We start from the raw sequence: 72,089 nt of genomic DNA, 5'->3' as shown, positions 1-72,089 counted from the left end.
TGTGTGTGTTATTATATGAGAGGGCACTATATCATCTTATTGATTGTGTGTGTGTGTTATTATATGAGAGGGCACTATATAATGTGTGTTTGTGTGTGTGTGTGTGTGTGTGTGTGTGTGTGTGTTATTATATGAGAGGGCACTATATAATGTGTGTTTGTGTGTGTGTGTGTGTGTGTGTGTGTGTTATTATATGAGAGGGCACTATATCATCTTATTGATTGTGTGTGTGTGTATGTGAGAAAGAGAGAGGCTCTGGCACTCACATTGGCGCACTTTGAAGGACAGACAGAGTTTGCATCTTTTTGGTCACACAGCTTCTTCTTATCCTCTAAGGCACACATTCCTCCTTGGACAGCCTCAAACAGGACAGGATTCAAGTCCCCGTACTCCCCCGATGCCACCTCGATGACTGAGCCAAGAACATAGAGGGTGCTAGGTTAAAGGTTTTAGCTTTAGGGTCAATGTTGTGGTATTGTACTAGGGTTAAGGTAAGGTTGAGGGGTTAGGGATAAGGGTTAACTCACTGAAATCTGCAGGGTTGTGGTACCTGGGGCAGTGGAGGCCCAGGGTCTTCAGATAGGGGATGAGGTAGGGGACAGGGCCTTTGTAGATACACTGGCCTTGGCTCAGGATGTAGAGCTATGGACAAGACAGTGGCTTGATTGATCACTCTGATTGATCACTCTATCATTATCTAACAGGGTGGCGTGCCAGCAGCCTCACCCACCGTGCATCCCACTGGTGGCTTGTCTGGGAAGCTAAGCAGGGTATGCCTCAGTCGATCCTTGGATGGGGTCTTTCGGATGTAAACCCAGGTTTAAAAACTCTTGAGGCATTTGGCATTTGGATCCCATGGCACTTATTGCAAAAATACGTGTGTTAAATGCTGATGTCCTAGCAAAATTCCCAATCCAGGGCACCAGGGGAGGCTGGAGAAGGTAGAAATCGGAGGACGGGCTCATTGTAATGCATGGAATGGACATTCCTCATTCCATACCATGCATTACAATGAGCCCATCCTCCGATTTCTACCTCCACCAGCCTCCCCTGGTGGTGCACACCCTGGGAATGGACTGGGACACTGCCCCGTGGAGTCCACTGAACTGCACAAGATTCGATCTATCCAAGTCCTTGTGTTACTCAGTGTTACAGTAATGTACACTCACCGGCCACTTTATTAGGTACACCTTGCTAGTACCGGGTTGGACCCCCTATTGCCTTCGGAACTGCCTTAATTCTTTGTGGCATAGATTCAACAAGGTGCTGGAAACATTCCTCAGAGATTTTGGTCCATATTGACATGACAGCATCACGCAGTTGCTGCAGATTTGTCGGCTGCACATCCATGATGCGAATCTCCCGTTCCACCACATCCCAAAGGTGCTCTTTTGGATTGAGATCTGGTGACTGTGGAGGCCATTGGAGTACAGTGAACTCATTGTCACGTTCAAGAAACCAGTTTGAGATGATGTGAGCTTTGTGACATGGCGCGTTATCCTGCTGGAAGTAGCCATCAGAAGATGGGTAAACTGTGGTCATAAAGGGATGGACATGGTCAGCAACAACACTCAGATAGGCTGTGGCATTTAAACGATGCTCAGTTGGTACTAAGGGGCCCAAAGTGTGCCAATAAAATATCCCCCACACCATTACACCACCACCACCAACCTTTGAGTTACTGTTGCCTTTCTATCATCTCGAACCAGTCTGGCCATTCTCCTCTGACCTCTGGCATCAACAAGGCATTTTCGCCCAGAGAACTGCCGCTCACTGGATATTTTCTCTTTTTTGGACCATTCTCTGTAAACCCTAGAGATGATTATGCGTGAAAATCCCAGTAGATCAGCAGTTTCTGAAATATTCAGACCAGCCCGTCTGGCACCAACAACCATGCCACGTTCAAAGTCACTTAAATCACCTTTCTTCCCAATTCTGATGCTCGTTTTGAACTTCAGCAGGTCGTCTTGACCATGTCTACATGCATTGAGTCGCTGCCATGTGATTGGCTGATTAGATGTTTGTGTTAACAAGCAGTTTAACAGGTGTACCTAATAAAGTGGCCGGTGAGTGTATAGTTCAGTGACGTGTTGTATTGAAGTGTGGAGCAGAGTGAGAGCGAGGTATGTACTGTACCTTATCGAACATCTCAAAGAGCTTGGCGCTGGGCTGATGGATGGTACAAATGATGGTGCGCCCCCCTAGGGCCAGAGACCGCATCAGAGAAACCACCTGGTAGCAGGAGGCACTGTCCAGACCACTGCACCCCAGAATACAGAGAGAGAGACAGAGAGAACTTGAGTGTAACAGGTGTGCTGCTTCGACATTTGCCTTGGCTGGGTGCTCTGACATATATACAGTAATATTGACTTCAAATGAAATCTGAAGTTCATGGAACAACGACAAAAGGCGACACAGGACAGCAAGCACATCACCTCATTTCACCTGTTACAGAGAGAGGACTATCTGTAATGTACTGTATCAAGTTCTATTTGTTACTAAGCTACATGGGATTAACATGGTTGTGGTTTCAGGGTTAAAGGTCAACACTGTTTTGATGTAAAACTCAAAGACGACTCTGTATGTTCCGCAGTTTTATCACTAACTTCCCTAAATGTTCATTACGTCTCTGACATTCAATCTCTAAGAGATGTAATACTATCAAAACAAACCATTCTGCTTTGGCAATATTGACGTATACCCTAAGTCTCTAACGTCAACCTGGGGCTGGCTGGTGGAGGCAAACAAGGGTCCTGTTTCCTGCTCCAATAAACAGCCACTACAGCTGTCATCTGGCTGATAGCATCACCATAACTGTCTCATTACAGGGTAAGGCAGGGGATTGGGGATCAACTGATATCAACTGTTCCAAAACATATTTACCAGGGGACACTGGTGGAGGGAGAAATTGTAGGATGATCTGGACACTAGGGGGTAGCAGACAATGCCACATGAACTAACTGGCACAACAGGTGGTCCTTATTATTCAATTAGGATCTTCCTATTTAAGTTGGAGGTTTTTGTAATTCCTGTGTTTAGTATCTTGACTCTCGCCAGTGGTGCATTTCTCTCATGGTCCTCTAGGACGTGTCTTAGTTGTTCTAGTTATATGTTATTATTTGTTATTCGAGGGTTGTTCCTGTTTAACCTATGGAATACCTGAAGTAAAGTGGCTTTGCCTTTGAATTGCATTCCCTTGTCTGGTCTCCTCTCTGCGCCAGGGTCCTACCCCACACAACCTCACAGCAAGCTACCACCCAGCGGAGTTCGACCAGATGGACCCATCGGAGTTCGACCAGATCTGTAACGTGGTTTCCCACCAGGCAGGACTACTGGGGCGACAACAGGAGCAACTTACCCAAATGGCAGAAGTACTTCGGGCACTTACCCTCTTCGCCCAGTAACCTCACATTCCCAATCCCGGAGTGGCAGCTGCCCAAGCCTCAACTCCCAGTGGGTTGATCACCGAGAGAGACCCCCCAGTTAATCAGTTCCACCAACCCAGGATCCCAGCTCCCGAATGGTATGATGGCCACCCGGGAAGACGCAAGGGGTTCCTTACCCAGTGTTTCCTAGCATTTGAGCCACACCCCTCCTTTTCCAGACCGAATGGGCCAAGGTTGCTTACATCATCTCCCTGCTCTCAGGGAAGGCCTTAGTGTTGGCTACAGCAGTGTGAGAACAACCTCCTGTCTAACCTATGGAATACCTGAAGTAAGGTGACTTTGCCTTTGAACTGCATTCCCTCGTCTGGTCTCCTCTCTGCGCCAGGGTCCTACCCCACACAACCTCACAGATACCATTCCTCATTCCATTCCTTGCATTACAATGATCCCATCCTCCGATTTCTACCGAGCTCCATGTTCTTCACTCCCCACAGTTGATGGATCTAGTGGGACTACTTTTGTTTATTTTCTTGTATATTGTCCCACAGTATAATGTGCTGTTGCTAACACTGAATTGACCCTCTGAGATGAATACAGTATTTCTGCCTCTCACCTGGTGGGCTCATCAAAGAACATGACTGGGGGGTTGTTTACAAGCTCCAGGGCGATGGCCAGACGTTTACACTGCCCTCCAGACAAAGAGCTGGTCCGGGTGTGAGCACACTCCTGCAGCCCCAGGGCAGTAAGGATCTCATTCACCTAGAACAGGAACACACGCACGGACAGACGCACGCACACACGCATGCATGCATGCACACACGCGCACACACAGAGAAATTATCATTTATTTTCTTTCATAACGGTGTAAACATAAACCATGTAGCTACGCCCAGTTACTGTAACATGTTCCCTCTCCAACTCACCAGCTCCTTCTTCACATCCATATGTTCATTGAGCTTCAAGTTAGCTGAAACCTTCAATCAAATTCATTCAACACTGTAATTTGGCAACATATAGCAGTAGAGTATACGTTCAAACAGCAGTCGGCAGTATCTCAGTCGTCTTGGACACCTCAGAAGTCTATTTATTATAGTTATACAGAATATCGTAAATGTTGTTTATGTGTATGTGAATTGGTTTGTACTAATAAAACTACTACTACTGAAGTCAATCTCTGCAGCACAATCACACATCAAAAAACTTGACCAATCAGCACGTGTCTGTTCCCTCACCATCATAGCTTCCCTGACGGTCAGGTGTGGCAGCAGCATGTCATCCTGCATAATGTAGCAGGACATTTTCCGGAAGGTCCGCAGGTCCCTGGGTTTCCCGTTCACCAGGATCTGTCCCTTCATCCCTGTTTCCCTGAAGAGAAAAAACACACACAGAGGAGAAGCACACAATATCTCTCCTGTGTGTGTGTGTGTGTTCATGTGTGTGTGCATGCGTGTGTGCGCGCATGTTCCTGCAGACTCTGTACACGTGTAGTAACAGATGATGTTGTTCCCAACAACATTTTTTCTCATTGTATATTAGGGGTATAGAGTGACAACATGAAACCTTGGCTCCTGTATCCCTCTGACTTCCCAGCAGTTATAACTACCAGTGGAGGAAGAATTTGGAGGACAGGCTCATTGTAATGCAGGGAAAGGACTGAGGAATGGTATCACCTCAGTCCATTCCATGCATTACAATGAGCCCGTCCTCCAATTTCTACCTCCACCAGCCTACCCTGCTGGGCTGTCTCACCTGTAGCCTGCCAGGATGTTCATCAGGGTGGACTTGCCCGCCCCTGATGGCCCCATGATGCCAATCAGCTCTCTGCTGCAGAACCTCCCTGACAGGCACTTCAGTAAGGCTTTAAAACCTGTTAGAACAAAAAGAAAGAGAGAGAGAGAGAGAGAGAGAGAGAGAGAGAGAGAGAGAGAGAGAGAGAGAGAGAGAGACTATAGTTCAGCCCATAGATACTGCAGACTACTTCTACTTCACAGAGAACATCAGTAAAACTGTTCATCACAACAGCGTGCTGTGCCACTCATAGCTGGCCTTTTGAAAACATTATCCTCATTGCCGCACCATTATCAGAGGTTCATTGATATTCAGGTCAGATGGGGCCAGGGTTTTCAGATGCTGACCTGTTTCAAGGTGCTAATGTTCTCTCACTAGAAGCCTGTTAGCCCATCAGCTCCTGGCTATGGCCACAGAAATAGAATTTTAATTCCATAGTTACAGCAGATAAATTACTGAGACATCACTGCTCCAATGAGTTTCCCCAGAAGCTTTGCAGTGCAAATATCATTTTTTTGTCCCAAGGCTCAGGACTGAATATAGACTGAACAATGAGCCAGGCTTATATGCTGGCACTAAAACAAGGCATAGGTGTAGCCAATTACCTAAACAAGGTGAACACAGGAAAACAATGAGGATTATCTGGCGGCCACTGGTGGCCAGTGGAGGAAGCAGCAGGAGTGAGGAGGATTCCTCACAAAAAAGGAGGAATGTTGGAAAGTTTGTGTTTCTTCGTTAAAGAGATGCTGTGAACACATGCTTTGGAAAGAAGAGACTCAGATAACAGTTGATCCCAGTTGATCCCCGATCCCGTAATGAGACAGTGGTGGGCATGCTATCAGCCAGAGAACAGCTGTAGTGTTCTGTAGTGGAGCGGGAAACAGGATGCTTGTTTGATCCCAGTGTCAATCAGCTCTTTATCTCCGCAGAGCCTCTTCGCTTGTTTGGTCTTAAACTAAGCAGTGTGGATAAAAAAAAAAATCAATCCAATGAGATAAGAAATGAATCTACGTTATATAATGAACCATACAATCAACACTAGCCAAAAATTTGATGTGAAGAATTAGTGACAAACATCCTGTAGCATCTCTTTAAACATGTAGCTATGATAAGGCTACTGAATATGGCTCGTTAGGCTATAGTACATTCAGCCAGTTGTTGTTTTCAGCTGTGAAGTCTGACTGGGTCCAGAGAGGGATTCCTCATAGGGAGGTATTGACAACATCATTGACTCTGTATTAACAAGCAGGGGCTATGGTGTAGGAAACCTGCTGTATAATGGATGTATGGTCAATAATGCTCTTTAGACACAGCTGACGAAGCATCCTAATGATACACAGAGAACATAATGACTGTGTACTGGAATGTGAGCTAGTCATGCAGAGAGAAAGTGTTTCATTACTGTTCCATTCAACTCTCAAGCTGTGTTTTGCATCCAAAATATTAAAAAAAAACCCCGATATAACCCAGAAGGCCACAGGCCCCCAAGGCTCAGGGAACAACAGCACTGAGGGAGCCCGATTTCTAATAGCGCCCACTAGCGTCTCCTGGTGGACATGCTTTGTAACAGTTGATCCCCAGGTTTGCCCGATCCTGTAATGAGACAGTGGTGGGCATGCTATCAGCCAGAGAACAGCTGTAGTGTTCTGTAGTGGAGCGGGAAACAGGACGCTTGTTTGATCCCAGTGTCAATCAGCTCTGTATCTCCTCAGAGCCTCTTCTCTGGTAAAGCACGTCACTGGAGACATGAAAATGAAAAATATTTGGCTGCTAAATGTACTCCCACTATGATATATTTGAATATTCTTCATTATTTTGCTTTTCCCATCTTCCCAGACATGGAGCCAGTGTGTAAAACTTCAGGTTAAAAGAAAAAAAACGGTCTTCAGCTTTATTAGTGGCTGGTCACAGTTAGCCATGTTACTTCTACTAGCAGCAAATACAAATATGTTATCACATTCAACAATCTGGCTAAATAGCTGTATTTACAGTATACTATGGAGTTTCCTATACAAGCTTGCTATGTTTGCCTTCAGATATTTTCGTTGTCATGGTATTCTTTGATTGTGATGCAATCATTTTCCCAGCGTATTCTGTATTCTCAGGGCTTCTTCAGACTCTGTCATGGGAAACAGGCAGCTCCGTTAACCCTTACATCCCTGCATAGTATAGACGCTAGGTGTTAAACTGTCTATTCTGAGGTGGCCTATAGCTTCAAGGTTTGAGTTCAGCTCAGGGATTAGTACTTTTTCATGTTTAATTGTTTAGAGAGGCTTATCTCCAGCTGTGCATCACTAAGTACCTCATGGAGAATGTACTGTATGGTGTGTGTGTGTGTGTGTGTGTGTGTGTGTGTGTGTGTGTGTGTGTGTGTGTGTGTGTGTGTGTGTGTGTGTATAGTGTATGTGTGTGTGTGTGTGTGTGTGTGTGTGTGTGTGTGTGTGTGTATATGTGTGTGTGTGTGTGTGTGTGTGTGTGTGTGTGTGTGTGTGTGCATGCGCTTTTGTACATATGCGCGTGTAAGGAGCAGATTTCCACATGAAAGCAGATTTCCACACTCTCCAAGCCTTGATTCAGAATGCAATGCTAAATAAAGCAGTGACATTTCAAACAACCTTTGATACAGCTGAAACTCTGTTTTATGAGATACCGTATGAGAGGCAGGGTAGAATGGAAGACAGGTGGCTAGAATATAGACAGTATAAAACACAGCATGTGTAACATAGGTGGTTCAGAGACTACATTCACATAATAAGTAGCCTCGCCTGAGACCTGAACATTAGCAACAATGCCTTGGCTTTAGCTCAGTGAGCTGAAGTAGTGTTGTGGTACTCAGGGAATCCAAGTTCGAATCCTGTCGACCTCACATGCGTGACCCCTGCATGTTTTACCCCATACTCGGTTTGTATACAAACATGTTATTATGGCCAGGGGTGTTCTAGGGGAGTGGACTCAAATTTTTTTTGCCTTTCTGTCTCTGGTGGCTGCCTCTTCTGATCGTGTGCACATGCAGAAACACAACAGCTAATGTCTGATACTGCAAGTCCATTTCGGGGAGTTTTACTATTATTAGGGAGGATGTTCAAACTGAATTTTGCCACAGCCCATATTGATTTCCCTTCACCTGACACCTTGGCTACGAGGATGCAGCCCCAGATATAGATTGATTAGAAAAGACATTGATCAATTAGATTCAATCAGTTAAATCATATTAACTAGAGTGGACATAACCATTCAAAACCACAGCCACATCTTTACAAGCCTGTCAAACTCTACTAAATATACACTACCATGATGCAATGTATTGTGTAGTATCATCCAGCATGGTGTGGTATGGCCCTATGGTATGGTATGGTATGGTACGGTATGGTATGGTGTTGTATAGTATGGTATGGTATGGTATGGTGTTGTATGGTATGGTATGGTATGGTATGGTATGGTATGGTATGGTATGGTATGGTATGGTATTGTATGGTATGGTATCGTTTGGTATGGTATGGTGTTGTATGGTATGGTATGGTATGGTATGGTATGGTATGGTATGGTACGGTACGGTATGATATTGTATGGTATGGTATGGTACGGTATGGTATGATATTGTATGGTACGGTATTGTATGGTATGGTATGGTGTTGTATGGTATGGTATGGTATCATTTGGTATGGTATGGTGATGTATGGTATGATATGGTATGGTAAGGTATGATATTGTGTAGTATGGTATGGTATATGGTATACTGTATGGTATAGTATGGTATTATATGGCATAGTATGGTATGGTATGGTATTATATGGCATATTGTATGGTATGGTGTATGGTATATGGTATGGTATGGTATATGGTATATGGTATGGTTTATTGTATACAGTATATTGTATGGTATGGTATATGATATATTGTATGGTATGGTACGGTATGGTATACGGTGTATGTTATAGTATAGTATATAGTATATGGTATAGTGTATCGTACATATATATATATATCCTGAAACTCCATGGCCGTTTTGTTGTCAAATTCCAGGGCCGTTTTGTTGTCCCAGTCTGTCCCGGGCTGATGTAATGTTGAGGGGGAGGGTTAAATCATATGGTATGGTTTGGTATAGTATGGTATCATATGGTTTAGTATGGTATGGTATCATATGGTATAGTTTGGATAGTATGGTATTACATGGTATGGTTTGGATAGTATGGTATTATATGGTATGGTATCATATGGTATGGTTTGGATAGTATGGTATTATATAATATGGTATGGTATGGTATCATATGTTATGGTATAGCATGGTATGGTATCTAAAATCAAAGACCTATGTATGTTTCTCTGTCTGCCTCCCCTGCATCTGCTCCTGTTGTTATTCTGTACAGTCAGGAAGAGGGCTGAGCAGCGTCTGTACTACAGAGTGCACTAGCTAGCGACCCTCCTCTCCCCTCAGCCTCCACGCTGTCTGCTCCATTATTGATGACCTTAGCTGTCTCTGACTTACACTACAGGAAGCCCACAGGGTACACACGCTACACACCAACTACAATGCTACAGCATCTCTCTCTCTCTCTCTCTCTCTCTCTCTCTCTCTCTCTCTCTCTTTCTCTCCCCCCCCCCCACACACACATACACACAAGCACACATATGTCTGTATGATAACATGTCAACCCCCTAGTCTTCAGTTAGGTGACACTAACTGTTTCTGAAGGCAACACAATAGCACCAAATTGCATCTAGCATTTGGTGCTATTGTCTATAGATATCTCTTTCTCAACCCAAAGTAGCATATGGATCTATACATGCAGTGCAGATTAAAAGGTTAGAGTGTAATTCAGTTTGAGCTGTATTGATTGTAATAACACACACACGAACACGCACACGCACACACGCACACACGCACACACACACACACACACAAACACACACACACACACACACACACACACGTATCATGCCCAACCTTCCCTAGCATCACAGGATTAATCCTCTATCTCCAATCAGCTGGCACTGACAGCTCCCAAGGCAGTGGAGGAGTCAGAGGACGTGTCTTCATTCTCCTTATTCCTCGGTTCCCTCCCTCTATCTCAGGAACACATCACGGTCACATTCAGGACTGTGCAACTTACTGAATGTTGCAGACAGTCCTTGTGAGGATAGACAGACAGACAGCTAGTCATATGGTGGTGAATTATTTACTGTTACAGCGAGAATGGACAGAGAAGCAGAGGCAGAACAGGGGTGATGCTAAGGCCCCAGTACTAATGCATGAGTTATTCCCTTTATCTCTCTCTCCTTCTCTCCTTCTTCTTCCTCCCTCCCTCTCTGCCTCTCTCTCTCTCTCTGCCTCTCTCTCTCTCTTTCTCTCTCTCTCCCTCCCTCCCTCCCTCTCTCTCTCTCTCCCTCCCTCCCTCTCTCTCTCTCTCCCTCCCTCCCTCTCTGTCTCTCTCTCTCTCTCTCTCTTTTGCTCTGTCTCTCTCTCTCTCCCTCCCTCCCGCTCTCTCTCTCTCTCTCCCTCCCTCTCTGTCTCTCTCTCTCTCTCTCTTTTGCTCTGTCTCTCTCTCTCTCACCACTGTCCACAGAGCACCTCACCTTCTTAGAACACACTACTACCTGGAGCGTTCATAGGGAAAGCACAGTGAATGGGTCCTACAGGAATCACCAGATGATATGCATTCATTTGTGTACAGTATGATGGACAGACACTGATTTCCCAGCCAGCCCCTACCCCCTACCCTCTAGCCACTCCTGTACATCTGACGAGTGGCCAGGGAGAAGGGAGTAGGGGTCAGGGGTTAGGGGTTAGGGCTCAAGTGTGCGTGTTGTGTTACAGTACCTCTCCTCCTCCAGCAGGGCCCTTCCTGGATGATGTAGGAGATGTCCTTGAACTCCAGGTCCACGGCCGAGCGCTTGGGCAGGTGGGAGAAACGCTGGGCCTCCGTGATGTGGTTCTCCACCTTCTTCAGATGGGTCAACAGAGATGGCTCCTGGCTTCCCCCGTTACCAATACAGATGGTCTCTTCCTGGATACCCCCGTTACCGTTACACATGGTCTCTTCCTGGGTACCCCCGTTACTGATACAGATGGTCTCTTCCTGGCTCCCTCCATTACTGTTACAGTTGGTCTCTTCCTGGGTGCCTCCGTTACTGTTACAGGTGGGCTCCTCCATCGGAATACTGACGGACTCAGGCTCTGAGGGCTTATCGGCCATACCAACAATCTGAGAGAGAGAGAGAGAGAGAGAGAGAGAGAGAGAGAGAGAGAGAGAGAACTATTTGGCTGAGTTCTCCTTAGAAGATCAAATATGATAACCCTTGCGTTTAGCTCTTTAAAGAATCTTAGACACACAAATTCATAGCTAAACTACTGTACATACCGACCGACACATTAGCAGAGCCAACAGAACAAATACAATTGTATTTAGCCCTTATTTATCTAGGGAAAAACACTGAGACCAAGGTGTGCCCTCTTTACAATACAAATTCAATACAAAACAAAATGCTGTATATACACATCAGACAGAGAAATATAAAGAACACGACAACATACAAAGCACACATCCTGATTAACCAAAACAAGAGCCTCCCTCTGTGTTCCTGTCTGAAAGAAAACCGTCAAGTTACAACAAGCTTGTTTTCTTATTTTCTTGTTTTCTTATTTTGGCTGCTCTGTCTTTGTGTAACTGTTGCATTGTGCATGTTGTCCCCTCCTTTTCTATGCAGACACACAATGATTTATTCCTCTAAATAGAACCTCTCCACAACAATGAAACAGAGAAGGAAAGGACACTCCAATTGAGCCGCCAAATCTCTTGGCTCTGTAATTTCCTCACATGGTTTCTCCTACCACTGCTACGCTGATGACACTCAACTCTTTCTCTCTTTCCCCCCCTCTGACACACTGTCTCTGTGTGTCTTGCAGACATTCCTGCTTGGATGTCAGCCCACCACCTCAAGCTCAACCTTAATAAGACTGAGCTGCTCTTCCTCCCTGGGAAAGCCTGCCCTCTCCAAGACTTTTCCATCATAGTTGAGAACTTCACTGTGACCTCCTCCCAGACAGCCAATAATCTTGGGGTGATCCTTGACAACCACTTGTCCTGTGCAGTGAACTTCACAACGACAGCGCACTCCTGTAGATTCTTCCTCTACAACATGCGAAGGATACGTCCATTCCTCGCGAGAAGCAGCACAACTCTTGGTCCAGGCACTTGTGATCACCCGCCTTGACTAATGCAACGCACTCTTGGCCGGGCTCCCTGCCTCCGCCATCTGACCTCTGCAGCTCATCCAGAATGCTGCTGCCCGTCTGGTGTTCAATCTCCCCAAATTCTCCCATGTCACCCCCCTCCTCCACACCCTTCACTGGCTCCCGGTAGCAGCTTGCATCAGATTCAAGACCCTGGTGCTTGCTTACCGGGCGGTTAAGGGAATAGCCCCTCCCTACTTGCAAGCAATGATCAGCCCCCAAACCCCTGCCCGATCACTCTGTTCTTCCACCTCGGCGTGACAGCCAATGGCACCTGGTCCTAGCATAGATTGTTGCTTGTGATGACATCACTGATGTATAGATGATTCACTTACTTTAGACAAAAGTACTTTCAGTAAATTATATAGTAAATATAGACACGCACGCACGCACGCATGCACACACGCACTCAGGCACGCACGCACGCAGGCACGCACGCACGCGCACACACACACACACACGTCCTACTTCACTTCACAGGTCTTGGCATAGTCATCACTTATGAAACAGATGTACGGAGCCAACTCACAACACATTGCAGGGCAAAGCAACACAAAACAAAACACATCCTACTGTATAACAGCTTTCTCCAGATGTGTCCCTTCTCCAGAGGCCCGTAAAAAGGTCTGTCAGGTGGATCTTATTGAGCTGTTGGTTCTGTTGTGCGTCAGGCAGACAATAAGGATCTAGTTTCCTCTGTGAGTCTACATAGTGCTGATGCTGCAGAGACATGAGAGAGTAGCAGCAACCCCCTGGGGGTCGGGGGTTAATGTCGGTAAACACTACTGGCTGATGGCAGAGGCAGTGAACACACATGCCTGCAGTACAGTATGTCACTGTAAAAGAGTAGAGAGCAACACTCAAAAAAGTAAACTGCAATTAAAAGATTTGTTTCCATTCTTTGGGGGGGCGGGTGTATGTGTGTGTGCGTGCGTGTGTGTGTGTGTGTGTGTGTGTGTGTGTGTGTGAGTGTGTGTGTTTGTGTGTGTGTGTGTGTGTATGTGTGTGTGTGTGTGTGTGTGTGTGTGTGTGTGTGTGTGTGTGTGTGTGTGTGTGTGTGTGTGTGTGTGTGTGTATGTGTGTGTGTGTGTATGGGGGGGGGCTCTATCTACCCTTTTGCCTTTGGGGGGAATGTTGTCTTTTTCACCCTAAACACCACCCTGTAGATATACATAATGTGTATATGTAACTCAGAGACAAACAGTATTGATGTGGCTCGACTCAAACTGTCCAGGGGATAGTCTATCAAAAGTTCTAATCTAGATCAGAATTATGCAGATTCTTCGTTGCTATCCAGGATCAGAATGAGCTGTCTGATTTCCCCTATACAGTACTACTCAAAATCTGCCACATAGATCTGATCCTGGATAGTAAAAAAATAACCTGGATCATTCTGAAGTTTTGAAATACAGGGCCCAGTTGCTATGGTGATGAAAATTGGCTGTAGTAAGTTAGGTGGATTTGATGATGATTGTACTATATTACCTTTCCTGGAAAAGACACAGGCTATGTGGGGTAACTGCAGGTTATTCTGCGAATCCGTGAATTTCCATTGTCTTGTGGAAGACGTTAAGCCTTTTCTGAAAAATGCATTTTTTCCCTGTGATCATAAGGTGATTAATCCCTTATTATAATGATTATTGAAATAGAGATATGTAATCTACTTTGTTCTCCCCAGAATGCAGTGCTATATTAACAGTTCCCACTGCTCTGATGTGGTACAGTAATTTGTCCTTTTGGAGACAGAAATCACATTTAATCACTCATGGGTTCTTAATCCTCCAGGGATTAACATTGACTTCAATTTACTCTTGATCTGGGGAGGGCTGGGAGGGTGGGCTGGGAGCTCTGGGGGTCTGGGTGCGCTGGGGTGGGGGGCTGGTGGGGGTGTGTGGCTGGGAGTGGAGCCTTGGGAAAGCTGCAGACTCAGGTAGGACTACCAAGCACCACGGGCCACGAATGTATGGGAATGGTGTGATCCTCTGCTTGCCCCTTTACTGTTACAAATCTCTACACAGACACATCACACTGACAGAGGCAGGGGAGAGGAGGGAAAGCTGTTGGTTGATGTCAAGGGCCCCAAGGGTCAGATAAAACCAACATGACTGTGTGACGTATGCCCGCATGTCTGTCACGAGATATGCCAGACAGGAGGCTACCGTAGGCCTCGTCTCACGCACCTCCGTCCTGAACTGAACTGAGAGGAACTGGACTCACTGACCTTGTAGCAGAGGTGGTTCTCCCCTACCCTGGTCCTAGAACTGGACTCACTGACCTTGTAGCAGAGGTGGTTCTCCCCTACCCTGGTCCTAGAACTGGACTCACTGACCTTGTAGCAGAGGTGGTTCTCCCCTACCCTGGTCCTAGAACTGGACTCACTGACCTTGTAGCAGAGGTGATTCACTTACTTTAGACAAATGCACTTGTTGTAAGTCGCTTTGGATAAAAGAGTCTGCTAAATGTAAAAAATGTAAATGTAAATGGTTCTGTAGAACCGCACTCACGTGACCTTGCTTGAGACCTACAGTACAGTGGAGGACTTGTGTTAGCTCCTTAATACCTATGGGCTTTAGCTCAGCAGGCTAACACAGTACTGTGGTGCACAGGTGATCAGTCCAGAGGATCACATTGGATCACTTAGTCAACGTTTTTCCTCTTTGCATTTTCAATATGCACATACAGTATGTACAGTTTTGCCATGTAGCGGTATAGCGAACTACTGTCACTACTCTCCAAAAAAAAACATTTCACACAGAATATAAATAGGAATTTCATTATTATTCCAGCCCTTGAACTTCAAAATGCCCTACCACCCCCCTATTTCCACTTGGTTGCACCTCACTCTCTCTGTCTTGACTCTAGTCTCGTGATTTCACTCAGTTGCACGCCTTCTTCTGTAACACACAAAGTGTTTTGTACAAGTCGCAGTACAGTATGGACCAGGACCAAAATGACACAGAAACACAGAGGCCATGCATAAGCGAATTTATATATCTAACCACTTCCACCGAAAAGACTTATGTGCTCACATGTGAGCTGTGCAAAAGTTAATACACTTTCCACAGCAAAGACGTTGAACACAAACTTAAGAACACATATCAAGGTCAGTTTGTTAGCTAGATAGCTAGCTGCCCAGTGCAGTAGACATTTCATAGCTATCTGGTAGCCTTATGTTTGACTCTGGCTAGCTTAGCAAGCTCGCTATCTTAGCAAGCTAAATGTCAGCGTCATTTAGACTCAAATGGCAAATGTTAGCTAATGGAATATGGGAGCTTGCAAGATTTGGATGAGAGTTGGTATTCTGTCCTAGTAATTGAATGTAATTGAATGTATTGTTGGAATAAATTGCATAAGGAGCTATTGTGTACAGCTAGCTTATGAAATACATTTGTATTAGAATATCTAGTGAATCATAAGAGGTGTACTACAGGCCTATCTCCCCATGGGTGCAACCCTGTCTAGTTCACTGCCAACTGGAGGAAATATATTATAACTGCATAACATCATACTGAATGGAGCCTAACATGCCAGATATACTATGTACACTGTACCGTCCTCAAGTTCAAAGGACACTAGACTATTTTAGATTTTAAGCAAATAGTTTATTATCATTATTTGCCTGTATTTTAAATGTGTCCTTTTTTATTATCAAAGGATACATCCGTCAAAATCTAAGGAATTGGACAAGTTTTTGGGCACAGATTTCTTGAAAAGACCAAGACCTGCAGAGGAAGAGACTACCCCTGCAAAGATGCAGGCCAGCAGAGCACAATGACTAGTGTCACACTCGAAATTCAACAAGCTCACCCTCAGGTTTGCTGTGCAGGGTTTCTATTCTCTCATCATCATTGAGAGGCCATGGTATCTACATGAGCTGGTACCTTGCAAGGCACTTGATGTCAAGAAAGACACTGGTGAAAATGCTAGACGATGAATTTATGAGCATGAAGTCAAATCTTTGTGCTGTTCTCTCCCAGCAAGACTTTGCTCCCCCTTCAAAAAAGGAGAACAGGGAACTGGATGAGGTGGAAATCTTCTTGAAATCACCGGAGACCATCTCTGTGACAGCTTTTTCAGCACTGCCAAAAATGCGAAGGGTGTTCAGTGTTGGGAAGGACATTTTCAGTCCGAAGGGCAAATGCCTCTCCGACAAAAACTTTGAGAGACTGCTGATGTGTCGCATGAACAAGAGATTCTGCTCTGAGTCAGACAACTGAATAGGGCCATTTTGTAAGGAGAGAAAAGAGCAATGGTGGTTAGTGAAGTTATTGGCCTATAGCAGCAAGATGGTCTAGTTCTACAAAGACTTCTTTACAGTGTCCCTGCCTGCTTAATGTGAGCAACACTTCAATGTTGGGAAGGATCAATAAAAACTGTTATAAACTAATTATCCAAGTAACAGGGTCTAGTTCTACAAATACTTATTCTTTAAATTCAACACAGCTATGTCCCTGTCTGCTGCATGTGAGCAGCATTTCAGTGTCAGATAAGGACAACATTTGTTATTGGCCTAGAAACATGTTCTACAAAGTGTTTCAACAATTTGTGTACTAAATTTGTGTAATAAATTACACATCCTGTTAACATTTGACTCCAGAATGATCTGTTCTTGCAGTCATGTTTTTTTTAATTTTGTAGTTTAAAAAGTAGTTTTGACGTATTGAACAAATGTGGCTGATACAAAGACAGTGATCATCTGACCTTCCATTGTGAATGGTGATCAATGCCCGCCTCTCTCAGCTCGGAACACCTATTTACAGTTGAATGAACATGCCTGGTGGACGTCCTGAGGATATTGTGACTGTTGTCAATTTCTTTGCTATTGTAATGTACACTCACCGAGCACTTTATTCTGAACACTACAGTAATTCTGGGTAGGGCCTCCCTTTGCTCTCAAAACAGCCTCAATTCTTCGTGGCATTGATTTCACAAAATGTTGGAAACATTCCTTTTAGATTCTGGTCCATAATGACATGATCGCATCACGCAATTCCTGCAGATTTTTCAGGTGCACTTTCAAGCTGTGAATCTCCCATTCTACCACATCCCAAAGGTGTTCTATTGGATTCAGATCCGGTGACTAGGAAGGCCACTGAAGAACACCGAACTCATTGTCATTTTCATGAAACCAGTTTGAGACGACTTTTGCTTTGTGACATAGTGTATTATCATGCTGGAAGTAGCCATTAGAAGAGGGGTAAATAGCAACAATACTCAAATAGGCTTTTGTATTCAAGCAATGATTGATTGGTATTAACGGGCCCAATGTGTGCCAAGAAATCATTCCCCACACCATTACACCACTTCCACCATGAAAACGTGTACAGGTGTTCCTAATAAAGTGTTCATGAGTGTATATAGTACAGGCCAACAGGCCTCTCCTACCTATGTTCTATTGTTCCGAGAATATTTAAGGAAGATACAGACCATTAATGCTTACAGTATACAGTATATGCACCCTATATACAGTATACAGTATACAGTATATGCACCCTATATACAGTATTCGATGGCCCTGCACATATCTGACCCAACAACTGCTGTGATTGAAATTAGGTTGGGAATGAAGTCAGGTAGGGTTGACAATGAAGCAGTTCCTCTGTGAACATCTGTGACACACAGCCCAGCTTGGCGCTGACACAAGCAATGGAGAGACGGATCAACCGGATGTGGGCTCTAAGTCATTCTCGTAGAATTCATCTACTGTTGCCAACATTTTAGCGTTATAGTAGCACAAGAGCAGTGTTATCAGATTTCTACTGTGAGGACTGTGTTGGGGATAAGCTTTTTAGAAAAGCTCTCTGCTGATCACACATTCTTCAGTTCAAAAAGTGTGCATTGTTACATAATTGAGAACCTTTGATAGAAGGAAATTAATAAGACCAACTCCTTGGAAGTAGGTTAAAGTAGGCCTATTGGTCTCTTGTGATGTACTTAGGCTACTGTTATAAGACTTACATTCATAGAATAGGGTTTAGGGATAGCTAGACTCACATTCCTGCTCTAGGTCTAAACTGCCCCTACCACCACAGAAAGCGCTTTGGTTTGACACGTGAAAATGTGGCTGTGTCGCAGAGAATGGTATAGGCATACTCTCGCAGGTTGGCCCCTAGCAAAAATCTATGGAACTTAAATACATAAGGACGTAGATGCAATTAAACAATACATCTCACTCCATGTCACTGTAGTAGAAATAGGCTACAACAGTGGAGTAATGTCTGCTGTTGCCCATTAAACAGATTTAAGCAATACAATCAAATGACATTAAAGTGCTCTTATTCTGCAGGAGGCACAATTTAAACATTTATTGTGACATATGCTTACTGTAGGCTACCTCTTAAAATAATTAAACATGAATTGTTAGGTAATACCAACTCACCTAAAGTTAACTCAGGGCCACCACGAAATTCTTCAGTTTCTTGCTGTATCACCTAAAGTGAGACAACAGAACGATTAATTTCACACTTCGTTTTTTAAAAAAGATTCAAATAAAGCCATTCTGGAGAACATCATTTACAGACGTGATGTTACATTTTACAAACTGACAATTGGTATAGCGATAATTGGTAGATGTTTGGTGCTTCCTTACGATGGGGATGCGATGACAGAAAGCAGAGCCTATCCTCTTCTGGTGAATCCGTGTGATTTGCGCTAGAAGCAGGAGATTATATAGGCAACTCCTGAAATAGAAAGATCTCTTCTCAATTCCGAGATGTCAGTGACTGTGCTTCAATGTCCCATTTCTGATCGAGAATGAATGAAAACCTCGGTCCTGCAAGCCATAGGCTACTGGGAGCTCTACTAAAATCGGTCGCAACTTTCAAAGAAATTCAATAGCAACTGATGTATTTGAATTCAAGGCTTGCCTCTAACTTTGTATATCCTGACAGTATTCAAAAATCTATCATCTCATTATAGGTACCGCAACGTAGGCTCCCTCGGAACCTTGTTTTGCCGGCTACAGCCTCTAGCGCACTGATCTCTGACAGGGCGTTACTGTGGGTTTACAGCAGAGGGGAATGGAACAGGGGGCCATTTGAAGGCGATTTAGAGCCACGGCTCGTGTTTTTCACGTGGGAAAAACTCTACTACTGGTTCGTGGAAATGCACCTGCATTCTTCTTACAGTAATCCAGATCGAGAATGACATGTTGGACTATGTTAGTTTATGTAACTTAAATATATATTATATCTAAACATATTCCTGTACAAGGTTTGAATAGTCTACACTAACGCACTATCAATGTCTAGGAAATGTAAATAGATTTTGGTTATGGATTTTCTGTTTGTTTGTGCCATTCCTTCTGATGATGTATTATATTGCTTGTGCGTCACATCTTATTGAATCTGGCTCAGTGTTTGTCCCTGGTATTGAAACTTTTAGTGTCTGTGTCTGTGTGTGTGTCTGTGTCTGTGTGTGTGCATATCTGTGTGTTTTATGTTTTTAAACAATGAGAAGAAGATTGTGCCTTCAGGATGTTGGAGACCGTTTTAATTCCTTGGAAACTTTATGGATGTGACAATGGCAGCATGCCATAACCAGTCGACAGGCGATGCATTTCTCAGACTGAATCAGCCCCCTGAAACACAGCCTGGCAAGTTAAGGCTTGAACGAAGTTATGAATTCTACAGCGAATTCTACAGAGTCACCTGGTGTCAAACTGAGAGGGGGGACTTAGACTATGAGCTTCCCTGTCCCAGTCTGTTTCAATCCCCACCTGTTTCAAAGCAACCACTATCATCCCAGTCCCCAAGAAGAACCTGCCTCAACGACTACCGCCCCGTTACACTCACCTCAATCATCATGAAGTGCTTTGAGAGCTGGTTAAGTTGCATATCAATCTCATCATTACCTGCCACTCTGGACCTTTTTCAGTTTGCATACCACCCCAATAGGTCCACAGCTGACGCCATCATCTACGCCCTGCACACCGCCCTATCTCACCTGGACAAGAGGGACACTAACGTGAGAATGCTGTTCATCGACTACAGCTCAGCATTCAACATCATTGTCCCCTCCAAGCTCGTCACCAAGCTCAGGGACCTGGGTCTTAACACCTCCCTGTGTAACGGGATCCTGGACTTCCTGACGGGTAGACCCCAGGTGGTGAAGGTAGGCAGCATCACCTCATCCACCCCTGACTCTCAACACAGGGGCCCCCGAGGGCTGTGTGCTCAGTCCTCTACTGTACTCTGTGTTCACCCACGCACAGCTCCAACTCCATCATAAAGTTCGCTGATATCACCACTGTGGTTGGCTTGATCACCAAAAACGATGAGTCAGCCTACAGGGATGAGGTAAGAGTCCTGGCGGACTGGTACCAGGACAACAACCTCTCCCTGAACACCAGTAAAACTAAGGAGCTGATAGTGGAGTTCAGGAGGAAGGGGGGAGGGGGGGGACACCATCCCCATCCACATCGGAACGGCTGCAGAGTCCACATCACCGAGGGCAGTAGTCGTTGAGGCAGGTTCTTCTTGGGGACTGGGATGATAGTGGTTGCTTTGAAACAGGTGGGGATTGAAACAGACTGGGACAGGGAACCTCATAGTCTAAGTCCCCCCTCTCAGTTTGACATGGTCACACCACTCCCATGCTGTAATCAAGACGGCGCACCAGTGCCTGTTTTTCCTCAGGATGCTGAGATTTGGTATGGACACCCAGATCCTTACAAACTTCTACAGATGCACCACAGAGAGTATCCTGACCGGCTGTATCACTGTCTGGTATGGCAGCTGCACCGCCCTCAACCGTAAGGCTCTTCAGAGGGTGGTGAAAACGACCCAATACATCACGGGCTGCAAGCTACCAGCCATTCAGGACCTCTACTCTGAGAGGTGCAAGAGGAAGGCTGGTAAGATGATCAGGGACTCGAGCCACCCCAACCATGCCCTGGTCTCTCTGCTACCTTCTGGCAAAAGGTACCAGGTCATCCAGACCCGGTCCAACAGGCTCCGGGAACTGTTTCTGTCCACAGGTCATAAGACTGCTCAACTGATCACCCCCCCCCCCCCCCCTCCTGCTCAACCGTCACTACCTCAACCCCCCCATTTGAACTCAAGCTCTATTCTACCCCCCCCCCCCCCCCCCTTGAAATCTGACATTATTGCACATTATTTGCACTAGTACTAGTGTCACTTTTTTTTCTATGGTCACTTTTTTTTATTACTCTTATTGTTGACTTGTTGATTGTTGCTGACTGTTGTTGTTGAGCGAGGAGCAAGATCCTAAAGCATTTCGCAATGACAATTACGGCTGTATGAGATGTACGTGACAAACAAAATTTGATTTGATTTGATTTAGGGTTAGGGAATGGCTTCAGCCAAAACATCTTGGTGACCCAGGTTCAATGCCAGTCGGTCACTCTGCTGCTCTTAAACTCTATGTGACTAGGACTTGAGTTTACTAGAGTTCAGAGACCTTGCATACATGTTGTGTATACATCTGCACACTACTTATCAATACGATACGATCAGATCTACAATAATGCATGATGTGTGTATTTCTTTCATGGGATCAATATGGTGATAAGAAATATTGTAAACATTGTTAGATTAGAAATTATTGATTTCATCATTATCACTATAATCAGTTATGAAGGATGAGATGATCTCAATATGTAGGTAGCAAGCGCTGAATTTATTCGATATTCTACATTTTCAATATGGCTCTCGGGTTTATCGATCTATCAATATGGAAGACTAGGCCCTCTAGTGGCGAAATAGAGTAACGCTCAATACATACTTACATTTATTTAACTTTTATTTTAGCTGGGAGTCCCATTGAGACCAAGGTCTCTTTTGCAAGGGAGCCCACCCATACATCATTTACAATCATACAAAATGACAACATCATAAAACACATTCAATCACAATCATCATAAAACACAATCAATCACAATCATCAGAAAAACAATCACATTTTTCAACAAAGAGATCCTCGATAAAAATGTTAAATTGTATGAGTGGCACCATTATGTTATATTATTACATTATAATTACATTATTATAATTAATTAATTACATTATGTTATATTATTACATTATAATTACATTGTTATAATTAATTAATTACATTATGTTATATTGTTACATTATTAGTGGCACCAGAAAAAACAACTGTAATGTACTCTGTAGATTGTTCCAGCAGTGATATGTGACTATATATGACTTAGACTATGAGGTTTGGTTTGGAATGACATTAGTTCAGTAGGCTAACATAGTCTTGGAGACCCAGGTTCAAACCCAGTTGGTCACTCTGACAACTGCTGTCCAACTGGATGTGACTAGAATGACGATGTTTACAGAGTTTGCTCCATTTTCACAGGCGTGACATCATATCACAGAGCCTATCTTTAAAGACATGCTTCAGGATTTTTTGGGGGGATTTTCAGCCACTAGCTGTAAAATGAGCGCTGAGTTTGTGATAGCAGCACGATATAAATTAAATGCATTATTATTGTTATTATTATTATTACTATTATTATTATTATTATTATTATTATTATTATTATTATTACATCACATTATACAGAAATTGTTAATGCTCTGTAATGGGGGGTCTCCATCTCTTGGGAGTTACTTTGTGTCTCGGCTCTTGATCTGGTTCACCATTAACACATCGGATTCAACTGTGATCAAGTGTGTGTTAGTGTTGGGCAGGGACAAAGCTTTGCACCAATGGAGGCTTGTGGAGGTAGAAATCAGAGGACAGGCTCATTGTAATGCGTCGAATGGAAAATGTATGATGACACGTGTGTTTAATACCATTCCTCATTCCGTTCCATGCATTACAATGAGCCCGTCCTATATTATATTATAATACTGAGAAAATTTGATTTTTTTTCTAACGATTTCAAATCAATGTTAGTGTACTGTCCCTTTAAGGCCGGCACCTGTTCCACTGTTGCTAATGCTGCAGCATTTGGGGTTACTTCTGGTGAGAGTTCAGACACCTTCTCTAGTGTGTGTATCTGCACACTATTTGCCCATACGATCAGATCTACAATAATGCATAATGTGTGTATTCCTTTCATGGGATCAATATGGTGATAAGAAATATTGTAAAAAATGTTAGATTAGGATTGAATTATCAATATCACTATGATCAATTATGATGGATGAGATGATCTCGATATGTAGGTAGCAGGCCCTGAATCGATTCGATACTGTAAATGTCATCATTTTCAATATGGCCCTCAGGTTCATCTATCAATATGGTACACGAGGACCTCTGGTGGCGAAATAGAGTAACGCTCAAGACATTATTTATTATTTATTTTATTTTTAGCTGGGAGTCCCATTGAGACCATTGTCTATTTTACTAATGTCATAGGCTGATTTTAATTCCGCCCATAAGAAAAGACCAATCATTGCAACGCTAAATCTGACGTAGAATCAGATATAACTACGAATGCACAGGTACTTTGCAGAGATGGGTGATCCAGAACTTTATCACAGGCACCTGTTTTGTCTGCGCCTGTCTTGTCAATGAAATATTATACTCTGAAGATCCACCGTCTGATCCTTCATTATTGATCAATTCGAGTCCTTCAGCTGGTGTCAGAAGCCTTGGGTTGCACAGAGCTCTATACGACGTAAGTACATTTAACTTGTCTGGGGACAGAACGAAATTATTTTGTTCAATTATTCAAATTATTTCACCAATTAGGGCACTTTCACACCTACTACGTTTGGTGCGGACTTCAGATCGTTTGGACAGGTATGAACACTTCATCCGAACTTGGCTGCGCACCAAACAATCGGACCTTAGTCTGCAAAAAAAGGGTGGTCAACATACAAACAGTAAAGAAATATAAAAGGACAACCGGTTAAGACAGAGAAATCAAAGCAAAAGACAAATCATACATGTGGAGTTAATTAAATTAAATTAAATATAAAATATATAATAAATTAAATCCACCCAACATTATCGAGTCATTTGTCAATTATCTCCGCTAATTCATACAGATGACCCATACAGTGGTGAGTTACTAAATTATTACGTAAGCCTATGCCTACAATGTAGTCAATAGAAAATTATTCCTATTATCAGCATTTTGCCTGGTCTGCTGTATGTGGCAGTTATAATATTATCAGAACATAATCAGATCATAACTGATTACCTGACCTAACTGTAGATCAAATTAAATTGTATTTGTGACATACATCCCATACAGCTTACATCGCATACGCATACAACACATAAAAATGCCATACATTCAACATGTTCAGTAACAAGTTGCGCGACAGGGGATTTAATCGAACCAGTGAGCAGTGCCGCTTAAGGGTAAAAACCACTCAGGCATATACCAAGGTGCGCGATGTCCTAAGGAGAAGTGGCAGCTGGTAGATGAGAAGGACAAGTTCCCACTGTATGATGACCTGGACAAAATACTAGGGACAAGACCAACAAGTAACCCACCCAACATTATCTTACAATTATAGTTTTTATTGTTTCCTTCACAAAACATACAAACAGTGAACAATACAAAGGGACAACCGGTTAAGACAGAAACATGTAAGCAAACAGACTATAAATCATACATGTTGAGTTATATAATTAAACAGTTACAGATAATATTGAATATAAAATAAAATATAAAATAATACACCAAATTAAATCCACCCAACATTATCGAATCATCTTCGTTAATTCATACAGATGACCCAGACAGTGGTGACTTACTAAATTATTACATAAGCCTATGCCTTCAATATATTCAATAGCAAATTATTCCTATTATCAGCATTTTGCCTGGTCTGCTGTATGTGGCAGTTATAATATTATCATCAGATCATAACTGATTACCTGACTGCTCTTCCACGGAACACGTCCACAGTTGTCCTGCGATGGAACATCAGGGCGTGCCTTCTCCTGAATCCTCTGTAGATCAAATAAAATGATATAAAAAAAAAAGTAAAAAAAAAAAAAAAAAGGTATTTGTCAGACACAGCCGTAATTTATATAGTGAAAGGTTTTGGGATCTTCCTCCTCGATCCACAACAGTCAACAACAATCAACGAATCAACAATACAATATCATATAGTAATAATAAAACAGTGACAATACTGCTGACGGTACTTCTCCTTCCACGCACAGACCTCTGGGTACCTCTTGGTACTACTCCCTCCATACATCAACATGTTTCTTATGGAATGTTTATAATTGTTTTTCTCAATTTCTCATAACTCACTCTTGGCCTCTTTGTCCTGTCCTTACTTGTTATGTTCTTTCTTTATGTGCTATGGAAATTTACCATAACAGTAACATCAAAGAAAAGTAATTACAACAAAGTTGTAACACAACGCCAATGCTGCTCCATTGTTAATTGTTGTGAAGTGTGGGATTTGATATAGTGTGTGATTTCTTTGTTGAACCCGCTAAATGTCTGGCCAATGAGCGAACGATCGTATCAGGACATGATTTTGTATAGAACTGCGTTCTCGCAATTGGGCAATGTGAAACGAACCGGACCAAATGAAAAAAATACAATGTAACAACCAAGCGAACTTAGAGTCGAACTTTATCAAACGAAATAGGTGTGAAAGCGCCCTCGTGAGACGTGGTGTTGGACGGACAGACTAGATCTAAAGTGGATTGTTATGATTGCTTATTGATTTGGAGATTAATAGCTGTCCCCGTTTTAGCTGGGGTCTACTGTTTGTGTGGTGAGTTGTGACGCGTGGGTGGGGGCTCCAGTGCCATATTAACTGGTGACCCTGATTCGACACGATTGCACGCAGCTGGATGTGTGACATCGTGGATGTTGAAATTCCCAATAAAGAAATGCACCCGAACTGTAACATTGTTGTAAGTCGCTTTGGATAAAGGCGTCTGCTAAATGCCGTAAATGTAAAACATTTTTTAAATGTAACATCACTTGTGTGTGTGTATAAGTCATATTTCGCACTTCCAAAGAATAGTACCATTGTTAAGAGTTAAGTGCATGGCATGATTGATTAGTGGTTGGTGATAGGAGTTATTGATTGTTGATTGGGTTACCTTGTTAGTGTGGTGGTGTGATCAGTATGTACTTTATAATTCAATATTGTGGAGTGGTGTGAGTGTTTCGCATACTGGGCGTTGCATGTGAGCAAGGACTCTAGGGGCGTCGTCGAAACCTAGTTAGTTTTTTATTGGATATTCGGTGGATATTCGGTTTTCTCTCTTCAATAGCTTTTAATAAAAAATCTAAAAAATCTTCAATAGCTCTTGAACCCAGCGTGACATGTCGATAACAATTATATATGCGTAATCAGAAAAAATAAAAGATCCGCACCTGATTACGAATATATAATGTTCATAGACAGGTCACGGTGGTTTTAAGACCTATTGAAGAGAGAAAACTGAATATCCAATATAAAACTAACTTTACCTAGGTGTCGTCGAACTAGTTTGGATTTGATTGGACTACAAGCTGCTTCATTGATTGACATTTGTTTTACTTTATTCATGACTGACATTGATTACTATTCTCTGGTATATTTTGGAGACGAGGAGTGCGGCTGCTACTTGCCTGTAGGGGGACAGGGTTGGTGGATGCGTTGGGGTTAGGCAGGGGTGTCCAAACTACGGCCCGTGATCCATTTTTAATTGGCCCGCAGCAAATTCTAAAAATATAGTGGAATATGGCCCACACATGAAACTTGGCTTAGCGGTATTGCATTTCTTAGTTTTAATAGAGAATATCACATTTTCTTAAGTGATGTTGATGCTGAATACGGGGACCTGCTCTACCATTCAGAAGTGCGCTGGCTAAGTCGCGGCTCCGTGCTTCGGCGGTTTTATTCTCTGAGATCAGAGATCGACCAGTTTTTGAAAGAGAAGGACCGACCTCTTCACCAGCTGAGTGACCCTCTATGGTTGGCTGACCTGGCGTTTTTAGTTGATCTTACTGATCACCTTAAGACACTGAACAAGAGCCTACAAGGCAAAGACCAACTTGTACCGCAGCTTTACGCGCACATGAAAGCATTCTGTGTGAAGCTCCGACTCTTTGAGACACAATTACGCATCTTCAATGTTGCGCACTTCCCCACACTGTCTGAAATCAAATCTGCTTTTCCAAAGGCCGATCTCTCTGATAAAAAGGGGAAATATGTGTCTGTGATCACATCTCTCATGACTGAATTTTCTCAGCGCTTCCAAGATTTTTCTGTCATTGAGAAAGAAATCAAGCTGTTCGCGACTCCCTTCCTGATAAACGCAGATGAAGTGGAAGAGAGTCTGCAATTAGAACTCATAGAAATGCAGTGTGATGATTCTCTGAAGAATCAACATCAGCTTCTCTCCTTGCCTGACTTCTACCGGAGCTTGGAAAAAGCCAAGTTTCCTCTGATGAGACGCCACGCGAAACGAATGATGAGTCTGATCGGCTCAACATACATATGTGAGCAAACATTTTCTCTGATGACGCTGAACAAAAGCAGATTGAGAACCAAAATGACCGACGACCATCTCTGTGACGTCTTTCGCATCTCAACCACCAAACTGACTCCCGACCTGCCAGCAATCCTGCAGGCCAAAGCGCAACTTCATTGCTCCCACTGACCGCAACGCTGTTCTCGTTATAGGTGAGTTCAAAATATATTACACAGTATGTGTTATTAAGCCCAATTACTTAATAAATGTAGTAATTTTATGTTGATAGCATTTTTTTAAACAAATATTAGTTGATCTATATCTTTTTTTTTTATCCCCCCCCCCTCATACAGGGCTGTCAAGGGGGACCACCATCCAGAAGCAATCAGAGGCTGCTGTTTTGAGAATGAGCTGCCAACCCTTTTTGTTCTAAAAATAATAGAAAACCCATTCATGAAAAGCTGTGATGTAGGCTGATTGATTTTGCTAACTTTAATAAACTAGGTGAGGCAATATACACCTCACCTTGAGAGGTCATGGCTGACTGGCTACCTTGATTGATTGAGTGGTCGGTTGATTGATTTATTGATGAAATTAGTGCTTAGTTTTAAAAAGTTGGTTGATTTATTGGGGGGAAGGGGTACCATCATAGGGGATGTTGCTGTAGTTTGGTGGTTGGTCAGTTGATTGGTTAATTTAATGGGTGATTGATTAATTCAGTGTTTGGTTGTTTGATTGATTGCTTGATTGATTAATTGAGTGATAGGTTGTTGGATTGTTTTCGTTTTTTTTGTTGAACAATCAATTGACGGATCAGTGGGTGTTTGATAAATAATTGCATTGGCAACTTGATTAGGTGATTGAGAAAAAAAGCAAAAAAATATAAAATAAAAATGTTGGTAACATTTTTTAAAAAGAATATGGTGACGGGGTTGCTGTAGTTTGGTGCCGTATTGGTTGAGTGTTCGGTTGAATGTTTGATTGGTTAATTGATTGGGTGGTTGTTTGATTAATACAGTGCTTGGTTGTTTGATTTATAGATTTGAAATGTTTTGATTAATTGAATGAATTTGATTTGAATTTAATTAGTTGTTGGATTGTTTTAAAAATATATATAAATTGGTTGAGTGGTTAATTGAGCGGGTGATTGGGTGCTTGATTGATTAATTCAGTGCTTTTTTTTTTTTTTTTGATTGGTTGATTTATTGATTGATTGAGCAATCGATTGAGTGACAAATTGGTTGATTGGAGTATAAAATATTAAAAATACAAATACATTAATAAAATAAAAAAACGTTTTATTATTATTAATAAAATAATAAGACCATTGTAGGGGAGTGTGATGTAGTTTGGTGCCATATTGATTGATTGATTGAGTGGTCTGTTGATTGAGTGGTTGGTTGATTAATTGAGTGCTTGGTTGCTTGTTCTGAATCAGGTGTCTCATAATTTTCGGTCTTTTTTAAATCAGTATGTGGCATCATATCGTCATTTCCTTTTGTGCCCCAGTCACCTCTCTCTCATCACTGCTATCACTGTTAATCAAATTGGTTGCAGTGTGCGAAGTCAACAATGGTTTCATCACAAGCAAGTGTAAAGACATTCTTAGGAGGCGGGATACAATTGCAGGCAATGGTGTTTTTTTTTAGGATCCAGGCAAAGGTACAAAAACACGAAAGGCAAATCCGTAGTCAAAGCTATCAAACGCACGGGCGGAACTGTGAGGGAAACAGGCGTGAAACATAATACTGAAGTGGGAAATCTAATGCTGCCTGAGGTGGAGTGAGACTGAAGGGAATATAAGGGGAATGAGAACAAAGGGTAATCGGGAACTAATGAGGAACAGGTGAGGGTGATTAGTAGGCTGAGGATGTGGACCTTTGGAGTGAGAGTGGTCGTGACAGTACCCCCCCGACCCCGAGGGTGTGGAGCGGGCTGATCAGGTTGGGATCCAGAACGTCAGCCGCTGGGACCCAGCAACGCTCCTCAGGCTGAACCCCTCCCAGTCCACCAGGTACTGAAGCCGACTGACAGCATCAGCCAGGGGACCAGGAATCACAGGCCTAAGGAGGGAGACATGAAAAGTGGGTGAGATGCGACAGTGTAGTTGTAGCCTATATGATACCTCATTGACCCTCCGGAGCACCTCGAAGGGTCTCACAAACTGTGGGCTCAGCTTTCGGCAGGGCAGGCAGAGGTTAATGTTCCTGGTGGCAAGCCAGACTCGATCCCCAGGCTGGTAAAGGCCTTACTGCGATGGTGGTCAGCTTGCTCCTTCTGGTGGCGGATGGCTCGCTGGAGTCGAACATTAGCCGCACTCCACACCTCCTCGGAATGACAGAACTACTCATCCATTGCAGGGGCCTCAGTCTGGCTGGGATTCCAAGGGATCAAGGGAGGCTGATAACCAAGACACACTGGAAGGGGGTCAGGCTGGTAGAGGAGTGACGGAGGGAATTCTGTGCGTACTCTGCCCAGGGAAGGAACCAGGACCACTCACCCTGCCAGTCCTGACAGTGGCTTCGGAGGAACCTCCCTAGCTCCTGGTTGGTCCTCTCCACCTGCCTATTAGACTGTGATCTGTAGCCAGAGGTGAGGCTCACTATGACCCCCAGCCTCTCCATGAAGGCCACACTCGCGACATGAATTGGGGGCCACGATCTGAGACGATATCCTCCGGCAGGTCGTAGTGCCTGAAGACCTGCCCGAACAGCAACCTGAAAGGCAGTCGGGAGACCAGAGAGAGGAACAAAACGGCAAGTCTTGGAGAACCTGTCCACAATTATCAGTATTGTGGTGTAACCATTGGAAGGGGGAAGATCTGCACAATCCATCACATCCATCAGCACAATGAATGGTTCCATGGCACCCTCTAGCCAGTGCCTCCACTCCTCCAATGCCAATTCTGACCACCAGGGGCTCTCTGTCAATCACAGCAAAGTTCCTCTCTCACATTTTTTTAGAGAAGAAAGCACAAGGAAACAGCACTGCTCCCACACCAACTTCCAAAGTGTCCACCTCCACCAAAAACTGCAGCGTGGGATCTGGGTGTTTTAGTAGTGGAGCAGAGGTGACCTGGTAGGCCTTTGGAATGACTGGTTGGAGAGAGGCCAATGACTCTCCACTGTAATGGAACCACAGGGTAGGGAAGGGCAGGTTCTCTGGCAACGAGGTGCCCAGGCGGTGGTCTCCATCCAGGAGATGGTGGGATCATGACGTTGGATCCAAGGATGATTTTGTGGACGGGTGCTCTGATAATGAGTACGGGGAGGCTCTCATGGTGCATGGTTCCAATGGTTATGGGGACAGGGGATCTGTGAGGTGTGTGATGGTCCTGGCTCCCACTAGTCTGCCATCCAGAGCTTGGACAAAGATGGGAGAAGTGAGAAGATGAAGAGGAAGAGGAAGGTGCAGAGACTTGGTGAGGTCCTCGCCAATGAAGTTCCCTGTGGCACCGGAGTCCACTAAGGCTGTGGAGAAGCACATGGAGAGTAACCGTGGAGAGAAGCAGGAACCAGGAAAGGTTTAGTAGTAAGAGCTGAAGTTGGGATGCTTACTCCGGAAGAAGGAGCTTGAGGTGTGTCTCTTGTGCTGGGGAGCGAAGCAGGTCACACAGGACAGTGCTGTAACTGATGATCCTCTGCACCACAGTAAATGCATAGCCCCCGGTGGAATCTGCGATGCCGCTCAGCTGCAGAGAGACGAGTGAAGCTGACCTCCATGGGCTCGGGCTCTGACCCAGGGTGGGTAGAGGCTGCAGGAAGGAGTTGAGAAGGACGATGACGTTCTCGGAGAAGGTTGTCCAGGTGGATGGCCAAGGTGATGAGGAAATCCAGGGAGAGATTCTCATCCCTGCAAGCTAGCCCCTTCTGGACCTCCTCACAAAATCCCCTCTGAAACAAAGTGTGCAATGCTGGCTCATTCCAGCCACTGGAGGCTGTCACGGTGCAGAAGGAGAGGGTGTAATCAGCAGCGGGGCGGGAAGCTGACCTCAGATCCTCCTCTCTCCCAGACAGCAGTAGCCCACTTCGGATGTGGGTGCACCTGACTGGTTAGCGGAGTACAGGGAGCATTGCAGAAACTCTTTGCACTTTGCGGGCGTGCCGTCATACTTGTTTGGGAGTGCTAACCAGGCGCTAACAAAAGGGGAGAGAAGGGAGGACGACAGATGAGCTGGTGGGCTGGAGGTGCTCTGTGCTGGTGTGTGTGGACTCACTGGGAGTTTGGGGGTGATGGGGGGGTCTCCATCTCCAGTCCTCTGAAGTTGCTTTGTGGGCTTTTGTTCTTGTCCAGCATTAACACTTCGGATTCAAATATGATCGGCCTGTTCTTGATGGAGAAGTTCAAAGGTCTGCACCGGTGCACCTAATCTACATTTCTACCTCAACCAGCCTCCCTTGGTCTGCACAACCGGAAGCTCATGATGGCCTGAGTTGGAGATGCCTTCCCTGTAGAGTCAGATAGCTCCCTGATATGAACTATGCAATATGTGGCAACAACAGCAAGGCTGGTATCAGAACTGGGGTCAGTTTCCTTAGGCCAACTAAAGTATGTGTCGTCTAATGAGGTAAGCAATTAATTAACATGATATCATATATCATACACCAACAGATACAATTTTTGTCAACACTTAAAAAAAATTGTATGTAAAGAATTAGCCGCAAAAATCCTGTAGCATCTCTTTAATTGCTCTGGGTTTGTGAAAGAAATTAAATGTATTATTGAATTAAATGTATTATTATCTATGAATTAAATTTATTATTATTATTATTATTATTATTAATATTATCATATGAACTGTGCAATATGCGGTGTCCTAGGGCTGAGAAGTGGGGGCTGTACTACTGTACGAAAGACATGGGAGGCTGGTCTGGGCAGGAATTGGTCTCTGTATTACAATGAGTTCGTCTTTAGCCTCCACTAGCCTCCCCTGGTCTGCATACCCGGAAGCTCATGGTGACTTGAGTTGGAGATGTCTTCCCTGTAGAGTCAGATAGATACTATGCAATATGGGATGTAAACAGCAAGGTGGGTATCTGAACTGGGATCAGTTTCCCAAAACCTTATGTGTCGTCTAATGAGGTAAGCAATTGATTAACATTATATCATATATCATACAGTCAACACTTAAACAAAAAATGTACGTAAAGAATTAGCCACAAAAATCCTGTAGCATCTCTTTAAGTGCTCTGGGTTTGTGATAGAAGCACTCTATAAATGAATGTATTATTATTGTTATTATTATTATTATTATTATTATTATTACATCACATTGTACAGAAATTGTTAATGCTCTGTAATGGGGGTCTCCATCTCCAACCCTTGGGAGTTACTTTGTGGGCTTTCGTTCTTGCCCAGCATTAATACACCGTATTCAACTGTGATCGGAGCATTAGTGTTGGACAGGAATACAGGTCTGCACCAGTGCACCTAATCTATATTCCTACCACAACCAGCCTCCCCTGGTCTGCACACCCGGAAGCTCATGATGACCTGAGTTGGAGATGTCTTTCCTGTAGAGTCAGATAGCTCCCTGATATGAACTATGCAATATGTGGCGACAACAGCAAGGCGGGTATCTGAACTGGGGTCAGTTTCCCAAAACCTTAGGCCAACTGTCGTCTAATGAGGTATGCAATTGATTAACATTATATCATATATCATACAGTCAACACTTAAACAAAAAATTTACGTAAAGAATTAGCCACATACAAAATCATGTAGCATCTCTTTAAGCGCTCTGGGTTTGTGATAGAAGCACTCTATAAATGAAATGTATTATTATTATTGTTGTTGTTGTTGTTGTTGTTGTTGTTATTATTAGTAGTAGTATTATAACTCCATCACATTGTACAGAAATTGTTAATGCTCTGTAATGGGGGTCTCCATCTCCAACCCTTGGGAGTTATTTTGTGGGCTTTCGTTCTTGCCTAGCATTAATAAACCGTATTCAACTGTGATCGGAGCATTAGTGTTGGACAGGAATACAGGTCTGCACCAGTGCACCTAATCTATATTCCTACCACAACCAGCCTCCCCTGGTCTGCACACCCGGAAGCTCATGATGACCTGAGTTAAAGAAGAGATGGTTTCCCTGTAGAGTCAGATAGCTCCCTGATATGAACTGTGCCATATGTGGTGTCAACGGCAAGGCAGCAACTGACAGCATCCTAGGGCTGAGAAGTGGGGGCTGTTTAGCTACAGTTACTACTGTACGAAAGACATGGGAGGCTGGTGGGGGTGGTCTCTGTATTACAATGAGTTCATTTTTAGCCTCCACTAGCCTCCCCTGGTCTGCATACCCGGAAGCTCATGATGACCTGAGTTGGAGATGTCTTTCCTGTAGAGTCAGATAGCTCCCTGATATGAACTATGCAATATGTGGCGACAACAGCAAGGCGGGTATCTGAACTGGGGTCAGTTTCCCAAAACCTTAGGCCAACTGTCGTCTAATGAGGTATGCAATTGATTAACATTATATCATATATCATACAGTCAACACTTAAACAAAAAATGTACGTAAAGAATTAGCCACATACAAAATCATGTAGCATCTCTTTAAGCGCTCTGGGTTTGTGATAGAAGCACTCTATAAATGAAATGTATTATTATTATTGTTGTTGTTGTTGTTGTTATTATTATTAGTAGTATTATAACTCCATCACATTGTACAGAAATTGTTAATGCTCTGTAATGGGGGTCTCCATCTCCAACCCTTGGGAGTTATTTTGTGGGCTTTCGTTCTTGCCTAGCATTAATAAACCGTATTCAACTGTGATCGGACTTTTAGTGTTGGGCAGGGACTGCACCAGTGCACCTACATTTCTACCACAACCAGCCTCCCCTGGTCTGCACACCCGGAAGCTCATGATGACTGATGTATCAATGATTCACTTACGTTAGAGAAATGTACTTGTTGTCAGTCGCTTTGGATAAAGGCATCTGCTAAATGTTAAAAATGTAAATGTAATGACCTGAGTTGGATGCTTGCTCTGTAGAGTCAGATAGCTCCCTGATAAGTCCTGTAGATCTCTTCATTACTCCCTTTTTGTGTATCAAGCACTACTGCATAAAATCCCAGTTTACCTAACCTCATTATTGAAATTTGAGAACATAAATTATGTAACTCGTTTACAAGAGTTGGTTAACTCTTGAGGTTTCTCAAGTCTCCACCGAAGGTAAATTTACCTCCACGAGGTAAATCCACTTTGAGTTGTGGTGCACGTCACTGCTGGAACAATCTACAAAAAAACATTACAGTTGGTTGGTATGGTGCTGCTCGGGCAAAAATGTTGATTGTTCAAGGATGTGATTGTTTCTCTTGATATAACTTAATATTGTGGTTTTATATGATGTATTGATTTCTGTATTTAACTGTGTGTTAGCGGGTGGTAGTGCGGTGGACCCAAGAGATACTCAGACGACAGCGTAAAGTATTTATCAAAAGAGGGTTTTAATCATAAAACTAGGGAACGGCATACAAACAAATACTGGGACCAAAGGGTAAAACAAGGGTGGAAAAAACAAGCTCCATAAACCAAGGAACACACTTAATAAGTGGAATAACTAGGACAACGGTGTAACAACTGGAAATAGCGGAACAGGCGGGCGGGCAGACAGGGTACTTACAAACAGACAGGGAGAATCTCTGACAAGGACATGGGGAAACACACAGGCTATAAATAACAAACAGGGGACCGAACACACAGGTGTAACAATTCTGGGTAGATTGGGAGGCCACTGGCCCGTATCGCCAGAGGAGGGCGCCAGAGTCACCAGACAGCAACCTCAGGCGTGACACTGTGTTGTATTTTGTATGTGTTGTTTTGTAATTTTATTGATATAGTGGACAGGGGGGCATCTACAAAAGAGGTCTTGGTCTTATTGTGTTTTCCCCTGTATAAATAAAGGTTAAATAAAAAAATACCTGGTGTCATTGACTCAAGTAAACGTGTTGTTGACTATGCATGTGAACATTAGACATCTCTAATGTAATCAACTCTATGTGATTACCAGGTCATGATTATGTTGTGCTGTTTTAACAGAACCTTTATCTAGTGCATAACATCACATTAATGCACATAGGAAGAATGAGGATAGAGTTACCATAAGTTACCACCTTTAACCATAAGTCTAATGCTATCTGTGTCAAGGACAACACAGGAGACCGGCGCACATACAGTAGGCCTAACCCAAGAAACTCAATGAATGCATCTTCTCCTTAATTATTGTAATGGCAAAAAAATTATTTGTACTATTTTGCTTAAGTCTTATATGAAATGTATTGACCTTGTTGTGACCCAATGTACTTTGTTATTTTCCTTTATGTGACTGAGGAAGAACCAAAACCGACTGCTCCTTCTATCTTACAATAGACAGTGTGTGACTTTGGAACACTCCTAACTGCAGGCTGAGACATTGTAATAGTGGCTCACAACACCTACGCTCGTTTCCCAGCTTCTTTATCAGCAAACAGGTGCAAGGTATGTTTACCCCTAGACCTATGACATATGAGCATTGGAGTTAAGGATGTTCCTCTCCTCAGCCACAGCACCAGTATCTGAATCCACACTGTTGGTGAAGGAATGCTGATCCGGCCGTAAGCAGAATTGTTTAAACTTTGTATATGCATTAAAACTCTCAACTGAGACCAAACATCGTTTATTGTTGTTCACTGAAAGATTTCCAGCACAATCTTGTGGGCTCGCCGGGGATCGCGAACTGAGGGGACTCTGACGAGGCGCCGGCGGTGACCAACCGTCCTGAAGAAACAGTCTTCGACCTTAAACCTCATTAGAACTGAGTGACAAGGACCAGACTTCACTCAGCGCTGCGATCCCTTGAACCTGGTGAGGAACTTTCAGTTTATTCTTTGGCAACAATTTAAATTGACCAAAACACATGACATCACGAGACTAAAATGTTTTGATGTGTCTCTCATGAAGTTTTACTGATAAAAATGTATTATTGGTTTTAAGAGTAAAAGAGTGAAGGTTTCGTGTGAGATAACATAGGAACGGGGTTTTTTGGAGACCGGACGAGGCTCCAAAGTATAATAGGAGACCGGACGAGGCTCCTGAGTATTTTTAACCAAGGTTTAGTAAAACCTGGAGTTGTACTGACGAGTTAAACTTACAGACTGTTTAAGTGCTTGCATAAAATATACCAGAAAGTATATGAGCTAGGAGATCGGACGAGACTCCAGAGATAAAGCAAGTGCAGACAGGGCTGAAGAGCGCGCAAGGTATAAATCAAGTTCCTATTGTTAGATCGCCAATACCAATCTAAACTACTAAAAGATTTTATTCATAGAAAAAACTAAAATATAATACTGTCCTTTATAATATTTGAAAAAAAAAAGAAAAAGAAAAAGAAAACTAAAATATAATACTGTCCTTTATAATACTTTGGGTAATAAAAAGAAAAACAAACTAAAATATAATTGTGGGGGGACATGCAGCGTTCGGCCTGTAGAGGGAGCTACAGGACCGTGGCCGGGGTTGTGTCGGCGAGACTTTTGTTGCACACCTGCTGCGAATTAAGTCTCGTCGGCGAATGTTTAAGATGTGTGTGCTTCTGCCATTTCAGGAGGCGAGGAGAGCTGGGAACGGCGAGTCGCGAGAGAGAGACATTCTGGCGAGGCTGGAAAGCCCAGACAAGTGTGAAATTTGCTTAATGAATAAACGGGAAGCTGTTCCCTTAAACCCAAACGCTGCGTCTGCCTCTGTGTACAACGGACTTTGTTACAATTGGCGCCCAACCTGGGACACAGAGTAAAGGCGGAAGATGGAGACGCTAACAGCAGCAATATCGAGGATAACGCTCGTCCTCGAGCAACAGACGGCCCTGCAGCAGACCCAGCAGGCGACGCTGGAGGAGCTGACGGCGGCGAGGGTCGCGGACAGGGCCCTCCTCCAGGACTTCACCAGGGCCGGCGGGCCGGCGCCGGGGACCGGAGCGGCACAGCTCGCGGCCCACAGTTTGCCGGCGGCCGCCCAACGGGATTACCCGTCCCTGGCCCGGGCGATTCGGGACCGCCTGGGCCTGACACCGGAGGAACACCGGCGCCGGTTTCGGGCCATGACAATGGAGGAGGGGTGCCGGCCCTTCGCCTTCGCCCAGCGGCTGGGGGACAGCGCATGGCAGTGGCTGGACCCCGAGAACAACTCGGCGGTGGAGGTCGGGAACCGGGTGGTAATGGAGCAGTTCCTCGCGGGGCTCCCGGCCCGCACCGCCGCCTGGGTCCAGTACCACTGCCCCCAGGACCTCAAGACCGCCGTGGGACTGGCCGAGGACCATCTCTCCCTCCCCCTGGGCGATGGCCCCCCCTCCCTTGCCGCGGGGCCGGGGTTGGTCGTTGTGGCCCCCGCGGCAAGGGAGGGGGGGCCAACGCCCAGGAGGAGCCGGGGGAGCAGAAGGAGAGAGGCCGGCGCCCGCCCCGAGGACGAGATGGCAGGGGCGCACCTATCCGGAACTGACCCCGGCCCCACAGGGAGCACCTCGAGCGACAGGGGGGGTGTGTTGGCGATGCAGAGGGCCGGGCCACGTGCAGGCCGAGTGTCGGGCGATGGACGTGGGACAGGTCGTCCGCATCGGCGACATACCGGGCCCTCCCCCCGGACCAGGAGCGGCGTATCGTATTCCGGTAAGGATACAACATGATACGCACCAGGCATTCTTGGATTCGGGCTGCATGCATTCCATGATCCAGGAGCGCCTGGTTCGGCCGGGGGCATTGTTGAAGGCATCGAGGGTGCGGGTGAGGTGTGTGCATGGGGACGTTCATGAATATCCGGTGGTCGCTATCGAAATTCATTTTGAGGGGAAAAACCATAGTGTACAGGCGGCGGTTAGCCCACGCCTCACGCATCCCCTGATTCTAGGTGTGGATTGGGAGGGGTTTCCTCAAGCGGTAAAGAGGGCTACCGGGATGCGTGCACGACAGCTAGGGAGGTGTGTGGCGTGTAATGTGCTCTGTGCCGAGGCGGCGCCTCGCGACACTGCCGGGGAGCCGGAGCCGGCGGGGGCGCCTCACCCCGAGACTTCCCCGCCGAACTATCCGCTGCTAGGCGACTTCCCCCTCGAGCAGTCTCGTGACGAGACCCTAAGATCAGCCTTTGACCAAGTGATAGCAATTGATGGTACTTTGATACGGCCAGACACGGTGCGCGCCCACCCCTATTTTGCGATTATCAGCGACAGGTTATATCGAGTAAGTCGTGACTCACATAGTCAGGAGGAAGTAACCCAGTTGCTGGTTCCCCGCAGCCGCCGCGAAATGGTCTTCCAGGCGGCTCACTTCAACCCCATGGCGGGCCATCTAGGGTATGACAAAACACTGCACCGTATAATGGCTCGATTTTATTGGCCGGGGATTCGGGCAGAGGTGCGTAGGTGGTGCGCTTCCTGTCGGGAATGTCAGTTAGTAAATCCCCCGGCCATTCCACGGGCCCCCTTGCGGCCCTTACCATTGGTCGAGAACCCGTTCGACCGCATTGCGATGGATATTATCGGGCCATTTGATCGGTGTACACAGGGATATCGATTTGTGTTGGTTTTGATAGATTACGCAACCCGATACCCCGAGGCAATACCGCTGCGCAATATTTCTGCCAGGAGTGTAGTGCAGGCATTGTTTCAAGTGATCTCCCGGGTGGGAATCCCGAAAGAGATTCTCACCAACCAGGGCACCAATTTTACGTCACGCACCCTCAAGGAACTGTACGGGTTGTTGAACATCAAGGCGATTCGAACCAGTGTTTACCACCCGGCCACCGATGGCCTTTGTGAGCGGTTCAATCGGACCTTGAAATCAATGATCCGGAAGTTTGTGCACGAGGATAGTCGGAATTGGCATAAATGGCTAGATCCCCTGCTGTTTGCGGTACGGGAAGTTCCCCAAGCTTCCACCAGGTTTTCCCCGTTTGAATTACTCTACGGGCGTAAGCCCCGGGGTGTCCTAGACCTTCTTAAAGAAAATTGGGAGGAAGGGTCTAGCGACAGTAAAAATGAGCTTCAGTACGTCCTGGACTTGCGCACAAAGCTCCACGCCCTAGGGGTTATCTCACGCGAGCATTTGCAGCAAGCCCAGGAGCGTCAAAAGCGCCTCTACGACAGGGGATCTAACCTGCGAGAATTTTCACCGGGAGACAAGGTGCTTGTACTGTTACCCACCTCCAGCACGAAATTACTCGTGAAGTGGCAAGGGCCGTTTGTGGTCACACGTCGCATGGGGGACGTGGATTATGAGGTAGTACGCTCGGACGGGGGGGATAGCTTGCAGGTGTATCACGTAAATTTCCTTAAAAAATTGAACGACGTGGTCACTGTTGCTCTGGCTACAATAATTCTAGAGAGAGATGAGTTCGGACCGGAAGTCCCAAAATCAAAAATTAGCACTCCGGTCGGTATAGATGACCATCTCTCTGCTAGCCAGGCTACGGACGTTGCAGATTTGCAAGCTAGGTTCGCTGACGTGTTCTCTCCCCTGCCTGGTCGGACTACGCTTATCGACCACCATATAGAAACGCAGCCGGGTTTAACGGTGCGCACACGCCCCTATAGGTTGCCGGTACACAAACGAGACATTGTGTGCAAGGAATTGGAAGCCATGCTGGAGTTGGGTGTGGTCGAGGAGTCCCGCAGTGACTGGTGTAGCCCCATCGTGCTTGTCAACAAGCCGGATGGGTCTATACGGTTCTGTGTGGATTATAGAAGGGTTAATGCGGTCTCCAAATTCGATGCCTACCCGATGCCCTGGGTTGACGAGCTCTTGGACCGGCTTGGCACGTCCAGGTTATTTACGACATTGGATTGCACGAAGGGATACTGGCAGATTCCCCTCTCGCCGGTATCCCGGGAGAAGACTGCATTCTCCACTCCGCTCGGGTTGTATCAGTTCACTGTGCTTCCTTTCGGGTTGTTCGGGGCCCTAGCCACTTTCCAGCGCCTCATGGACCGCATTTTGCGGCCACACTCCGCACTCAGCACCTATGCTGCTGCCTATCTGGATGACGTTGTCATTTACAGTGACACCTGGGCGCAGCATATGCAGCGTGTGGCTGCTGTTCTGCGGTCCCTGAGGCAGGCAGGGCTGACGGCCAACCCGAAAAAGTGTGTGATCGGGCGGAGGGAGATCCAGTATCTGGGGTACCACTTGGGTCGAGGGGAGGTGCGGCCGCAGGTTGAAAAGACTGTGCCGGGCTTCTCCGCGCTGGCCAGTCCCTTGACGGACCTCACCCGGAAGGGTGCCCCGGATCCGGTCCAATGGTCGGGCCAGTGCCAGGGGTCGTTCGAGGCCCTTAAGGACGCTCTTTGTGGTCCTGTATGCGCCTGATTTTAACCTCCCTTTCTCCCTACAGACGGACGCGTCAGATAGAGGCCTAGGAGCAGTGCTGACCCAGCGGGTGGAGGGGGCTGACCGGCCGGTGCTGTACCTGAGCCGCAAACTATCGGAGAGGGAGGGCCGGTACAGCAAGGTGGAGAAGGATTGCCTGGCTATCAAGTGGGCTGTCGGCCTGTAGAGGGAGCTACAGGACCGAGGCCAGGGTTACGTAAACGAGTCTTGTTGCACACCTGTTGTGAATGAAGCCTCGTTAACGGAATGGTTTAAGATGTGTGTGCCTCTGCTTTCAGTAGGAGGGACCGGGAGAGCAGCGACGGAGGAGAGATCGGGAAAACGAAGGCTGAAAAGCTAAACTTGACAAGTCGGCCAGGGCCGAGAGTGAACTAAAAGAAGAACCCTTTTTAAATAAACGATTTACTTTCTGTATCCCGACCACCGAATCCGCGTCCGTGTATAGAAACCTGTTACAACCTGTTTGTGGACGGATCTGCATCACGTGACCCAGACACAGGTATCAATTAAAATCTGACTCCTTACCATCAAACCTCTCAGCACAAGCTGCAGAACTAATTGCACTCACAGAAGCATGTAAATTGGCTGAAAACAAAACTGTCAACATCTATACAGACAGTAAATACGCATTTGGTGTAGTACACGATTTGGGCACCCTGTGGAAACATAGACAGTTCTTAACCTCCACAGGGAAACCCATAGCTCATCACAAACTTGTGTCTGCTCTCCTCGATGCTGTTCTGCTTGTTCTGCTAGGGAATTCCCTGCAGCAACAATATGTCCAGATACCCCAGCAATATGAACAAATGACCGCATCACCTGACCTTTATCCACATCTGTATTCCACTCCTGAGTGGATTCCTCCCTACCATGACAATGATGATAACTATGATGACACTGATACAGTATAAATGAACAGTATAAAATGTGATCCCTTTTGCCAACCCCAGTATAAAATGCTTGCTACAACATAGAGTTTCTTCAACTCACAAAAACAGCCAATGCTGAGATAAGTTTTTCTGTTTGTTCGACTATGAAGTGATTGCCAAAAACAGTTTTCCAGAAAGGTAATTGTGGATGCAAATGAATAAATTATGTAATATACTTTGAGATCCTTAAAGGATCTAAGGGGAGATTGTAATGGCAAATGTATTTGTACTATTTTGCTTAAGTCTTATATGAAATGTATTGACCTTGTTGTGACCCAATGTACTTTGTTATTTTCCATTATGTGACTGAGGAAGAACCAAAACCGACTGCTCCTGCTCCGTGTGTGACCTTGGAACACTCCTAACTGCAGGTTGAGACATTGTAATAGTGGCTCCTTTCTTAGCTTCTTTATCAGTAAACAGGTGCAAGGTATGTTTACCCCTAGACCTATGACGTATGACGTATGAGCATTGGAGTTAAGGATGGTCCTCTCCTCAGCCACAGCACCAGTATCTGAATCCACACTGTTGGTGAAGGAATGCTGATCCGGCCGTAAGCAGAATTGTTTAAACTTTGTATATGCATTAAAACTCTCAACTGAGACCAAACATTGTTTATTGTTGTTCACTGAAAGATTTCCAGCACATTATTCTCCAATAAGAGAACACAGGTGAGAGAGGCCTTTTGGCCTACGATATACATTCCAATAGCAAAGGAATTTACAATGAAGTGTTATCAACAGCGAAGCGCGATATCCTCAGGATATCCACCAGGCATGCTCATTCAACTGTAAATAAGTGTTCTGGGTTGAGAGAGGGGGGCATTGATCACTGTCTTTGTATCAGCCACAAATAAACATGTAAATCACAATGACTGTCTCGGCCAAATCCATCTACAATATGATCACATTTTCAATAATGCACTATGGTGATGATAATAAATATTGTAAAAAAAACAAAAAAAAACTTTAAAATGATTGATACATTTGATCAATATCACTATGATCAATTATGAAGATGATCATCTCAGTAGATAGCAGGCCCTGAATTAATTACTGTAAATTTCACCACTTTCACTATGGCCCTCAGGTTCATCTGTCTATCAATGTGGAACATGAGGTGAAATAGAGTCACGCTATAAGATAAGGCATTCAGTAAAGAGTACGTCTTGAATAATTGTTTTGTTTGTTACCATGAACATTTACAGAGCCCTGCATAAGTAATGGGACAGTGAAGCATTTTTTTTCTTCTTTTGGCTCCATACTCCAAAAGTTTGAATACACCACTCCAGATAAGATGAATGTTATCATGTACCAGAATGATTGCAAGAGGAAAGTTTGGAGAAAAAAGGATCTGCCCAAGATTTAAAGCATACCGCCTCATCTGTGAAACCTGGTGCACGGGGTGTTAGGTTTGGCTGAGTGTAGGTCTAGCTGCCACTAGAACTTGCTAACTTTTCTTAATTGATGATTGTAACTGCTGACGCTCTGGAGAACAGAATGTATTCTGAAGTGTAGAGAAACATCTTGTCTGTTTGAGTGCAAGCAAACGCCTCCTAATTCATTGGATGGTACTAAGTCATATAGTATAACAATAACCCAAAACATACTGCCATAGCAACTAGGGAGTTTTTCAGGGCCAAAAAGTGGAAAGGTCTTGACTGGCCAAGTCAATCTTCAGATATAAATCCAATTGAACATGCAATTGAACATTTCCTGATGATAAGATTTTAGGCAAAAAGACCTCAAAACAAACAACAACTGAAGATGGCTGCAGTATAGGCCTGGCATAGCACCACCAGAGAAGATACCTGGTGCCTGGTGGGGTCAATGGGTTGCAGACTTCAGACAGTTATTGCATGCAAAGGATTGTCCACTAAATACTAAACATGAGTGCTTAATTTGGACATTTGATAAATCTGTCCCATTACTTTTGGGTACCCTGAAATTGGGGGGCTATGCATAAAAAGTGGTGTAATTTCTGAATTATGAAACCAATATGTATACAAATATCATCAAATAAAAGCTTTAACCTCATATTAATTGATTGTCATATTAAAAACCTCACTGTTCCATTATTTACGCAGGGCACTGTATATTCATAACAAATAGTGGTTGGCTGGTGGAGGTAGAAATCGGAGGAGGGGCTCATTCCAGTCCATGTATTACAATTAACCCGATTTCTACCTCCACGAGCCTCCCATGATAACAAAATATATCCTACTCTCACTTACTAACTCTAAATCAATGTTCTTTTATTCATTAATCATTTCTACAATATTTTCCACAAAGTCAACAGAAATGTGCTGACAAATTGTTGACATTAATTGTTTAAATGTTGACTTGCCTAGTACTGTACAGAATGCAAACAAAATTACACCAATACAATTCAAGACACAGATCAGGAGTTGCTGTTATTCATCCCTTTGTGAATTCCAGGGTGATGTGTTCTAGTTCCTAGTTCCTAGTTCCTGTACAGTGAATGAATAGGTCATTGTGGAATGAAGCAAAAATCAAATGGAACCATGACTTGAAGGTTTTCAAACAAAGTGTTTGTTATATAGTGCATGCAAATAGAACTGTTTACATTGTGTACTTTTTTTTAAAAGTACACCTGACACCCTACACCTGAATGATGTTTGCATTTGAATGATAAGTCTCGAATGTGAAGTCCATACAACAATGTGCAATTCACACCAGAACAATGGCACTTAAGAATACAAGGAAATACAATTCTTGCCAATGTTTTTCCATCGATAACGAAGGACTGAGCCCTCCCTCTAAACCGAGTCCCATATAAAGCCCATGTTTGAGAGCGATAGCCTACATCCTACTACCATTGAATACAGAAATCAGTATGGTCATCGTGACTCTTCTCTCCGCAGCTCTGCTGCTGCTTGTGGTTCCTGTGCCTCTGACTAAAGGTACAGTACGGGGAAGTGCATTCACTCACATACAGCAACAGTTTCTATTATCTCGGAACGCAGAATTGTGTATCTCTGATTTAGTGAGACTCACAATACCTTTCTGCTAAAAGAAACATACTGTATGTTGCTACACTATGCTACTGTATGACTGTCTTTGTTTTTCAACAGCGGCCTATCCTATCAAGCTGGAGGTAGTTAACAGCTTAACTACTCCAAACTCGGTGATGTATGCCACTGAGGTTGCGTACAGGGGAATCCTCATCGGTGCCATGAAGAGACTGGAGACCACCAATGGTGACTTCAAGTCAGTACATTACTAGGCTTCATCATCAGATTAATGCCAATAGCTCTTAAAATACAACATATTTTGAAACAACAGTTTATACAACTTAGATTTAATAGATTTCTTTAAACTGCCAACACATTTTGAATACCTCCAACAGGGGTCTGGCCAGACCCCAATACTGAAAACATAAAAAAGCCACACTCTCCAAAAAGTTATATATTTTTTACCCACTTTTACCCAAGATAAAACCATTGGGAGCGAAAGGGGCCTTAAATGTTTATTTATTTATTTATTTTATTTATTTATTTTTTACACCATTTTTACCACCAACAGTAAATACAAGGGAGAAACATGATGGTTGGGATATAATAATATAATAATATATAATATATATAATATAATGTATCAGTAGTGTTGTGTTGCCATTACAGGTTCACCTACACTGAGGACCTTAACTATGGCCCTTTTCTGGTGAGTGTGAACGGGGTTGCTGGAAATAATACTGATCAAACCTATTGGAAGCTGCTTGTCCAGGCTCAGAATGGGACCATGATTGCAGCTGACGTTGGTGAGTGATGATTTAAAATAAATAAATAAATAAATATAATCTATTTGAAGTACAGACGAGACCGATACAATCAATCAATGCCATGGGAGGCTGATGGAGGTAGAAATCGGATCATTGTAATGCATGGAATTGAATGAGCAATCCCATTTCTACCTCCACTGTTTTTTTTCTAAAACCATGAACACCATTGGGATTTGATGATGGATAGTTAAAGATTGACTAGTCAAAGAGGTGTTTGACATGACTACTACAGTAGGTGCGCTCAATTTACAATGCCCAGCACCAGGGGAGGCTGGTGGAGGCAGAAATTGTAATGGAGTGAGGAATGGTATCAAACACATTACAATGAGCCCGTCCTCCAATTTCTACCTCTACCAGCCTTCACTGCCAGCACACCATGTGGGTCAACCTCGCATGTCAGTCAGATGGGGGGGGGGGGGAGGGGGCGGTGGCAAAACCAAACTCTGTCTTTCGGCCCATAACTTATAGTGGCACTCCTGTCTCTCTTTCACTCCCTTTCTCCGACCGTCTCTTAATTCTCCTTCTCTGTCTGTTTTGTCTCTACATTACAACAGTGACAGCTCTGTCATAAGGTGTGCTAGTCTACATACCTAATGACTAATACAATAACCCCTCACCTGACCGACAGGTATTGGCTGTTACATCCCGAGACCAAATGAACACATCACCCTGGAATTCACAAAGGCATGAATAACAGCAACTCCTGATCTGTGACTTGCAATTGTATTGGTGTAATTTTGTTTGCATTCAGTTGAAAACAATAATAAAGCAAGTCAAAGACAAAGCAGAGGCGTTAATGTATCAAGTAGCTTTATTCAGGGTTTATTTCTCACAATATTTCTCTTCAAGACTCAAGACATACATTTCCACTTTCTGTCATGTGCTGATTGTTGGCAATAAGAGATTATTGTGTTTGAATATGACATGTAAATGCAGTAATAGAAGTATTTATCACTCCTCTTTAAAATATCACAACGCTTGAACTATGGAAAGATGCAAAAACAAATATGGCACAAGCCTTCCTCAATCTGTCTGTCAAGCATCAAAACAACACACATCACACACACCATAAGACTTTCTACAAATATAAGTTATAGGAGGAATACAACAGTCACACTAAGGCAAAATCTGTCCAAGTTCAGCGGTTTCAATGGAGAAGGCAGATCTTCAGTTGTAGGTAATTGAGTTGTAAGCAATGCAGAGCAGAGGTAAGGTAGAAAACGAGGGTATTTACAGGTGTTAGTTTAGTTAACATCTAAGGTACAACATCACATTCAATCAAGTACTTTTGGAATACAAGTTCTGCCTTGTTAAACTGACTAGGTCGTAAAACACAGGTAACCCCTCTTAAAATGGCCCACAAATTTCCTTTGAAGGAAATATTTGTTACGTGTTATACTAACTAATACTACTGTAAGGAGTATATATAGAATATGAATACTACATATAGAATATGTACATATTGTATGTGTATGTTATACATAATAATAATAAAAATAATCTTAATTGGAAACACAAAACAATAGCATAATATGTACTTCAAACATGAGAACCAGCTGCAGGAGAATGTGACAAATATACAACAATGATATAGTTTAGCTTTTAGTGCTGTTCCCATTGTTTGTCCTCTATTCTTTGATGTAGTCGATATGCAGTGCTTTCCTCGTTGTCTTTACAAGGTTAAATAGAAAAATACACACATGACGCTGGAAGCTTAAAACAACTGCCCCTCTTCGCAAGGCACAACATTAACTGGATCAGGACTGGGACCCCCATGAAAATAGGTGTGCGTTTGATTTAATATACTATTAGAACTGCAATAACATTTAATTTAATCAATGAACGATTTATTCTTCCGTACTGCAAGTCTATAGCAGTGGAGGCAGAAATCGGAGGACGGGGTTCATTGTAATGAGGATTCCGTTCCATGCATCACAATGAGCTTGTCCTCCGATTCCAGCCTCCCCTGATATACTGTAGTGACATTCTATGTACTGACAGTGATAGTCCGTCCCATTGGTCCTCAGGTCTGTGAGCGTTCTAGTTTAAGCGTGATTGGAGAGGACATCCAGTTATCTGGCATCGTTGAGCTGCCTGGCCACAGTCAGGATCTCCTTGGCTCCCTTGCTTAGCAGGAGATTAGCCAGGTCTGTCCCCAGCTTCTCAGCTGCGTCCTGGGCCGAGCCTGGCACTTTGAGGGCTGTCACACCCACACGCTGAACTCTCTCATCCACCTCCTCTAACACCTAACACAGAGGACAGAAAGGTGAGATATACCACCTCAGGGGAGAATGGTGGAGGTAGAAATCAGAGGACAGGCTCATTGTAATGCATGGAATGGAACACACGTTTCATACCATTCCTCACTCTGTTCCATGCATTACAATGAGCCTGCAGAAGTTTGGATTTTAAATCATTTGCACTACTCTGTGGCACTGTCACTTTTGCATTTCACTGTATACTTGTATGCACGTGACAAATAAAGAATCTTGAATCTTGAATCTTGAATCAAACAATTACTATGAGGTTAAAGTAGAGATTGTCAGCTTTTATTTGATATGTGGTATTTGTGTACATATTGGTTTAATTAGAACAGTTTTTATGCATAGTCCCCCTGTTTTAGGGTACCCAAAAGTAATGGGATGCTTGACAGGTGTTTCTGGTAAGTCAGGTGTGTTCCGTCACACCATTTGTGCAGGTATAAGAGAGCTGAAGATGGCTCCAGTGTACGCCTGGCAGAGCATCACCAGAGAAACCAGAGAAGATACCCGTCGTCTGGTGGGTTCAATGGGTTGCAGACTTCAGGCAGTTATTGCATGTCGACCAGACTATGCATAAAAAGTGGTGTAATTTCAGAATGGTGAAACCAATATGTACACAAATACCATCAAATAAAAACAGAGAATATCTACACTGACCTCATAGTAATCGTTTGATTTCAAATCCAAACTTTTGGAGTGTAGAGCCGAAAGAAGAAAAAATTATTCACTATCCCAGTACTTACACAGAGCACTGTAGATACAGGCATAACAGACACACCATGAATAAAAACATACTAGATATATCAAATGTAGACTCTACTCAAGGCATAGTGAGGTGATACAGTATGTATTTGATTAATTAAATTAGATTTAAAATAAATAATAAATTAGATTAGATGCAATTACTGAGGGTGAGTCATCAGTCATTAACATTAACATGAGTAATAAAGATCAATCAATCAATAAACCAATCAATCAGTAAGTCAGTTGTGTGCAGCCATCTAACCTGGTTGTCTGCAGCAATGCTGGTTTGCATAGTCTCCTTCAGGCTGTCCGACCCGTCCAGGCTGTACACTGCCCCCGTCAGGTAGAGCTGGGGAACACAGTCATAACAGGTGTTATAACACCAAGGAAGGCATAGAAGAGCCTACATTGAAAGTGTTTTTTTTTCCAATGGGGTAGGCCTTAATCTAGGTCTAGGAAACCAGGCTTAACAGTTTAGAAGAAAAACAATTTTAATTGATTCCAGGTAGAGACTTTGATGTGTCCCCAGTCATCATCCCCCCTAGCTTCAAGAATGACAGTGGCAGTATCATGGTATGGCGGTGCATGTTATCGGAAGGGACTAAGGAGGAGTTTCGGATCAAGAGGGAAATCTCATGTAAATCTCTTACCTGAGAGTCCTTGACTTCTGTATTGACAGCTACAGGAACGCTGCAACCTCCCTCCTACAACAAGTGAGTGAACATGAGCGCACTGGAGGCCTTACAATAGATGCCACGGATATACAAGAAAATATGGAATTCTGGTGAATATGCTTGTGAATGTGTGTATGTGTGTGTGTATAAAGAGTGTGTGAGAATGTGTGTGTATATGTGTAAAACCTACCAGGCGTCGGAGGAAGGCTCTTTCAGCTATACAGCGCACCACTGTCTCAGGATCCAGTAGAACAGACACCATCTCCAGGATATCTTGGTCTCTAGCCCGCACCTCCACTGCTAGAGCCCCCTGGAGCAGACACAGGCACGGGACACTCAGTCAGACAACAGGTGGGTTTATGCCACCTAGATGTGTGAACATGTACTCGAGTACCTGTTCCTGGACTCATAATCGATTAGGAAAAATCATTTTAATACAGGCTTCGTCTAATGCTACTTTGACCTGGTAGATGAGGATGAATGTGAAATGCATGAGAGGGAGGAGGGGGGCGGGTTTGCTCACTCACTCACATACACACACACACCACAGTGCTGGAAGAGTGAAGGAGAAAGAAGTTTCTTTTTTTTCTTCGTTATGGATGATAGAGTTGGTGAAGTGACCTTTTTGCCAAGACAGCACCAGTCGCACCAGTCGCACCAGTCATAACACCAGGTGTTTTTTTTTTGTTTTGTTACGATAAGAAAAGACGATTAGTTGTGTAGGGGACAAGATGATTTCACATCCCTAATGGCACCTAACTAGGTTAATAACTCAAGTCTACCCACCTGTCCGACAGCATACATACAGTCTTCTGGGCCCAAGATCTGTAAATAAATACAGTAATAAGTCATGGTTGCATGTATTGCTATTTCATTGATTTTGTGTTTGGATACAGTACCAATCAAAAGTTTGGACACACCTTCTCTTTCAATGGTTTTTCTTTATTTTTTATTATTTTCTACATTCTAGATTAATATTGAAGACATCAAAACTATGAAGGACATATATGGAATTATGTAGTAAACAAAAAAGTGTTAAACAAACCAGAATATGTTTTATATTTTAGATTCTTCAAAGTAGCCACCTTTTGCTTTGATGACAGCTTTGCACACTCTTGGCAAGGTGTGTCCAAACTTTTGACTGGTACTGTACACTATAGCCTTTTCTCAATTGTTAGGAACACGACTCCTTGCATCCTCTTCTCAGTCCTCCACTCGTGTCCTACTGAAAACCCATTGAAGGAGAAGATCTAAGCTCCTCCCCTTAGATATTCTCCTCCAATGCTTTTTGAGGACCAAGCAAGTACAGAGGACGGAGGAGAGGACCCGAAAAGTCAAGATCCTAGCAATTGAGAAACAGCTGTTTCAAATGAATGAATGAATCTACCTGGCTGACACGGTTCTCCCAGCCCATGCGTTTGAGCCCGGCTGCAGCCAGGATGATGGCAGAGTAGTCATCCTTCTCGTCCAGCTTCTTCAGCCGTGTGTTCAGATTCCCTCGCTGGAAGAACAACACTAAGGAAACAAACACTCCTCTATAGATGTTCCGATCTAGTAGGAGATCTGGGGTCAGTTTCACGAAAGCTTCATAGCTTAATTTGTACATAATCTATTCTAATGACCCAGTTGCAAAGCTGAGATAACAACTGTAAAATCAATTTTGCAGGTCAATCTTCTGTGCATGAAAGAATGACATTTGTTAAATTAAGAACCTTTCTGGTCAGGAGTGGGCCTGGATTGTTAAAAGAGATAAAGCACTACTTTAGCTAAGAAGCTTTCACGAAACTGACCCCTAAACAGTAGTTATGGGTATGAGTATAGTTAAGAGTTGCTATGGTATAGGATAGGAGAGGAGTGGACAGGAGAGGAGAGGAGAACAGAGGAGGGGAGAGGAGAGGAGAGGAGAGGAGAGAGGAGGAGAGTTAGAAAAACAGTACAGTGAAAGTGAAAGAAAGGATACAATGTCTTTGAACTCCAGGTGAGGAAATCTCTTCTTAAGCTGAGCAGCCCGGCGTAGTGAACTGGTGCCTATAACACTATGGAAACAAAGACTGAAATAAATATTGATTCATTGGTTATGTCAGAATGAACTAGGGGAGGCTGGTGGAGGTAGAAATCGGAGGACGGGTTCATTGTATTGCATGGAATGGAATGAGGAATGGTATCAAATACCATTCCTCATTCCATTCCATGCATTACAATGAGGCCGTCCTCTGATTTCTACCTCCACCAGCCTCCACTGGAATGAACCATTAGTCAAACAAAGCTGTAGGTAAAGTTGAACCGTGTTCAGTACCTCTTGTCAGGCAGCGTGTCGAGGGACTTGCCCCTGTTCTTGGGGTGCAACACTACTGCATCATGGGGATTCTCTCGCCTTAAAAGAGCAGGGGGCAAAATTCAAATGAGCAATTTAGCATTCAATTAGCATGAGGATATCAGAGGAAACCAATACATTCCCAATTCTATATCTAAAGTCAACTCCAATGTACAGGCTTATGTGGTTGAGCATTGTGCCTAAGGCCCCGGCCACATCAAACTGCTATCTGTTCATTATGGATTGAGCCAATGGTGTCTCTATGGGAGTCATCCGTTGACGGACAACAGAGATGACAAGGGGCTGTCCGTGTCCGTTTCATATGTTTTGGCAGTTTTTTACGGACAAAAAAAGTTAAAAGGAGTTGAACTTTCCCACAGTCCGTTCGTCCGTTTCGCCCATTAGAAACGTTAGGTTTCGTAAAAAAAAATAAGGTGCTAGGTTACATTGTTAAATATAGGTTGTTTCAAAACTCACTCCGGAATTCCACAGATTGTTTGGTGTGACCAGGGCTTAACTGGTGCTATGGAACATGGAATGGAACATGGAACATGCTATGGAACATGGAATGGAACATGGAACATGCTATGGAACATGCTCTGATCTGATAGTATTTCACTCCCAGGATGTATGTTCAGGAGCAGCAGCAACAAAGGATGTGCTGATGACAATGGGAGGCTGGTGGAGGTAGAAATCGGAGGATGGGCTCATTGTAATGCATGGTATGGCCTCAACGTGTAAAGTATTACAATGAGCCCATCCTCCGATTTGTACCTCCAACAGCCTCCACTGGTGTACACTGCTCTGTGGATCCAAACACAGACACTATTATTCATAGACTTACTTCAGCACTGCTCCAATAGTAAAGCCGGGAGGTAGTGTAGTGGGCAGGTCTTTCAACGAGTGGACTACCAGGTCGACCCTACAGGGTAAAGCGAATAATACATATAAGGACCACTAGCACAACTGAGTCTTTTATACTGCACCACTTCAGAGCAGAGACACAGTGTGGCATGAACCCCACATGAACCCCACATGAACCCCACATGAACACCTGCACATATCAAAGCCTTGCCAACATGAATGGTTTAGTTATAAACTTAAAACATGGGAAAAAATATATATACCAGGTTACTCTTGAAAAATAGATTTGATCTCAATGTGACTAACCTGGATAAACAAAGACAAAAATAAAACATGATGCAGAGTCAGCTGTTGGTACTAAGGCTACAGTTTGAAAGTGTCAGTTAGGGTACTAGAATCCTGACTCTGACTGTCCTTCTGTTGAAAAGTGACAAAGTATAACGAGGGGAGCCATTGAAATGCCAACGCCACGTGACACACTCAACTTACACGTTCTTCTCCAGGGCATTCTCCAGTTCTTTGGTGAAAAGACTCTTCTCTCCAATCTACAATCAGAAAGCAATGCGGTTACAGGCTGTTCATCATCTCATCACACGGTTTTACAGTAGTTTATAGGCTAGCTATGTTAATGTTAGTTATATTATCATTATTATATATATATATTTATTTATTTTTATGCACACTGCTGAGTTAAATATAATAGGAATAGTATTGATTGTTCGATTGATAATGCACACAGACTTACCTTTGATAATGCAGTGTCAAGGATTTTGTCCCCTGTAGTTGACATGCCAACTGAAAATATTACATACATTATTACATAACATATTACATACGTTATTATGGTATTACAGTGGTTTCATTAGTGTACAACAGGGGAGGCTGGTGGAGGTAGAAATCAGAGGACGGTCCTTCGATTTCTACCTCCACCAGCTTCTCCTGATTATTTAATGTAGAATACATTTGAAAGATAAAAAAGAAATATGAGGACATCTACAAAGCAAAATATGATGATTTTTAACACCTGGTTATTTATACAAAATAATGTCCTATTGAACTTTTTAGTTGAACTTCTCACCTATTTCCAGCTTGACTTCAGGGTACAGTTCTTTCAGCTTTTCTGCAACACTGTCTGTCTGAATACATGCCAGCTGAGAAAAATATATTCATATATTAACCTAATTAATTCACAAACATTTATTCAATATGGATAATGATAATGAAATCTGGATGATTGGTTGAGGTTTATTAACATTACCATTAATACCCACCCATAATACTAATGACAATACCATCAAGACAAAATGACCACTCGGTGCATGATCTACCTACAGTAATGAGTAACACATGAGCACAAGAGAATGTTACAGCCATGAGCTAAGAATGGACTCTCTGTAGCAGGGGGGCTGGTGGAGGCAGAAATCAGAGGACACATGTTTGATAACGTTCCTTATTCCATTCCATGCATTACAATGAGCCCGAAGTAAACAGACACAGCACAGAGAGGTATGAAAAACCTTTGCTCAGCATTAGTGGCAGAATTACCATCATGAACAAGTGTAATGCCATCAGGTACATAGTGTTTTGATTATTCAGAATAGTTTTAGTTATATGACGTCATTGATGCAAGCTGTAAAATATCTCTCAAGGTTGAACGTAGGATGGATTGAGGATTGATTGCAGCTAGCTAACGAAACCTGCTAGTAGTACCTGGCTAGCTAGCTAGGTTAAAATCTGCAGAAGCTATGGCAATATCCAGCTTCAATATTCAGTCAATGTAAAAGTAATTTTGCCATTCTTAGTATATGTTGATCTAGAACCTTGGGTGCAGTTTCATCACTGATGTCTTCTGTCTGTGCTTGCACCACAGTGTAATGAGACAAAACGACAGGGAGGAAAGAGAGAGAATTGATGGGGCTGTCACATGATTGAATGTCTCAAAAGTGACTGCTGATTTGAGGTCAGGAGATGGCTTTGAGTGACAAATACAACATGACATGTTTATTTGTACATACAGTGGCTTTGGGAAGTATTCAGACCCCTTCGCTTTTTCCACATTTTGACTCAATCTAAAATGGATTAAAAACAATTTTTTGGACAATACACCATAATGACAAAGCGAAAACACGTTTTTAGAAATGTCTGCAAATGTATTGAAATTGAAATACAGAAAGACCTAATTCATTCAGACACTCTTGACACTATGACACTCTTAAAATAAGCTAAAATGCAAAAATGACGTCAACAAGTCGCTCAACCAAGTTGAATTGAGTCCATCTGAGTGCAAGGATAATAGTTCATGTGATTTCGGAATGAATATCTTTTGTTTTTATAGGGTCTCTGGTTTGCATAGGAATCAGTTACACACTGTATGGGTTAGGCTGTCACTACCAACTCAGCAAATCATTTTCTCTTGATCCTGACAAGTCCCTACCAGTAACAGAAATACCCATAACATGATGCAGCTACCACTATTCTTCACATGAGGGATGGTGCAGAAACTGCATTGCATGTGCTAGATTTGCACTAAAGTTAATGATTTGTAGTAAAACCAAATAAAGATATTTCCAGCCACTTTCTTTGCTGTATCACCTGAATTCATTGTTGCAAACACAATTATGGATGTGAGAGATTCTTTTCCATTAATGGATCTTTTTGGCCACTTGGTTATTGACCAATTTTGTAGAGTGACTGAGCTGATGTTGTCCCGATCGACTGTGCTTCTTCCTCTCCTGATTTTTGTAAGTCTCCCCAGGCCTCAGGGTAGCATTCCTAAGCAGTTTTGTTCCTCTCCATTTGCTCAGTTTGTAATGACAACCAAAGGGTCTAAATACTTATGTAAATGAGGTATTTCTGTATTAAAATTTTTACTACATTTGCCGAAATTTCTAAAAACAGTGTGTGGGATTGATTCTTTTTTTTAATAAATGTTAAATTGAGTCTATAACAACAACATGTGGAAAAAGTCAAGGGGTACAAATACTTTCCGAAGTCACTGTACATATAAGTACAAGTACAAGTACGTACAAGTACCTGTCATCTGTTTCTCATCAGGCCAGGACCATCTGTCATCTGTCAAATTATATTATAACAGATAACGGTAGTTGTGTAAGAACAATAACATTAACATCGTACCTATAGCCTTGTCAATGTTTGGTGAAGGAGGATGGCTAAGCTCCCTCCAGGTACTCCAGGTAGTTATGTTGCCAGTTATATACCACTAGGACGTTCATCTATCTCCTCTTCTGCAGTGCTATGCCGTATAGCTTTCATCTGGTTAATACAATTCTCTACCATCTCACCTGGCTTCCCCTGATGAAGAGGGGAGCAACTCAGCCCTGCTTCCAGAGATCTGGCCCTATTCACCAATATGGACTTGAAGCTGGGCCTGCCCTAGGCAGACCTCACAACTGTAAGTATGTGGGGTCCAAGGATCCCCTATTGTGGCTGCTGAGGGCATTGACTCCTACGGCACAAAGTCATGCCATTGGCAGTCTTAACATTATTAGATTCCTGATTGCAATACCTCATTGTGAACCTGAAGCCCTCTACTTCCATACTACTTTGAAATAATCTTCCGATCGCAATTAATACAAAATTCTTTCAAATTCACAATGAGGAATTACAATCGGGAATGGAATGACATTAAGACCTAGTAGGACGACATCGTGCCATAGTCAATCCCCTCGGCAGCCATAATAGGGGAGCCTCAGGACCCCACATACATACAGTTTTGAGATACTCGGGTTAGACCTGCCCCTGAGGGGAAACATCCCTACCACAAACCTGCAGTCATTTCACTGCTTTCTGACAGATACAAGCCATGAATGTTCTCCTTATACAGATCTAATTTAAATAATTGTCACATGTGTATTTGTGATGTGAACTGTGTCAGCGTATGTATAAAGGTATGTATATTTGATGTCATGAGGAGTTGTTGCTCCCTCTGGCCTTCCCCACACTACAAGGCCATCAATTTTAAGGGCATATGCTGGTTAGATGGGCCCAGCTGAGACTGGTTATCAAAGTTATTGCTCCTACCACTCAGTCTTCTTTTAGTAGCTGCTGCTTCCACACAGGTTGGATGGGACTGAGGATAGGATGTGGCTGTTTCTTTGGCCACCTTTATTTTGAACTGTTTGATGTAAGCACTTGTGAAAGCTTGAGTTCATCTATGATATGCTTTATTTAACCTCATGTGAATAAAGACTTATGTCTGGACCTTTACCCTGAGCCTCTGTACCAGTTAATCAACCCAGTTCCTTGGCCTGTGGTAGCACCCCACCCCACATGTTCCTCAATATTTTTAGAATGATGCATCCTGTTATGCATCAACTTATCTGGTATCAAATCCTGGCTGAATAATGCATTTCCCTACTGGGGCAATAATTGATTGATTTGAGGTGCTTGGCTGATTCTTATCATAAACTGCTGCTGTACTTGAAAGAATAAACTGTTGGAATAGACACATAATCCAGTCATGGGATGTAGTGGTAAAAAGAAAACAGGTAGTCAAACCCTGAACACCATGGATTGAACAGGTTGGACCCTAATGATTTGAGCGGGCATGCACATTGTGTGGTCTAAGTAAAGTTGAGTGCATCAAGACAGATAAGAGACGCGCACAGACGGGTGAAGTTGAACAATCCTCTGAACAGTCAAGATTATGTACATAATTCCAAAACTATAGCCACAACCCTTAGCACATGCTAGCAAATTTCTTAGATCATTACAATGTTTGACAATATAAACAGGCTTGAATGTAAACAAGCTTGAATATAAACAGGCTTGCACAAAGCCACTTACACCGCGATGATGACATTTCATTATTCAAGTGCACCCAAAAACAGATTGATCATGTACCAAACAGAAGGGCTACCGGCAATAAGTTCTGATTGGACCATCGACAAAGTACTAAGATGTAAATGAGCAGACAGATAATTAAAAGATACGTTATTAGGAATATGTGCACAACCTAGCAATGCCAACACGTTTTGTAGGCTTTCTGTAAATAATTTAGACTCAAATACAAAAAAGCAGCTCCTCCTCGCCAGAGACTGATGAGCTTCACAATTTTGGGGTCCAGCCCATGCCCTAAGAGGAGGCTTCATCTGATAATTTTATTTTATTTTTTTTTTTTTTTTTTTAAATGGCACACTCTCTCCTTATTCAAAAAGCTCAGCAATATGTCAAATGTTTTGGTTATGTTATATGAATATTGGCAAAAGAGAAAAAAAAAAAAAAACATGTATTTTACCTGGCTCTTTCTGGTTCCAATCCGTATGAGCCTGCTAACTTTCCCATTGTCCTCCTGTTAAAAAAACACAAAAAACAAATGAATTACAACCATCTTCTGGAACCATTTTTTCCCCCAGCCATCAGAGATGCGGTTGAGGTTGATGGCAGTTATTCCTCTCTCACCTCAATGAAAGACATCATACAACTTACTAAAAACAATAAACAAACACTGCTGACATCATTGTCCTCTTACCCTGACAAACTTATGGGGTCCTTCCTCCATCATTCTCAGTGAACGTCAGCTAGCCTGCCTCTACACTCTGAGCAGCAGTTTGTATTTGTGTCCTCAGAGCTGTGAATGCCTGCTATGGCTATGAGGAGGGAGGTCATATACAGCCTTCAGATAACATACTTAACACTGAACCACAGTCTTCAACCAACCACAGCTCTAAAGGTGACCCACCCCTACCTCTCTGGGTTTGGCTGATAAGACAGTGTGGAATGACTGTGTCCGTTGTGAAGAGCAGGGAGGGGTTAGCTAGAATCAGACGTTTGTTTCATGTGTTTTAAAATGAAATACATAAGCCGAGCTACTGTAGCTGTGTAGGCTTTCACGCTGTGTACTGTGTTTGAGGACCTCATTGAAGGAATGGTTTAGGAGTACTTTTTGACAGTTTATAAAGTGGTTGAACTAACTAAGTTTTATATTGGATATTCGTTTTTCTCTCTTCAATAGCTCTTAAACCCAGCTTGATGTCTATGAAAATGATAGTCTATATAAATGAAACATGCTGGGTAAGAGTTATTAAAGAGAGAAAACCGAATATCCAACAAACTTTAACTTGGTGTTGAACCATGGAGCTTTACTAGCCAATACAAAGTGGGTCGCTAGAAACTAGTAAGCATAGAATGCCACATCACTGACACACAATCTTTATAAGCCAAGAGTTTACAATGCATCAGTGGAGGTTGGTGGAGGCATAAATCGGAGAGCCGAGTGCAATCGCTGCAATGTCAAATCGCACAATACCATGTGTGGCAGGCATCTACAAGATCTGACGGCAAGGTCAGTCATAATATAATGCAGAAACGGTGCTATAAGATAGTAGAATAACTACCTAGGCCATTAGCCGTTTACTAAGCCATACATTCTAATGTTGTAAGACTTCAGTTTCAGTAGGTGTAGGCTACTGATGGTGAGACAGCGTGATAACATTTTACAGTACTACAAAACCATCATGCTCAAATCTTCAAGCGTGGGCTCCTAGACAACTCGGCTCCTCTATCCTCCAATAGCTGAGCTGGAAGGCCCAGATGGACGCGTGAGTAAGCCATTTAGCGCACACTAGGGGGTTGCTATGAAAATGTCGCATGCCTCTATGCAGAATGTAGCCCGTTTTAGCTCAGTTTCCTACCTGTGAACTCGTCTCTCCCGACATCTCAGTGTTTCCGTTATTATCAGCAGGTATTCTTCGTGTCAGTGGCAAGTAATCCCTGGCATGGAAGCCATTAGAATACTGTTATTTCATTGAATATAGGGCAGCATAAAGCATATATCCGTGCCGGCTGACAGTGTCCGCTGCTCTTTGATCACCCCACCCACCTAGTCGAGGTCACTTCCTTGTCTGTTATGTTTGCTCACGTTCAAGAACTTCAATCGCGCAACCGCTTAGCTCTACGTGCACGCAACCTCATAGATCTTGACACAGGCTCGTGGGTAGGAACCACGATTGCGCAGTCAAATAGAAGAAGCACAGCACAGTACAGAAGCAAACTACTTGAAAATACAAATGCATTGTTGTTATTATACCTGAGTAGTGTTGACTCGTCAAGCGCGCAGCGCGCAACAACGCTGTCAAGTTCCCGAATAGGCTGTTGTCGGACTGCAATTCTTCCGGTTGGAGACGTGGCTCAGCCCGACTGCCATATTGGAGGGGAAGCAGTGGGTAGTTTATTACAAACAGCTTCGTTATACACTCTTTCTAAAATACGTTTTTATAAGGGACTGAAACGCGGCAGAGTACACGCTACCGGGGACTGAACATCGTTTTCACAAAGAGACCAAAAATGGTAAGCAAAGACAGAAGAATTGAAGGCATTGACTTTTTCCGCCTTATCACAACATTATATAGCTGACTAGCTAGCTAAATTGCTATTGTCTGGCTCTTGCCAGAAGGAAATAGAGGGGAAATCAAACTTGACAACATTGCTAGCTAAGTTCGCTAGCTTACCCTGTCAATGTCATTACAATACAATGTCTTGGCTAATTCGCTTATATATTTTACTATTATTCATGAGTAAACTGTTGGTCAGTTGTTTGCTGTCATGTGTTACCTAGATAGCTACTTTGTTTAAATGGCACAATCAATCAACTCAAGTTATTAATACAAAATTATCTCCATGTTCAAAGTGAGATTATTTAAGTTTTTATTAAAAGACATGTTGCAATACTCGAATTTAAGTAAACTGCAAATTCCAATGTAAACTGCAAATGCCAATCCCAACCTTGGCTGTTGCTTAGCCTCTGGCAGCCAATCAATAGAGAGGTGGTTCCGTGGCGTTTTCATTCATTGATTAGTACCAATCGGCAAACTAGACAAGTCTCCCTAGATGAGGGCTGAAGAACTGCTATGAAAGAGGGGTTGTTGTGTGTTTCTGATTCCTTGGACCATCCTTCCTGTATTACCCCAGTGTTGTACCTGTTTGCTACTTTCAGGTGCTTTTGGCAGCAGCGGTGTGCACCAAGGCAGGCAAGGCCCTCGTGTCTCGGCAGTTTGTGGAGATGACCCGGACACGTGTCGAGGGCCTGCTGGCGGCCTTTCCCAAGCTGATGAACACCGGCAAGCAGCACACCTTCGTAGAGACGGAGAGTGTACGCTACGTCTACCAGCCTCTGGAGAAGCTCTACATGGTCCTCATCACCACCAAGAACAGCAACATCCTGGAAGATCTGGAGACGCTGAGACTTTTCTCTAGAGTGGTATGACCCACACATATCTTGACTGTTCATTTGGGATTGAGGCATGTAGCTAACTGGGTATGCTCAGTAGATTGAGGCGGATGTGTGCCCCTTGACACTGTGCTGTTTAGGTCTGAAAACATCTAACAAAACATAGCTTTTTAAGTCAATGACTACTTCCTCTCTCTTCAGATCCCGGAGTACTGCCGTGTGCTGGAGGAAGGGGAGATCTCAGAGCATTGTTTCGACCTGATCTTTGCCTTTGACGAGATTGTGGCGCTGGGCTACCGGGAGAACGTCAACCTGGCCCAGATCCGGACCTTCACTGAGATGGACTCTCATGAGGAGAAGGTGTTCAGGGCCGTCAGAGAGGTAGGACACTCGTAACCGTGCAACAGGGATGTGATTCTTGCTAATGCTAATATGCACTCACCGGCCACTTTATTAGGTACACCTTTCTAGTACCGGGTTGGACCCCCTTTTGCCTTCAGAACTGTCTTAATTCTTTGTGGCATAGATTCAACAAGGTACTGGAAACATTCCTCAGAGATTTTGGTCCATATTGACATGATAGCATTACGCAGTTGCTGCAGATTTGTCGGCTGCACATCCATGATGCAAATCTCCCGTTCCACCACATCCCAAAGGTGCTCTATTGGATTGAGATCTGGTAACTGTGGAGGCCATTGGAGTACAGTTAACTCATTGTCATGTTCAAGAAACCAGTTTGAGATGATGTGAGCTTAGTGACATGGCTCGTTATCCTGCTGGAAGTAGCCATCAGAAGATGGATACTGTGGTCATAAAGGGATGGACATGGTCAGCAACAATACTCAGGTAGGCTGTGGCGTTTAAACAATGCTCAGTTGGTACTAAGGGGCCCAAAGTGTGCCAAGAAAATATCCTCCACACCATTACACCACTACCAGCCTGAACCATTGTTAGGCAGGATGGATCCATGCTTTCATGTTGTTTATGCCAAATTCTGACCCTACCATCTGAATGACGCAGTAGAAATCGAGACTCATCAGACCAGGCAACGTTTTTCCAATCTTCTATTGTCCAATTTTAGTGAGCCCGTGCGAATTGTAGCCTTAGTTTCCTGTTCTTAGCTGACAGGAGTGGCACCCGGTGTGGTCTTCTGCTGCTGTAGCCCATCTGCTTCAAGGTTTGACATGCTGTGTGTTCAGAGATGGTGTTCTGCATACCTTGGTTGTAACAAGTGGTTATTTGAGTTACTGTTGCCTTTCTATCATCTTGAACCAGTCTGGCCATTCTCCTCTGACCTCTGGCATCAACAAGGCATTTTCGCCCAGAGAACTGACGCTCACTGGATATTTTCTCTTTTTCTGACCATTCTCTGTAAACCCTAGAGATGGTTGTGCGTGAAAATCCCAGTAGATCAGCAGTTTCTGAAATACTCAGACCAGCCCGTCTGGCACCAACAACCATGCCACGTTCAAAGTCACTTAAATCACCTTTCTTCCCCATTCTGATGCTCAGTTTGAACTTCAGCAGGTCTTCTTGACCATGTCTACATTCCTAAATGCATTGAGTTGCTGCCATGTGTTTGGCTGATTAGATATTTGCGTTAACGAGCAGTTGAACAGGTGTACCTAATAAAGTGGCCGGTGAGTGTAGATGATCTGAGTTAATTTAGCATAGGTGACACAGACTACAAGTTGTTGCAAACAGTAACCCCACAATTGGAGTTGCTCCAAGCGAGTCTTGAATTTGCGACCTCTGACTTGCCAACATACGTGACTGTCTCTTCAAATACTCTGTTAACCAGCTACGCTGTTGAAGAGCTAGCAAGTTGACAGTGTGGGTGGGTGTATTTGAAACTGAGGAGTGAGTTTACCATCTCCACTCTGTTACATAGGTACAGTAGATAAATACTATTCACCAATTGCTTTAAAAAAAATATGCAACGGACAGGGTCCTTATCATCTCCGTTGTCTGTCAACGGATGACTCCCATAGATAAAACATTCTGCTTAATCTGTAATTAACGGATAGCATAGTTTGGTGTGGCCGGGGCCTAAAGCTGTTTGTTTATCCTCTGCCCCGCCCCCCAGACCCAGGAGAGAGAAGCCAAGGCAGAGATGAGACGGAAGGCTAAGGAGCTGCAGCAGGCACGGCGCGACGCGGAACGCTCCGGGAAGAAGATTCCGGCCTTCGGGGGGTTCGGCAACGCAGGCATGAGCAGTATCTCCTCCGCCTCTATCATCACAGACACCATTGTCGAACCTGAGAAACCCAAGATGGCTCCCATTTCAGTCAGGTAAGTTGTCTCCAAAACGTAAAGGAAAGCGGTCAAATTATCTTCTATTCTTCCCAAAGAGCGCATGCGCACACTCTCTCTCATGTTTTGAAAAGCGTTGGATTAGAGTAAGCATAGGAGTTTCCACCATGCTTCTTACACCCATTACATTTACATTTATGGCATTTAGCAGACACCTTTATCCAAATACATTTGTTTAAGTAAGTGAATCATCTATCCATTAGTCATCATAAGAAAAAGCAGTCAATGCTCGGACCAGGGGCCATTGGCAGTCATAATGCTAGAAGAAGGAAAAAATACTTTAACAAGAGAGAAACTTGTACAGGGGGGTAGTGGGGATGAAGAGGTCTTTAGGAGGCATCCATTCCCTCTAAATCCATGAGGGGGAGAGAGTGAGTGCACACATAAGGGAGAGGGATAGAGAATCGAACCATAACATGCGTCTCTGATCGTACGACTGGAATTTGATTGTTGTGGTGTCTATTCTCTTCAGGTCGAGCCAGTTAAGCCCTAGGCTTTTAGCTTAGCAGGTTTAAAACCTTTGTCTACATTGAGGCAGGTATTGACGGTATTGTGTTTCCCCCACAGGCCTAGCGGACCTAGTAAAGCTCTAAAGCTGGGCGCCAAGGGGAAGGAGGTGGATGACTTTGTGGACAAGCTCAAGTCTGAGGGCGAGACTGTCATGCCGACCATGGGAAAGAGGTCTTCAGATGCATCTAAAGTCCTGCCACCTCCTGTCAATGTAGAGAGGTAGGATACACTGTCCTGTCAATGTAGATGTAGGATACACTGTCCTGCCACCTGTCAATGTAGAGGTAGGATACACTGTCCTGTCAAAGTAGTAATGTAGGATACACTGTCCTGTCAATGTAGAGATATAGGATACGCTGTCCTGTCAATGTAGAGATGTAGGATACACTGTCCTGCCACCTGTCAATGTAGAGATGTAGGATACGCTGTCCTGTCAATGTAGAGATGTAGGATACACTGTCCTGCCACCTGTCAATGTAGAGATGTAGGATACACTGTCCTGTCAATCTAGAGATGTAGGATACACTGTCCTGCCACCTCCTGTCAATGTAGAGGTAGGATACACTGTCCTGTCAATGTAGTAATTTATGATACACTGTCCTGTCAATGTAGAGGTAGGATACACTGTCCTGTCAAAGTAGTAATGTAGGATACATTGTCCTGTCAATCTAGAGATGTAGGATTCACTGTCTTGTCAATCTAGAGATGTAGGATACACTGTCCTGCCACCTGTCAATGTAGTAATTTAGGATACACTGTCCTGTCAATGTAGTGATGTAGGATACACTGTCCTGCCACTGGTGAATGTAGAGATGTAGGATACACTGTCCTGTCAATGTAGAGATGTAGGATACACTGTCCTTCCAATGCTTATCATGGACAGTGCTTCTTTGGATATTGGCAGAGCAATATACAATTGTGAGCCCAAGTATGCATCTTTACATACAATGTCAATGTCTGTCAATCTGTTGATGTGGCTTTGCTAGCCCTTACTGCTAGCGTTTACAGTAAGGGCCAGGGGTTGGTGGATATTTAGTTGAACAGTATGTTGATGGTTAATTTAACATCTTTAAAGGGATGCTATGGAATAATTTTAGCCTATAGTTACAAAAGTAGTGAAAATTGGTCCCTGTCGTGTGTGTGTGTGTGTGTGTGGATTCCACTGAGCCAAAGCCATGGAAAGTGAAACGTAACGTATTTCTGCTTCAAAATACTGACGCTGATAAACTAGGGATTTCGTGGCTGAATGAGGTAAAACAGTGATTCAGTTCATAGATTATTGAACAAACTATACATTGACTATCCGGGCTAATGTCAGATATAGTCACGAAGATCCTCTAGCATTTCTTTAAACCATCTGTAGGAGACTATCCAAATAAAGCATTACCCTGGGAAAAAAACCTGGAAAACTTAAAGACTAAGTCTTCCAGGCCTTAAAAAAAACACATGGAAAATGAAAAGAAAAAGAAAATCGGAAACTTTGGACGTTCATGACTATCCAAATAAAGTGTTAGCCTTGTTTGCTGATGCTGGCTGTGTTGCATCTCCTCAGTGTCCACTTGCGAGTGGAGGAGAAGATCTCTCTGACGTGCGGCCGTGACGGAGGGCTACAGAACATGGAGTTGTTGGGCATGATCACCCTGAGAGTGACTGACGACAAGGTGGGACGCATACGCCTGATGGTCAACAACAACGACAACAAGGGAGTACAGCTGCAGGTGAGGGAGGGAGTGAATGGTGCAGGTGAGGGAGGGAGTGAATGGTGCAGGTGTGGGAGGGAGTGAATGGTGCAGGTGAGGGAGGGAGTGAATGGTGCAGGTGTGGGAGGGAGTGAATGGTGCAGAGCATGAGTGGAGCGTGAGAAGTGGAGTAGGGGGTATTTTGTCAAGAGCAGGGAGCACATTTTGTGTGTGTGTGTGGACCCCTGAACAGTGCACTTCTTTTGATTTCTTTATTTGTCCACGTCGACTATTTTGTCTCTGATTTGTTTTTCTTCCCCTTAGACACATCCCAACGTGGACAAGAAGCTGTTCACCACTGACTCTGTGATTGGTCTGAAGAACCCGGAGAAGTCGTTTCCTCTCAACAATGATGTGGGCGTCCTGAAGTGGAGGCTCCAGAGCACAGACGAGGCTCTCATCCCTCTCACCAGTGAGTTTCATCGCTTGTCTTTCTGACCCTAACATCACAGACTATGGGCCCGAATTTGCATGTGCAAAATTGGGGCAAAGTCGGCCATCTTTACCGTAGTATTTCTGATAGACTCTGAGTCTTATGTATATGCATTTTCAGACTGTTTACAAAACCTCTGATTGAATAGTGACTGTTTTATCAAAACCAATGTTAAACTCAAGCTACAATAAAAATAATGCTGTACGGTATTTTTTGCTCTGCTCAGCACCATTTGCTGAATCAAATTGGGGCCCTGTATGTTATGATCTGGAACTAATGTTTTATTTCTGTCATAACTGAACTGAATTGATTGATGCACTGTTCTTAAAGAGAAGCCAAAGGATATCGCGACGATTTCAGTATTTTCTTTTTTTCGTTTGTTTTTTAAACCTCTCGTTTTGGGGTCTGGATGGTCAATGTATAGTGCGTACAAATATAATTGAATCACTTTTACTTCATTCAGCCACGGTGAAGCTGCAGTACTCTTAAGTTTCACTTTCATTTTGTATAAGGTGCCCGTGGCATTGGGCTGCTTGGAATCCACATGCATACGCACCACACTGCGGACATGGCGATAGGGGCCCGTTTCTGCTCATTAGCACTAATGATACAAATGAGCCCCAGGCATCACTTTAATCTCCTCTTCCCTTCTCATTGTGGTGTTTTCTGTGTAGTTAACTGCTGGCCCTCTGAGAGTGCCACCGGCTGTGATGTCAACATAGAATATGAACTACAGGAGGACAGCCTGGAACTCAATGATGTTGTTATTGCCATCCCTACACCGTGAGTACACAATGTGGCAGGACACCCAGTAATGCTGTTAATTATGTCCAGATTGTGTGTGTGTGTGTGTGTGTGTGTGTGTGTGTGTGTGTGTGTGTGTGTGTGTGTGTGTGTGTGTGTGTGTGTGTGTGTGTGTGTGTGTGTGTTCATATTGTGTGTGTGTGTTCCTGTCCCTGGTGCAGGTCTGGCGTTGGGGCACCGGTGATTGGAGATCTGGATGGAGAGTACAAGCACGACAGCAGACGGAACGTGCTGGAGTGGTCTTTACCCGTCATCGATGCCAACAACAAGACTGGCAGCCTTGAGTTCAGTGTAGCTGGCCAACCCAACGACTTCTTCCCCGTCAACGTGTCGTTTGTGTCCAAAGGCAACTACTGCGACATACAGGCAAGCTCATGCTTTTAACTGTTATTATGTTGCTTATGAACACTGACTGTGCAACCAGACTGAGGTCAAACACTCTACTTTAACCTCACAGTGATTTGTTTGACTTAAAATCAAACTGTTTCCAATACTTATGGAGGGCACTGTATATGAAATAGGCTTCTGGCTAGGCTATATGCTGCTCACTAGGCTATATGCTGCTCACTAGGCTATATGCTTCTCACTAGGCTATATGCTGCTCACTAGGCTATATGCTGCTCACTAGGCTATATGCTGCTCACTAGGCTATATGCTGCTCACTAGGCTATATGCTGCTCACTAGGCTATATGCTGCTCACTAGGCTATATGCTCGCTAGGCTGCTTCTCACTAGGCTATATGCTGCTCACTAGGCTATATGCTCGCTAGGCTATATGCTCACTAGGCTATATGCTCGCTAGGCTATATGCTCGCTAGGCTGCTTCTCACTAGGCTATATGCTCACTAGGCTATATGCTGCTCACTAGGCTATATGCTCGCTAGGCTATATGCTCACTAGGCTATATGCTCACTAGGCTATATGCTTCTCACTAGGCTATATGCTGCTCACTAGGCTATATGCTCACTAGGCTATATGCTGCTCACTAGGCTATATGCTGCTCACTAGGCTATATGCTCGCTAGGCTGCTTCTCACTAGGCTATATGCTGCTCACTAGGCTATATGCTGCTCACTAGGCTATATTTTGCTCACTAGGCTATATGCTCGCTAGGCTATATGCTCGCTAGGCTGCTTCTCACTAGGCTATATGCTGCTCACTAGGCTATATGCTGCTCACTAGGCTATATGCTGCTCACTAGGCTACATGCTTCTCACTAGGCTATATGCTTCTCACTAGGCTATATGCTTCTCACTAGGCTATATGCTTCTCACTAGGCTACATGCTTCTCACTAGGCTACATGCTTCTCACTAGGCTATATGCTCACTAGGCTATATGCTCACTAGGCTATATGCTGCTCACTAGGCTATATGCTCACTAGGCTATATGCTGCTCACTAGGCTATATGCTTCTCACTAGGCTATATGCTCACTAGGCTATATGCTGCTCACTAGGCTATATGCTGCTCACTAGGCTATATGCTCACTAGGCTATATGCTTCTCACTAGGCTATATGCTCACTAGGCTATATGCTGCTCACTAGGCTATATGCTTCTCACTAGGCTATATGCTGCTCACTAGGCTATATGCTGCTCACTAGGCTATATGCTCACTAGGCTATATGCTGCTCACTAGGCTATATGCTCACTAGGCTATATGCTCACTAGGCTATATGCTGCTCACTAGGCTATATGCTGCTCACTAGGCTATATGCTCACTAGGCTATATGCTGCTCACTAGGCTATATGCTGCTCACTAGGCTATATGCTTCTCACTAGGCTATATGCTTCTCACTAGGCTATATGCTTCTCACTAGGCTATATGCTTCTCACTAGGCTATATGCTTCTCACTAGGCTATATGCTGCTCACTAGGCTATATGCTGCTCACTAGGCTATATGCTGCTCACTAGGCTATATGCTGCTCACTAGGCTATATGCTGCTCACTAGGCTGCTTCTCACTAGGCTATATGCTGCTCACTAGGCTATATGCTCACTAGGCTATATGCTCACTAGGCTATATGCTTCTCACTAGGCTATATGCTGCTCACTAGGCTATATGCTCACTAGGCTATATGCTCACTAGGCTATATGCTTCTCACTAGGCTATATGCTTCTCACTAGGCTATATGCTGCTCACTAGGCTATATGCTCACTAGGCTATATGCTCACTAGGCTATATGCTTCTCACTAGGCTATATGCTTCTCACTAGGCTATATGCTTCTCACTAGGCTATATGCTTCTCACTAGGCTATATGCTTCTCACTAGGCTATATGCTCACTAGGCTATATGCTTCTCACTAGGCTATATGCTTCTCACTAGGCTATATGCTGCTCACTAGGCTATATGCTGCTCACTAGGCTATATGCTGCTCACTAGGCTATATGCTTCTTGCTCATCACCTCTCTCCTTCGTCCGTTTCCCCAGGTAACCAAAGTGATTCACGTAGAAGGCGACAACCCAGTCAGATTCTCTTCAGAAACTTCATTTGTCGTTGACAAATATGAGATCCTGTAAAAACGGTCCACTCTACAGGGAAGATGGAAGAGAAATACCTGGCCTGTCCGCCCTGTGTAACGTTTTCAAGAGACAATACACATCAACAGGACTTAACCTTTACACAAGCCACTGTCACAGCGCAGCGCAATGTTGATGTATTTATATGTTTGTATGAGAGAGAAAAAATATCTATATATATATATATAAAGAGTGAATTGATCCAGAAGAGAAACATGCTGTATCCGCTGAGGAGAGGCAGCATGGTGACTGGAGGGGCCGATGAGGGGAGGGAGGGCAGGAGATGGAGGGGGTGGATGGTGCTGATTAAGTTGCCAGGGAAAGGTACCACAGTGTCATCTAAGCCCAAACCAACCCTCGGCCCCTGCCATTGCAGGCTGGTGGGGGTAGGAATCGGGAGGACGGGCTCATTGTAATGCATAGAATGGAATGCAGGATGGAATTCAAACACGTGTTTGATACCATTCCATGCATTACATTGAGCCCGTCCTCCGATTTCTACCTCCAACCTAGCCCCTACACACATTGCACATGGAGATCTAAGAGTATTGAATAGATGTAAAGCAATATACATTTTTGCCACATGTATTGCCACAATATGAACCACACACACACACCTATCCAGTCCTCCCAGATATATACAAGTGCATTGGGGTAGGTATTAGGGGTGGGGTTTGGATAAGCGGTGTATCTGTCACAACCCTGTGTTAATATCAGGGACAATGAGCAGCAAGGGAGCTGGTCAGTGCTGTATGTCTATGGTCAGCACCACTGCTTCTGAAGACGTTACTAACCCCCCCCCCCCCCCCCCCCCTCAAGAATCATGGTTTTCCTATCACAGCCATATGTCCTTTTTATATATCCAGCATTAAATGTGGACCAGATCTGGGAGAAAAGACACAAAACTAGTTGAGTTGTTTTTTCCTTTATATATTTTTCAATCATAACTGCATCACTACATTATTATTATTATTATTATTATTATGCCTATCTGCCCTCAAGAAGTTAAACTCTAACCCTTTTGATCTGCTCATCTCAATCTAGTAAATAAATCTGTTAGATTTATGAGTTGGCGCTAGTATGGTTGCATTGCTCTGCCTAGCTGTCCTGGGACTAAAGCAGTTTTCAGTGTGTGATACATGGCCTTAAATGTTCTGGACTCAGATTATTATTTGCTGTCCAGGATCAGATCCGGCTGGCTGATTTCCCCTATACTCCTCAAAATCTGCAAGATAGATCTGGTCCTTGATGGCAACGAAGAGTCTGGATCATCAAGATTAAAGGTTTTGAAATACTGGGCAGTGAAGTCAAACCCTAGTGATGTAGTATATCAGCTCTATCTTCTGTCTTCAACCATCACGTCAACATTGTTGAGAAGAATACCTTGGTTCTATTGGTTCTGAATCCTTAGCCCTCGATCACGTTGACACTTGTGTAGATCTCAGAGGATTCAATTGGGTATGAGCAATATATTAATAGCCGAAGTTTGGCCTCTGATTGGTTAGGTGGCCAAGCACATAGGAGGTAGTGGCTAGGGGTTGATTTGGGAATGGCACCTGTCATTTCACTCCACCTCCCTCTGACCTGGCCTCCATTCAGTCATCCACTCCAACTATGATCTCATTTAAATCCAACAAAATATGTTTTTTTTGTGGGGTTTTTTGTATTCCCAGAATTTCAATACTGGATGGATGGATGATGGGGGGGGGGGGAGAGTTGTCTAGAAATTAAAATATGACAAAGGGGGAATCGTAACATTCCAGTGTAAAATGAGAAGAAAAAAAATCTTTAATTGATTAAAGTGTATTATTAAAGATGGTTGTCTTCAGTGTCTGTACATGTGCGCATGTTGATGTGAATAAGAGACGTTTGTTCATCTGTGCTTATGTTGACCATTGACTATGAGTTATTTTCATGCAGATGTTATACTAATACAAATGCAGTATGCCCATACAACCAAGTAACCAAGCTATGAACATTGCTTGCCTCACACCTGTTACTGTATTGTTACTGTACTCTTGCTGTAAGTCTTCCATCTTCACCTTTTTCTTGTCCAAATTCAGTCAGCGTGTTGTCAGGCTAGTTCATAGTTAACCTTAATCTTAACAATTTCATAAAAGTGACACATAGAAACCGGCCTGATAAAGAGCATTGTGGTCCTGCATTTCCTGACAAGTGTCGAGGGAGGCCACACAGGCCGTGCCACAGCAGGGATCATTTGTTTGTGGGAATGTTCCAGCAACAAATCTGGATCATAAATCTTTTCTCTATTTACACAAGTTGTATCTATGCAAAGCATGGAGAGATTCAAAGAGGGGGAGGGATCAGTTAGATTAACTTTTGTCCCGTGTGCGTGTGCGTGTGCGTGTGTGTGTGTGTATCCGGAAATATTTGGACAGTGACAACATTTTCATAATGTTGGCTCTGTACGCCACCACAATGGATTTGAAATGAAACAATTGAGATGCAATTGAAGTGCAGACTTTCAGCTTTAATTCAAGGGATTGAACAAAAATATTGTATGAAACGTTTAGGAATTGCAGCCATTTGTATACACAGTCCCCTATTTTCAGGGGCTCAAATGTAATTGGACAAATTAACATGATCATAAATAAAATGTTCATTTTTAATACTTTGTCGAGAATCCTTTGCAGATAATGACTGCCTGAAGTCTGGAACCCATGGATATCACCAAATGCTGGGTTTCCTCCTTTGTGATGCTTTGCCAGGCCTTTACTGCAGCTGTCTTCAGTTGTTGTTTATTCATGGGTCTTTCTGCCTTTAGTTTTGTCTTCAGCAGGTGAAATGCATGCTCGATCAGGTTGAGATCAGGTGATTGACTTGGCCATTGCAAAATATTCCACTTCTTTGC

General features: G+C 43.7%; 4 protein-coding genes across 5 annotated transcripts in view; 2 read left to right on the top strand and 2 right to left on the bottom strand.

The window, feature by feature from the left end:
• The window catches only part of LOC310822946 (ATP-binding cassette sub-family G member 4-like), a gene marked incomplete at both ends in the record, with an annotated part of 14,068 nt that extends 2,700 nt beyond the window's left edge, over positions 1 to 11,368 (bottom strand). Inside the window, 9 exon segments of the mRNA XM_083695532.1 lie at positions 267 to 412; positions 528 to 642; positions 2,137 to 2,260; positions 4,000 to 4,145; positions 4,310 to 4,360; positions 4,619 to 4,751; positions 5,136 to 5,253; positions 10,993 to 11,173; positions 11,312 to 11,368. Coding sequence (XP_083551658.1) covers positions 267 to 412; positions 528 to 642; positions 2,137 to 2,260; positions 4,000 to 4,145; positions 4,310 to 4,360; positions 4,619 to 4,751; positions 5,136 to 5,253; positions 10,993 to 11,173; positions 11,312 to 11,368 — 1,071 coding nt within the window.
• Positions 11,369 to 44,835: 33,467 nt separating this feature from the next.
• Positions 44,836 to 46,602, top strand: LOC310823148 (transcobalamin-1-like). Of its 2 annotated transcripts, none has more exons than XM_083695895.1 (4): positions 44,836 to 44,977; positions 45,149 to 45,284; positions 45,698 to 45,834; positions 46,484 to 46,602. In XM_083695895.1, the coding sequence occupies exons 1-4, from the start codon at positions 44,911 to 44,913 to the stop codon at positions 46,543 to 46,545; spliced, it is 402 nt and encodes a 133-aa protein (XP_083552021.1). In that variant the 5' UTR covers positions 44,836 to 44,910; the 3' UTR covers positions 46,546 to 46,602. The 2 variants fall into 2 exon arrangements, with proteins under 2 accessions (XP_083552021.1, XP_083552022.1); XM_083695896.1 differs by having other exon boundaries at positions 46,410 to 46,545.
• A 46-nt stretch (positions 46,603 to 46,648) lies between these two features.
• On the bottom strand, positions 46,649 to 59,519 carry hmbsb (hydroxymethylbilane synthase, b). The gene is made up of 14 exons (XM_083695894.1): positions 59,366 to 59,519; positions 57,970 to 58,023; positions 53,791 to 53,863; positions 53,458 to 53,507; positions 53,202 to 53,257; positions 52,693 to 52,770; positions 51,831 to 51,908; positions 51,495 to 51,570; positions 50,922 to 51,035; positions 50,321 to 50,359; positions 49,725 to 49,844; positions 49,511 to 49,564; positions 49,123 to 49,209; positions 46,649 to 48,101 (listed from the first exon to the last, which is right to left on the bottom strand). Exons 1-14 carry the CDS (start codon positions 59,387 to 59,389, stop codon positions 47,928 to 47,930), a joined length of 1,077 nt encoding a protein of 358 aa, XP_083552020.1. The 5' UTR covers positions 59,390 to 59,519; the 3' UTR covers positions 46,649 to 47,927.
• Positions 59,520 to 59,662: 143 nt separating this feature from the next.
• Positions 59,663 to 69,266, top strand: arcn1b (archain 1b). The gene is made up of 10 exons (XM_083695893.1): positions 59,663 to 60,020; positions 60,667 to 60,930; positions 61,102 to 61,281; positions 62,987 to 63,192; positions 63,781 to 63,942; positions 65,276 to 65,441; positions 65,727 to 65,874; positions 66,570 to 66,678; positions 66,861 to 67,065; positions 69,128 to 69,266. Exons 1-10 carry the CDS (start codon positions 60,018 to 60,020, stop codon positions 69,215 to 69,217), a joined length of 1,533 nt encoding a protein of 510 aa, XP_083552019.1. The 5' UTR covers positions 59,663 to 60,017; the 3' UTR covers positions 69,218 to 69,266.
• Positions 69,267 to 72,089: the final 2,823 nt, after the last annotated feature.

Source organism: Argentina silus (assembly GCF_951799395.1).
Source record: "Argentina silus genome assembly, chromosome: X".
In the NCBI taxonomy this organism is placed as follows: domain Eukaryota; kingdom Metazoa; phylum Chordata; class Actinopteri; order Argentiniformes; family Argentinidae; genus Argentina; species Argentina silus.
This window is presented reverse-complemented; position numbering and strand designations above follow the sequence as displayed.

Excerpts from the sequence above, each read along its gene's own strand:
- LOC310823148 (XM_083695895.1), top strand. The coding sequence starts at position 44,911 with ATGGTCATCGTGACTCTTCTCTCCGCAGCTCTGCTGCTGCTTGTGGTT. Across the intron at positions 45,285-45,697 it reads ACCACCAATGGTGACTTCAA|GTTCACCTACACTGAGGACC; the intron begins GTCAGTACATTA and ends TTGCCATTACAG. Across the intron at positions 45,835-46,483 it reads CATGATTGCAGCTGACGTTG|GTATTGGCTGTTACATCCCG; the intron begins GTGAGTGATGAT and ends CCTGACCGACAG.
- hmbsb (XM_083695894.1), bottom strand. The coding sequence starts at position 59,389 with ATGTCGGGAGAGACGAGTTCACAG. Across the intron at positions 58,024-59,365 it reads CGGGAGAGACGAGTTCACAG|GAGGACAATGGGAAAGTTAG; the intron begins GTAGGAAACTGA and ends TTTTTTTAACAG. Across the intron at positions 49,845-50,320 it reads GTATGTATGCTGTCGGACAG|GGGGCTCTAGCAGTGGAGGT; the intron begins GTGGGTAGACTT and ends TGTCTGCTCCAG.
- arcn1b (XM_083695893.1), top strand. Across the intron at positions 61,282-62,986 it reads TGTTCAGGGCCGTCAGAGAG|ACCCAGGAGAGAGAAGCCAA; the intron begins GTAGGACACTCG and ends CCCGCCCCCCAG. Across the intron at positions 63,193-63,780 it reads ATGGCTCCCATTTCAGTCAG|GCCTAGCGGACCTAGTAAAG; the intron begins GTAAGTTGTCTC and ends TTTCCCCCACAG.